The 71608-nt window shown below is 39.5% G+C and overlaps 4 protein-coding genes and 1 pseudogene across 5 annotated transcripts; 3 read left to right on the top strand and 2 right to left on the bottom strand.

The window, feature by feature from the left end:
- Window positions 1-11189: 11189 nt before the first annotated feature.
- LOC133868466 (sodium/calcium exchanger NCL1-like) lies at window positions 11190-35241 on the bottom strand. 2 transcript variants are annotated; one of them, XR_009900341.1, is made up of 8 exons: window positions 34719-35241; window positions 32847-33041; window positions 32381-32562; window positions 32080-32201; window positions 31469-31733; window positions 31073-31378; window positions 18776-18933; window positions 11431-11565 (listed from the first exon to the last, which is right to left on the bottom strand). XR_009900341.1 is itself a non-coding variant. In XM_062305367.1 (7 exons), the coding sequence occupies exons 1-7, from the start codon at window positions 35104-35106 to the stop codon at window positions 11317-11319; spliced, it is 1707 nt and encodes a 568-aa protein (XP_062161351.1). In that variant the 5' UTR covers window positions 35107-35225; the 3' UTR covers window positions 11190-11316. The 2 variants fall into 2 exon arrangements, 1 of the variants encoding a protein (XP_062161351.1); XM_062305367.1 differs by lacking the exon at window positions 18776-18933 and having other exon boundaries at window positions 11190-11565; window positions 34719-35225.
- Window positions 35242-38751: 3510 nt separating this feature from the next.
- Window positions 38752-38850, top strand: LOC133869989 (small nucleolar RNA Z247; annotated as a pseudogene).
- Window positions 38851-46402: 7552 nt separating this feature from the next.
- Window positions 46403-53840, bottom strand: LOC133869704 (probable pre-mRNA-splicing factor ATP-dependent RNA helicase DEAH9). The gene is made up of 7 exons (XM_062306769.1): window positions 53769-53840; window positions 49586-49750; window positions 48975-49064; window positions 48429-48500; window positions 47508-47591; window positions 46970-47023; window positions 46403-46819 (listed from the first exon to the last, which is right to left on the bottom strand). Exons 2-5 carry the CDS (start codon window positions 49682-49684, stop codon window positions 47553-47555), a joined length of 300 nt encoding a protein of 99 aa, XP_062162753.1. The 5' UTR covers window positions 49685-49750; window positions 53769-53840; the 3' UTR covers window positions 46403-46819; window positions 46970-47023; window positions 47508-47552.
- Window positions 53841-57360: 3520 nt separating this feature from the next.
- Window positions 57361-58098, top strand: LOC133868951 (uncharacterized). Its single transcript, XM_062305941.1, has 2 exons — window positions 57361-57741; window positions 57787-58098. Exons 1-2 carry the CDS (start codon window positions 57361-57363, stop codon window positions 58096-58098), a joined length of 693 nt encoding a protein of 230 aa, XP_062161925.1.
- Window positions 58099-66200: 8102 nt separating this feature from the next.
- LOC133868950 (uncharacterized) lies at window positions 66201-69882 on the top strand. The gene is made up of 2 exons (XM_062305940.1): window positions 66201-66228; window positions 69473-69882. Exons 1-2 carry the CDS (start codon window positions 66201-66203, stop codon window positions 69880-69882), a joined length of 438 nt encoding a protein of 145 aa, XP_062161924.1.
- The last annotated feature ends 1726 nt before the right edge of the window (window positions 69883-71608 follow it).

The raw sequence follows: 71608 nt of genomic DNA, 5'->3' as shown, positions 1-71608 counted from the left end.
AATTAAGATGTTAGAGGAAAAGACATTTGGAGAGTTTTACTCCAAAATAAGTGACCTAAGGAACTCCATGGTGAGTCTTTAGAAACCTATCTCGGATGTAAAACTCATTCGAAAAATTCTCAGATCTTTGTCCGAGCATTTCAGGATTAAGGTAACGACTATTGAGGAAAGCAAGGATCTTGAAGAAATGAAGATTGAAGAGCTGGTTGGATCTCTTCAAACATACGAGCTGTCTCTGCTCTTGGTCAAGAAATTAAAGACCATTGCTCTAAGGTTTCCAAAAAGAGGGTAGAAGCCTTCTCTGAAGAAGAATCTGAGGATGAAAAAAAGCTGTGGCAATGCTTGCCAAAAATTTCAGAAGACTAATGAAAGATGATCGGTTCAAGAAGAAGTTTTCTGAAAAAGCTAAGAAACCTCTCAGAGAAGCTGAAACAGAGGATGAGAAAGATCCCAGAGGACCCCGATGTTTTGAATGCTCAGGCTATGGGCATATCTGGGCCGATTGCGGGAATCTCAAGAAGGGCAAGGGGAAGGCTTACAATGTGACTCTCAGTGATGAGTCCGAAGAAGATGCTCCAGAGTCTGACAAATTTATGGCATTTGTGGCCCCTTATGTTGAAGAAGAAGACTCATATTATTCGGAGCATAGTGAGAATGAGGTAGAGCTCAAGGAAGCATACAAAACTCTCTACAAAGAGTTTGAGAAGCTGAGGGAAGGGCGAAAGCAGCAAGTTAATGATCTGAACAGTCTGCATACTGAGAAGAGCTCACTGCTGCTCAAGATACAGGAGCTCGAGGAAAAGCTACTTGAGACACAGCTCCAGCTAGAGAGAGTCACTAATAAGAAGTTGACTCGTATGCTGTCCATCCAGAAGAGCCCACATGACAAGACTGGTCTCGGGTATGTAGCTTCCTCTTCTGATATTCCTTCTTCCTCGAAGACTGTGTTTGTGCCTCCTATAGTCCCAGAGCTTCCTCCAGTTATTGAAGATAAACAGAAGGAAAAGGTCAATGATGATGTTCCAGGCACTCTGCAACCTCATTCCATCAGAAGACCTCCTATATGCCATCACTGTGGTCTCAGTGGGCATGTACGGCCTTAGTGCTCCCTCTTGAAAGCACAAGGCCAAAGCCAAGAAATAAGTGCCTAGACAAGCTCAGTATGGCATTGTACCTGCAGTTCAGCATCAGACTCCTTGGCATCAGGCACCATGGGACAAGCACCAAGACATCGGTTCCAAGCCTCTTAGTCTCATGCTCCTCAGCATCAGCGGCCTCAACAGCGGTTTGTACCAGCCAATCAGAGTGGCACTTACAAGAGCAAACCCAGGCATTTGGTAAGGCCTTAAGAGCAATACATTGGTGAGCCTCTTGTTTGGATGCAAAACATGATGGAGTGGATGATGCAGTCTTGTCAGCCACCACCCACTAGAAGGCAGACTTGGGCTGAGAAGGACAGTTACCCCAGGAGGGGGAATAGGCGCACCTAGCGGATTCAGGTGTTCATGCCTAGGATTTGGTTCCTAATCCTAAGGCATCAGGTTTGATTGCTAGCATATTTTCCTTATCATATTTGTGTGCTAGTTATCTAGGAACCAGTTGGTTATGCCCCTTTGTTTTTGAGAAATCTTTGCAGGTATTCTTTGGGAAGACAGAAAAAGCAGGTCGAGCGACTGTTTTTTTGTAGTGGCATTTTTGAGCACACACAGGTTTGATTGTACCTTAGCATATGATGTCTTTTTCCATATTGCTTGTTGTGTTGGTTTATTTCTTTTAATAAAAAAAATAAAAATAAAAATTGGGGAGAATTTGCAGGATATTATTTCTCTTGGCTTATTAGATATTGCATGTATTCTTGCCTTATATCTCAATTCGATATGCATTGATTAAATACACTTAGATATAATTGAGAGTTTTGACTATGCTAGCCAAGTGTTTTTCCTGTTTATGCAAAAAGTAGGATAGCTTCTTTCCTCATGCGATGAAAAAGTGCACTATCCCTGGCTCCCCTAAAGGTACATCTTTCCTTCTCTGACTCTCTACTTTTGGAAATTTTGGATAAGAGAAGAAGTCCTTGATTAGATGGCCAAATTGACCACAGGCTAGTTAAACCTAGCATCTATAAATTCTGGCACTCTCTTCAGTTTGCAGTACCATAAGATTCAAGCAATAATTCATAAAACGTTATGTGCTTTAAATTTTGTTTAATCACTGCCTATGTGCTTAAATTTTCCTTGTCCTCTATGAGCAAGTAAAAAATTATATGTGCTGTATCTTAGGGGGAGTGTATCAGATGAGGGTGTCTAGGCCCTAGCAAGCTATAAGGTTTGACTTTTGGCTAATCTGTCTTGGATTTTTTCTCATGTCTAGAAAATCTAGTTGCATTTTGTCATGTCTTGGATAGTCTTACCTTGTGGGAAAAGATTCTCCACACACACACACACGCATTGCTTGAGTTGAGTTTCCTATTTGATTTTTATATGATCAGGAAAAATTAGTTGTGCTAATTGAAATCTCAACTTCCTTTTATATCTCTGTGTATTTCTAAGATGCTCTCTGATTATGTTATCAGTTGATTATGCATGCATATTTTGACACTGGCTTGAGAAAATTTGATCTCTGTAAATTCTTCTCAGCCTTTCTGGTGTTTCAGTGTGGAGCATCTGAACGGTCTACATTGATGTCCGGACGAACTGGTGGTCTGGACGGTTCTCCCTTGGAGTCCGGACGGAGATGGAGCCCACATGTCCGGACAAGATCTGACGGAGTCCCGACGCGCGCTGTCATCATTGTCCGAACGGTATCTTTATATCGTCCGGACTCGCGCGACCTTTCTGCTCCTTTCCAAGGCAGCGAGCGTCCAAACTTCATTAATCCACCGTCTGGACGGGGACCCCACAACGACTATAAAATGCTCAGATCGTCGAATTCTATTCATACCCCACAAAATTAGATTTTTTGGCTGTTTGTGAGTAAGGTTGGCTTTAAGTTTTTGGCATTTTGCATATATCTCTCATATTTTAGGTATTTTTCTAGTCTTTTTCTCTTCAGTTTTTTTTTTTTTAAACTGTTAGAATGTTATTTATTTTTTGGAATATGAGATGCATATATCTGCCATGCTGAAATTTCTTGGACTTAGTTGATTATTTTTGAAGTCCCTTTACTACTGTTATTCTGACAAATTTGTGTTATCCTAACAAGAATATTTTTGGAATACTTTTCTTTGGAAATTCTTGTTGGATCTTTTGCAGAATCATGTCTGCCGGCAGTCCACCCCGCAGGGTCCGTCAAAGGCTTATGGAAGATAGGACTGAATTTCAGGCCAAAATTATGGACCGCTCCGTCATTGCTGAGCGGAATGTGCTTCGGGCTAATATCATGGTGCCACCACTGAACAACATACTTGACATCATTCAGACATACAACTGGGGATATCTCCACAGCTGTGCTTGTGTGTTGTACACCAGATTGGTCAAGCTATTCTACGCCAACTTGGAGGTGGTGCAGAATGATGATCATGGAGTGGTTCTCCAGTCCTCCGTTGCAGGCCATCTCATCACTGTTGATCCTCAGGTCATCAGTCACATCATCCGAGTCCTAGTACTCGAGATTTCGGCCAGCCCCTACAATGAGGTGGTGCTGCCTCCATCCCTGGATGATCTCAGGGAATTCTTCTGTGCTGTTCCACAAGGTGTGGAGCGCTCTACTGCCATCCGAATTGGTGCCCTGTCACCCTCCCACCACATGCTGGCCAAGATAATCCAGCAGAACATCTGGCCGGTTGCCCGGCGCAGTGATCTGATCCTGAAATGGGTCGAGTTTGTCTATGCTATCCACCTCCGCCTTCCTTTCTACCTATGCAAGCACATTTTGGGGGTTATATTAGAGGCCCGTGATGAGAGCACTGCTGGTCTCCCTTTTGGCTACCTCCTTACTCAGATTATTCTTCAGTCGGGCATAAATGTCAATGGCGAACCAAAGAAGAAAATCCAGCAGCCCATCAGCAAGCAGACATTGATGAAGTCTAATGCGCAGTTGCGGAGAGATGACTCCGATGATGATGAGGCGCCCCCACCTTCTGCTATGCCAGTCAGCTTTCCAGATATGGCTTCACTCTCACATACTGTGCCGCCATCTGAGCCAGAGGTAAATTATGCTCAGATTATGGAGGCTCTTGCTGCACTTCAGGGAGGGATGAGCAGCTTGCAGGTGTCTATGTCCTCCATGCAGCAGTCTATAAGTTCCTTGCAGCTTGTTGTGCACTCCATCAACAGGCGTGTGGAGCAGAACCAGCTGGACCTTCAGGAGTGCCTGAAGTATCATCATCCTAACAGCAGTGATGATGAGGATGGTGCAGATGGGATTTTACCCATGACTGAGGATGTTTGATTTCCTTTTATGTTTTTTTTTGTAGTCTTTTTGTTATTTTTGAGACAATTTCTGTTTGTGGTTAAAACTTTTTGGATATATATTACTCTGTTTCTCGGGTCCTTCTGAGACTGTTAGGGGGAGTAATTTTTATGGCAGTTAGTTTTTATTACTCTGTTTACCCTGTGTCCCTTTGTGACAAAAAGGGGGAGTAATTTTCATTTTGGACCGGGAATGTATTTCCAAACCGGTCAAGTGATTTTTGTCCCATAATGGCCAAAGGGGGAGTTTGTTAGTATTTTGGCCTCATTCTGTGTTTGGACAAAATCACTTATATGTAAAGATGTTGCAAACAGGGATTCCACTGTTCAGAGTGAAGTCAGAAGAATTTCAAAGTTCCTTGTCAGCCATCCGGACGATGTTCATCCCGTCTGGACGCCCATCTGTCTACTGCTCCATCCGTCAGGACGATGTGTCATCCCGTCCGGACGCCAGACAGTCCAGCATCATCCGTCTGGACGACGTGCTTCTTCCGTCCGGACACTTCACTGTATTGAGAAGCTTATGTGCTAGCTTGCTCCGTCCGGACGTTTCAGCAGCACGTCCGGACGCCTATCAGTTCTCGAACGGTTCACTGATTCTTTCCAAGTTCCAAGAAAGGGAAGATCAATCAACCGTCCGAACACGTATCTCCGTAAGGCAAGAATCGTTGTTCAAAATGAACCGTCCGGACATCTGACAGCTGTGGTCTGGACACTGGTGCATCGTATATGGTAACTGACGATTCGACTTCAACCGTCCGGACGTCTCCCCCTTATGGTCTAGACGCACACGCATCAGATATGGAAATTGCGTACTGAAGTTTAGCCATCCGGACGTCTCCCCCTTATGGTCCGGACGCACACGCATCAGATATGGAAATTGCGTGCTGAAGTTTAGCCGTCCGGACGCTCCTGCCCCTTGGTCTGGACGCTCGAAGCCTGTTATGGAAATTACTTGCAGCGGACGTGCGTCCGTCCGGACGATCGAGCCATCCCGTCCGGGCGATGTTCTTATACAGGAAAGATTTCTCCGCGAAAATTTATGAAAATCCTGTCGCACAGTTGTCCGTCCGGACGGTCATGGTCCACCGTCCGGACGGCTCACAGGCTTATTTTGCCTGACGCTCATTCTGACCCCCAGACTATAAATAGGGGTCCTTGGGCACTTAGAGCTGCAAGAATTCGATGTGAATTCCATTAGAGCTCAGAGACGTGTTATTTCCTCTAGAGCCGTTTTTCAAGTGTGCTGCGCTATAAATCGAAGTCTATCTTAAAGGTCGGCTCTAAGGTAAGGAGTTCCATTGAAGACCCCTTCAGGTAGGTGAACCTGGTTGGGAAGCGTTCGTGTTGGGTTACACGTCAGAGATCAAGGTACGACCACTGCATCGGTACATGTGAGTGTTACTATCTTGTATCTAGCTTTGTCTTCTGAATAGTGGAATTCCTGGGTTTGGCTGCCCCGGAGTGGTTTTTCTCTTAACTGAGTTTCCACTTCGTCAACAAAAATCCTTGTGTCATTTACTTTCTGCTGTGCCTTAATTTTTGTTGACACTTATGCACACACTTTACTTTTAGAAGTCATTTCAATTTTTCAAATATCAACCTATTAGTCTTTTTTAATATCTTTTATAAGATAATTGCTAAGGTTTTAGCAAATAGGTTGAAATTTGTTCTTCCAAAGGTTGTTTCGAAAGAACAAAGTGCTTTTATTAAAGGTCGCCTCATTACTGATAACATTTTAGTGGCCTTTGAAACATTACATACGATGGATAGCCGGTTGAAAGGGAAGGAGGGGTTTATGGCTTTGAAACTAGTCATGAGTAAGGCTTATGACCGTGTGGAGTGGCTTTTTCTTGAAGCCATAATGAAGAAGCTAGGCTTTGCAGAGAGGTGGGTACATCTATTGATGACTTGTGTGGGATCAGCGTCCTATGCTATTCTCATTAATGGTACACTACATGGAAAAATTGTCCCTACTCGAGGTTTGAGACAGGGGGATCCTTTGTCTCCCTATCTCTTCATTTTATGTGCTAAAGCTTTGAGCTCCATGTTACACAATGCATAGGTGGTTGGAGATCTCACAGGTATTCCTATTACTTAGGGGGGGGGGGGGGGTACTCAGATTAATCATCTTTTTCACAGATGATAGTTTGTTGTTTTGTCGAGCAAACTTAAGGGAGTGGGGTAATATTCATTCTATTCTTCGAAATTATGAAGAAGCTTCCGACCAGCAATTAAACCGTCAGAAAACTTCATTATTTTTCAGCCGGAACACACCTTCAATGTCTCGGATTTCTGTCACTAGTGCAGCATGTGTGAATTCTACCAATCGCTATGAAAATTATCTTGGCTTGCCTGCTCTAATTGGTAGATCTAGGATCTCTACTTTCAGTGGGATCAAGGGGCGAATATGGAATAGAGTAAATGGCTGGAAGGAAAAGTTTCTTACACATGCAGGCAAAGAAGTGTTGATTAAAGCTGTTTTGCAGGCAATCCCTACTTACACAATGAGCGTTTTTCAACTCCCTAAATCTCTAGTTAGGGATACTTATACTATGTTGAATCGGTTTTGGTGGGGGTTTAAGGATAACACTCATAAGATAGCTTGGATGAGTTGGAAGGCTATGGGGAAGCACAAGACTTTGGGTGGTTTGGGTTATAGGGAGTTGGAAAGCTTTAATTTGGCCTTACTGGCCAAACAAGCTTGGAAGATTGTTAAGTATCCAGATTCACTTATTGCTAAGGTTTTTCAGGAAAAATACTTTGCTGGTGGCAGTTTCTTGGAATCACAATTGGGGAATAGGCCTTCTTTTGCCTAGAGGAGCCTTTGGCAGTCTAGAGAACTTCTATCTGAGGGACTAATATGGAGGGTGGGGAATGGTGCAAATGTTAGAATTTGGGGTGATCAGTGGATTAATTCTACTCCAACTCATATGATTCAAGATACAGTTCAGATTCTACCTATAACAACAAAAGTGGAGGAATTGATTAACTTACAGGCAAACTGGTGGAATATCCCCCTCATCAAGCAGATTTTTTCACCAGCAACTGTGGAAAATATATGCTCTATGGTGATTTGTCCTCACTTGCTGCAGGATCGGTTGGTATGGGCTGGAACTCCCACGGGTGAATTCTTTGTTAAGAGTGCATATCATTTGGATGTTAGAAGGCAGTCTAGCTCAGTTCCTAGCACTTCCGTTTCAGATACTCCTTCTCCCATTTGGTCGGCTATCTAGTCTTTGCAGGTTCCCAAGCATGTGTAATCCTTTCTCTGGCGTGCCTGTAGAGATTTGCTGCCAACACAAGATAAATTATTAAGGAGGAAAATTGTTCAAGACCAATTTTGCCCAATGTGTGGGAAAGAAGCCGAGACCCCAGGACACTTACTTTGGTGGTGTGATTCGGCCAGAGCAGTTTGGGCAGAGGGTTGTTGTCGGCTCTAGAAATGCTCAAGTCTGACTGGCTCTTTTTATAGCATTTTTTAGTATCTCTCGAGTCTTTTGGATCATTTGGAGCTTGAATGGTTTGGAGTGGTGTCTCACAAACTATGGGCTCGCAGGAATCAAGTGGTATTTGGGGGAGAAGTTTGGCATCCTAGGTGTTTGTTGAAATGTGCCAATGAGGGTCTAGAGGATTTTCGTGTATCTCAGGTTGCTCATGACCTCCCTTCAAGGGGAAATGGGGAGCTTCATGTTACCTGGTCTCCACCTCTGTGTAAGGGTTCAAGATTAACTGGGATGCGGCTGTGGATCGAAGGAAGAAGCTTATCAGAACTGGGTTGGTTGCCTGTGATCATTTGGGTGGAGTCTGTGGTGTTATGTGTTCGACGATGGCTTATATTTCGGATTCAACCTTAGAGGAAGCACTAGCAGCAAGAAAAGGAGTTGAGTTTGCAAGGAGGTTGGGTATTTGGTCATTTACGCTGGAGGGTGATTCTATGGTGATTGTGGAGGCTTTGAAGAAGGGTGATTTTTCATCCGATATCTTTGGGGGAGTTGTCTGTGATATTATTTCTCATCTCTCTGATTTTGAATTGTATGACTTTTCTTTTGTTCGTAGAGATGGTAATAGTGTGGCCCATGAAGTTGCTAAGCTTGTTGTCTCTATGTCTCTCCACCAGTTGTAGATTGACTCTTTTCCTAGTTCTTTGTCAGTTTGTATCCAGAAGGACTATTGTAATCTGGCCAATTTATGAGACAAGGATTTCTTTTTCAAAAAAAAAAAAAAAAAAGCACCATCGTGAGATATACAATCAATCAAAGAAATCAAATTTCTGCTTCATTCATCAAAAGACCATAAATTCACCAATATCTGCTTCGCTCGAAAATTGAAAGCCACCCAAAGATGCAATAGCAGCAAGTCAGTCCGGAGTAGAGAAAATTTATTAAAAAAAAACATGTATTCTTACATGCTATCAACCAAAATATGCAATGAATCCAAACAGATTAAACATAGATAAACTAGAACAAGCACAATTCTACTGAAGAATCATAGATCAAGCATTTTAACAAAGAAAAGAAGAAGAGAAGAAAAAACCCTGAAGCCATGCGTACGTGTACCTGAAAACAAAAACCCTACTTCCTTCTCTCAACCTTCAAGTACCTAACATTAAAAACAAAATGGCAAAGGGATTAGAAGAGATGAAGGAAAGAAGAGAAGAAGAAAAGGGGCGGGGGAGGAAGAAAAAATGGGGGGGAAAAGGAAAGTTAAAAGGGGGGAAAAGAAAAGAAATAAAGAAATGGGAGGCAGCTGGCACGCATATTCCCGAGGAGATTTAGTGGTGTGTCATACTGACACGTCACTAAATAGTGACGTGTCAAATTCAACACCTCACTAATTTAGTGACGTGTCAAATTTGAAACGTCATTAAAAATTTAAATTTAATTTATTTATTTGTTTAAATATCAACTTAACATTTAGTGACGTGTCAAATTTGACACATCACTAAAAATTTAAATTTGAAATATATTTTTTTAAAACATTATATCGACTTAACATTTAGTGACGTGTCAAATTTGACACGTCACTAAATTAATGAGGTGTCAAATTTGACACGTCGCTATTTAGGGACGTGTCAATCTTGGCAGGCCATTGAATTGTGGCGTGTTTATCTGACACGCCACTAATTTTGTGATGTGTTAGCATGACACGCCATTAATTATTTTAGTGAGGTGTTACTTTTTAACACACACGTTACTAAGAATAATGATTCAATGCCACCCAAATATACAACTTTTTACCACCTTACCTGTGTGGCAAGGTGGTCCCCCACTATTTTTTGAGTTTTTTTATTTTTTAAAAATAAATTAAGGTGAGGGACCACCTTGCCACATAGACAAGGTGGTGAAAAGTTGTATATTTAGGTGGTAGTGAATCATTACTCCGTTACTAATTAGTGACGTGTCAAAAACTACATTACTGTTTACACGTCACTAATTGCAGAGTTTTTTGTAATGTTAATCCAACAAGTAGGACCCACTTTTCTCTGGACCTTGGTTGCTTTTTATGTATTTATTCTTATTAGAAACAAACTTAGAGCTATAATTCTCTTAAAACACTTTTACAATTTGTTGACATGATATGATGATTGCAAGGTGTTAATTTTTTTTTTAGTGATGATACACGTGACTCTCATCACTTGTAGGCTTAGCTAGCATTACTTTCTTTCTTTCTTTCTTTTTAAAATTTTTTTTTTTTTTTATATATAATTAAATATTATCATTATGGTGCAAATGAAGGATACTGAAAGCTATTATCTTCTCTCTCTCTCTCTCTCTCTCTTTTTATTTATATATTTATTTTTATTTCTTTTGGGCTGGTTGAAAAAATTATAGCATATATACTATAATTTTTTTATGGATTCAAATCTATTTTTTCTTAGTCCAAATAAGGTACCATGTCTGCATTTGGCTTAGGAGCTAGGTCGGGCACAAAACAAGGGTACTTGCTAATTATTAATGGACCGATATAAATCCTAATGAATAATGTAATATTCGCGTGGTCCTAGACTCAGCCAATTCTTCCAATGAAGTTGATGTCACATGTAACGGTGAGAAAAATGGTCATCAACGATGACTAAATGTCACTGCATTATATCCTATTTTAACACTTCTTTTTAATGTGTGAATTTAAATTTTCCCTTAATAAAAAAGTTTATTACTTAAAATATTTAATTAAAATGAGAGGTAATTAAGTGACTGAAACATGGTTCAAATTGAAGACCTTATAATATTATGATAAATTTTAAATCATCAATTATCATAAAAGCTTAAAGGTGCATTTGGAATTGCAATGTTATAAAATAAAAAGTGTGATTGTAAACCAAATTGCAGAAAATAAATCGTTTGGAAATTGCATATTTTTTTTAAAATACGATTTGAAAATGCAGAAAATTTGCCTATTCAAATCGCAAGTAAAATTGTGCTTTTTTGAAAATGCAAAATTTTAAAGGTTCAAATTGCCAAACGCTTATTAATTTAATAAAAAAAAAAAAAAATATTCTAAGAAATAAGGATTTATTCCATATTTGAGAAATTAACAATAGAGAAAGCATCATTTGTCACCTTATTCTTATTCTTTGCAGTCCATTTTTATCAATTCTTTAATTGAAATGGAAGGTGAACGGTGGAAAAATGATTCAAATTCAAAACCTTATGATATGAATCATGATAAATATTAAATTACTTTTTATCTAAAAAGTTTAATTAAGTTTATACGAAATGATTAATTAAGTACATTGTAGTTTAATTGACAAAAGCACGAAGAAATACAAAGAGAAGGTTGAAATTAAAGATGCTGATCCTAATTTTGTGGATTTAGCATGCAAATACATATTTCTTCCCATAATATATGGATTATTTGCATATACGGAAGCTCTAATTATTTCCTGAATTAAGCTGGCTAATATTTAGGACCATCCCAACAGAGTGGTGAGAATATAAATGAGCAGCAGAGATAAGGGGTAGAGAAGATATGCTATAATTCCAGTCCAGAATGGGAATTTGGGGCAGAAGCTGGTAAAGAGACTCATCCCAGTGCATACAAGTAGAACAACAAGAACTTCAGCTGAGACATCCCACGACAAGTCCCGTATGTAAACAAGAGCCAAGAAAGTGGCTAAGCCCATCATGTTGTTCATGAATACTCCATTATAAATCTGCCAAAAAACCTTTCCAACTGTCAAATAATATTATCTTATAATTATTGTTCAAAAAGAATGAACTCAATATAAATGCTGAAGACAACTTACTAGTTACTGACCTAAAATATATGCTACCAAAGAAAACAATGAATTCTATGTCTTGCTGATCCTCTAATTAATTCAAAATAACGAGTCTCACTTAGAATTATTATTTTTCCTCTATTTATTTGTCTACTTTTCAAAACACAAATAAATAAATAAAATTATTAACTTATTTAAATCAAAGTGGCCCCCCTCCCTCTCCCAATTCATAATATTAATGCCTCGATCTCCATTTAATTGGGTCAACTACTTTTTCTTTTTTCATTTACCTTTCCCTCTCCAAAACACACATATAAAAAAAAAAAAAAAAGGTTATATTTTTTTCATGACTCAACTACAAAAAAAAATATTGTTTAGTGTCGCTGGAATAGTGGCCCCGTCCAAAAACACATACATAAAATATTTAATCTTAGGGTATATGTTTAGAAAGTACAAAAAATAATAATAATAATAATAATAATTCAAAGTGGTAAAGATATTTGGATCATACCGCCAAAAAAAGGTATCTAACTTTTTTTTTTTATTTGATTTCTTTTTCTTTTTTTTTTTTTCTTTTTTTTTACAATTTCCTATTTATCATATATGTTGCTTCTTGAAAGTTTTCAGATTTGTTGTCAAACTTACACATGAATTTATTTTCTCAATTTACTTTTAAGTAATCAAATTACCTTTCTAAATTTTTATATTTGGATTTTTCTTTTAAGGTATAATGTGTTGATGAATATATAGACATTCTTTACTGTTGGGGAAATAATCAGCCCCGAAGCCAGGTGATCCCCAAGTCAAGTCGGAGTTTCAACCCATAGGCCCGACCCAGTTCGACCCGGCTCGGTCAGAATACCTCAGTCAGAACACCTGGGTTAGAAAACCTCGGTCAGAACATCTCAGATGTTTGTCATAACCTTACACGAATAAATCAACTCGATGTCGGAGCACCTCGGACTATGACATGTCTAGAGAGATCGAACATCTTGGACTTCAAGACTCCGCAGGATGCGGAATAGACCGAGATCTCAAAGTTTGTATGGAGCAAATACGTCTCAGATATTTCCACCTCAGAGGATTGGTTTGTGTACAGTATAAGCGCCGTGAAGCTATCTTCTCAAATTCGGCAAGTAAGTATCTGTTAACCGTTAGAAATCTATATCCATAATTCGTGGGATTTTTGTTAAGTACCCAATCCCAAGATATTCGAAATGTATCTATATCCCAACATTAATGGGATACAGATCCCTATCAACTTGGATGTTAGTTTGTAATTGGCTGCATTCTGTTGGACAAAATCACTTCATTGTAATGATGCTCTTTAATAAGGATTCCGCTATTCAGAAGTATTTCCAAAAGATTCTGCATAGTTTGCAAGTCAGAAAATTTGGTTCCCTGCTAGCCGTCCGGAAAACGTGTCATACCGTCCGGACGCCCAGCTGTCCAAAGCATCAGCCGTCCGGATGACGTGTCATACCGTCTAGACGCACATCAGACTAATGCATCATCCGTCTGGACGACGTGGATTCCTGTCCGGATCTTTCTCTATGTCGAGAAGCTTCGAACTGCTCCAACTTGCATCCGTCTGGATGATTCAGTAGCCCTTTCGGACGACCCTCAGTGTTCGACCAAAGCTTCAGGATTTCTTTCCAAACATAGATATGGGAAGATCGTTGTAACCGTCTGGACGACGTGGATTCCTGTTCGGACGTGCTCATCCATAAGGCAAGTATTGCAATTCAAATCTAGATGTCCGGACGTCAGTCAGCATGGTCCAGACGCGCGTGTATCAAATATGGAAATTGTGTGCATCAGAACAACTGTCCAGATGATCATTCTCCTGGTCCAGACGCGAGAAGCCTCTATATGGAAATTACTTGCAGCGAACGTGCGACCGTCCGGACGACAGGGCAACACCATCCGGACGTGGCTCTCAAACAGGAAAGATTTTCAGCAAAATTTTCAGAATTTCGGTCGTACAGTTGTCTGTCCAGACGGCCTATGACCACCGTCCGGACGGCGCCCAGTTTTATCAAGTCAGATACTCATTTGAACTGTCAGCCTATAAATAGAGGCACATAGGCTTGAGAACTGTAAGAATTCAGTATTGAATTCCACTAGTGCTTAGAGAGCTATCTTGTGAGATTATTGAGCTGAGTTGATCTCTCTGAAGCCGTTGTTGTGTGCGCTGTTGCTGCACTTAATCTGAAGTCTATCTTAGGGGTTGGCCTTAAGGTAAATGATTCCATTAAAGACCCCTTTCAGGTAGGAGACCTGGTTGGGAGGCGTTTGTGTTGGATTACACGTTAGAGAGCAAGGTACGATCACTGCATCAGGGGTATGTGAGTGTTACTACTTTGTATCTAGTCTTGTCTTCTGAATAGTGGATATCCTGGGTTTGGCTATCCCTGAGTGATTTTTCTCATCTTGAGTTTCCACTTCGTTAACAAAAATCTTGTGTTATTTTATTTCCGCATTATTTTGTTAACACATTGTGCACGCACACACTTGTTTTATATTAGAAGCCAATTTCAAATTTTCAATTGGTATCAGAGCAGGTTCACTCTGTTAAGGATTTATTTCTTGAGAGTGATCCTCATCTTTTTGTGACTTCTATTTTTTGATTACACCTTTTATCATGGATTTCTCTCAGTTACCTGGAGAAAATTATGATATTGAGCTCTCTAAAGTTTTTGCTAAAATTGAAAAAATTGTTTCTCCAAAAGAGCTCAAAAAGGTGAAGCATGAAAAATTGTCTTTGATTGTTCAGTTATCTCAATCACATGCTTTGATTGACTCTTTGAAATATGAGAATACCACCGGACCTTTCTTTGTGTCGAGAAGCTTCGAACTGCTCAAGCTTGCATCCGTCTGGACGACCCTCAGTGTTCGACCAAAGTGTCATGATTTCTTTCCAAAACATAGATATGGGAAGATCGTTGCAACTGTCCGGACGCGCTCATCCATAAGGCAAGTATCGCAATTCAAATCCAGAAGTCCGGATGCCAGTCAGCATGTTCCGGACGCGTGTGTATCAAATATGAAAATTCCATGCATTAGAACAACCATCCAGACGATCATCATCCTGGTCCGCTCATCCATAAGGGTATGTGAGTGTTACTACTTTGTATCTAGTCTTGTCTTCTGAATAGTGGATATCCTGAGTTTGGCTGTCCCGGAGTGGTTTTTCTCATCTTCAGTTTCCACTTCATTAACAAAAATCTTGTGTTATTTTATTTCCGCATTATTTTGTTACCACATTGTGCGCACACACTTGTTTTATATTAGAAGTCAATTTCAATTTTTCATTGGCACTCATTTAAAAAGAGGTGGAATCCTATCCAACTTCTACTAAATTCGAATTCTATGAGGATAAGGTTGAAACCTACACGATTTAGGATTGAGACTCCTAGTGCAACTGTACTTTGAGCAATCCAGTGAGTCTTTAACTAAGAGCCTATAAATAAGACCACTACACCAGGCATTTGATATACTCTCTAAGCTCTGAGATTTTTTAGTTCTCCCAGAAAGTCATAAAGTTTGTTCTGACTTAGTCATCGTAGTGGGCATAGTCGGTGCCCCTGATTAGTTGTTTGTTATGTTTTGGCATATCTCAAGGAAGGCAAGGAAAGGACTAAAAGAAGTTTGACGAACCACAAGGCGATAGGTCACCATACCGGAAACTGTACCAACAGTTTGTCACCGTTTGTGGGAACGACATTGTTTCTTCAAAAAATAAAAATAAATCCGTCATGGTGAATACGCGCCGTGCCAATCCAGATCTGAACAACACCTATGAAGAAGCAGAGTCCATCGGCCCGAATAGCTAATTTGAATCAACAGTTGGCTCAAGCGCAGAAGAACGTAGAGGATCTATTGGCTCAGAATGCAGTGTTGCAAGTTGCCTGAACACCCGCACCATCCCAACACCTAGAAGGGGGAGAGAATAGCCTAAACGAAGATCGCCGAGTGGCTCCGAGCGAACACCCGGAAGGATTTGGAAAACAAGGTGACCCTTGAAATGAGAACAATACTCTACAAGGAAACTAGCCTCCACCCTCATAAACCGAGGCCGAGAGGAAGCTACAGCAGATGGTCTTTGATTTGGGTACGAAGTATGACGTACTGTCAAAAACTGTGGCAAAGAGGCAGAGTGGGAAAGAGTCTCTAGTTAATCTCTTTCAGAACACCGACTCCATGTTTACGGAAGAGGTGGCTAACACGACTTTGCCTGAGAAGTTTAAGGTCCTAGACATTCCCATCTTCATAGGTAGTGAGGACCCAATGGAGCACCTGATGACCTTTTGGTCTCATACGTCTTTGCACAAGACCCCTGATGCAGTAGCGTGCCGAGCCTTTCCACTCACCTTGTCAAGGAAGGCTCGAGACTGGCTCAGGAATCTTCTACTGAGGTCTATTGATAATTTCAATACCTTCGAACAAAAGTTATTGACGCAGTTTATGTCAGGAAGGGTTTGGCGAAAACCCCGAGGGTACCTACTCTCCATGTGCCAAGGTCCCAATGAATCTCTCAGGGACTACCTCTGAAGATTCAACCAGGAGAAATTGGAAACTAAGAGTGCACTTGATGATTTCATCTACAATGCATTTTTCGGGGGCTGAAGAAAGATGGCCCCCTCATGGCAGAATTGGCATTGAAACCGCCAAAGGATCTACATGCCTTTATGATCAAGGTTGATAGGTACATCATCCAAGATGAGACACTTCGGGCCTTCCTAGGCCCCCATGAGAGGCAGTCAGAACCTTCTTCTTCCGAGAAGCCGAGCAAGAAGAAGAAGTCCGAAGCGGTGTAGGATAACAACCCCTCGGATTATAAGAAGGTGAGGGGGACTACAAGTGGACCCCTCTAAATGCCACTCTCACCAAAGTTATGATGGTGATAGAGAATGACCCCGTATTCCAAAGGCCGAAATCCCTCCCGGGGGTACCTCTAGCTCGTCTGGCGGACAAGTATTGTGCTTTCCACAACTGCTATGGTCATCTTATCGAGCAGTGTATATCACTAAGACAACTGATAGAGAAATTCATCAAGAACGGTAAGTTGGCCCGGTTTCTTGTTAGTGAAAGAAACCATCAGGATCGAGCTCAAGCCCCGAGGCCGAGAGAAGAAGAAGAAAGACGGCATAGGAGGGACTATGCCCCAAGACGAGAAGAATGGTGAGAAAGGGCAAGGGAGCCTACTCCTAGGCCTCAGGAAGAAGAGAGGCGTGAAATAAGCTGGAGTAGAGCCCGAGAGAATGACAACCCCCTATAATCCATACCATCTCGAGAGGATTCGAATGAGAAGGAGAGTCTAGTTCGGCTCAGAAGGCTTATGCCAGACAACTGGACGACTTTGAGGTGTATTCGTTGTAGAAGCCTTATAAATCCCGAAGGTGTGATCCTATGGTTGTAGGATTCTCGAACGAAGATTATGCTAAAGTTTCACTCCTGCATATAGATGCCCTTGTAGTGTCATTGACTATAAGCTTCGGCGTATACTGATTGATATAGGAAGTTTCGCTGATATTCTGTTTAAACCACCATTCGATCATATGAGCAATCCTAGGGTAAGGTAGTCCCAGTTGTATGCCATTTGTTGGGCTTTGCTGGCGAGAAGGTTTCACCTCTCAGTTCTATCGAGTTTCTAGTCACCGCAGGGACTTACCCAAGGCAAAAGGTCATCATGGTGAAGTTCCTGATAGTAGATAGACCTTCGGCGTATAACGCCATTTTTGGAGGAATTGCTCTTAATGAGCTGAAGACCTTCACATCAACTCCGCATTTGAGTATGAAATTTCCAACCGCTGAAGGGATCAGAGTTGTGAAAGGAGACCAAAGGGAGGCTAGAAGATGCTACAACCTCTCATTGAAGAATCCCCCTGAGACTCGCAATCTCTGGGACTTAGAGCTACAAGAATTCGGTGTGAATTCCATTAGAGCTCAGAGACGTGATATTTCCTCTGAAGCCGTTTTTCAAGTGTGCTGTGCAGTAAACCGAAGTCTATCTTAGAGGTCGGCTCTAAGGTAAGGAGTTTCATTGAAGACCCCTTCAGGTAGGTGAACCTGGTTGGGAAGCGTTTGTGTTGGGTTACACGTCAGAGATCAAGGTACGACCACTGCATCGGTACATGTGAGTGTTACTGTCTTGTATCTAGCTTTGTCTTCTAAATAGTGGAATTCCTGGGTTTGGCTGCTCCGGAGTGGTTTTTCTCTTAACTGAGTTTCTACTTCGTCAACAAAAATCTCTGTGTCATTTACTTTCCGATGTGCTTTAATTTTTGTTGACACTTATGCACACATTTTGTTTTTAGAAGTCAATTCAATTTTTCAATTGGTATCAGAGCAAGTACACTCTGTTTAGGATTTATTTCCTGAGTGTGATCCTCATCTTTTGTGACTTTTTTTTTTTTACACCTTTTATCATGAATTCTTCTCTGTTATCTAGTGAGGATTATGATATTATGCTCTTTAAGGTTTTTAATAAATTGAAGAATGCTCAACATTCTAAAATTTTTCATAAAGAGCTTAAAAAGGTGAAGTAAGAAAAAGAGTCTTTGATTGTTCAATTGTCTGAATCACATGCTTTGATTGACTCTTTGAGATCTGAGAATACCATGCTATTTGACATTATTGATTCACATGAGAAGAAATTGGAAAAATTCTCTAGTGATAATATGAAAAGCATGCTTTGTATTCATTCAGATATTTCCAACAAGCCTGATTTAGTTGTTGATGACTTGAGTGCTTCTACTTCACATGTTGCTGATTCTGAATTAGATTCCATTAGTATTAAGCCTGTGATAGTAGAGACTACTTGTTTGGATAATTCTTGCTTGAATAATTGTATGATGCCCAAGCCCAAGGAATCAGGAACATAAGGTAAGTTTGTTCCTACTTGTCATAATTGTGGGAAAATTGGTCATATTAGGTCAAATTGTTATTTGTTGAAATCCCACAGGCCTTGGATTAAGCAGGATGCTATGAGGAAAAGTGAAGTTGATGATTCTTCCTCATCAAAATATGTCCCTTTGCATAGGAGACATATAAAAGGTAAGGGCAATGTTATTTGTAAGAATGCTAACCATAATTTTGCAGAGAATACAAAGAAGCATTCAAACAAAAGAAGCTTGCCTACCTGCCATCACTGTGGCATCACCGGTCACATCCGACTCAATTGTCCACATCTCCAGGCTCAGAAGTCGAAGGTTCAGAAGGAGCTGCCAACAAAAGCTACATCAGGCACCCTACTTCCTACGGCACTTCAAGCTCCGCAGCATCAGCAAAGGTTTGTTCCTGCCAATCAGAGTGGTAAACCAAAGAAGAACAAATCAAGGCGCTACAAGAGAAAGCTGCAGAAGCCCAATGGCAGCCATGGCTATGAAGGATTGCTTAGCCTAATGCAAGGTATGCTAAGGAGAATGGACAACATGGACAAGACCTGCAAGCCACCGCCTCGAGTCAAGCAGGTATGGGTCAAGAGTGATGAGACCATTCACCCCATGAGGGGGAACAAACGCACCTAGCAAGAGAAGGTGTTCATGTCTAGGATTCGGTTCCTAATCCTAAGGCATCAGGTTTGATTGCTTGCACATTTACTTGTTATATTTGTGTGCTTATTATGCAATCTAGGAACCAGTTTGTTGTGCCCCCTATTCTCTTGAGAGAGCATTGCAGGTACTGTTTGGGGAAGGCAGAAAAAGCAGGTCGAGCGACTGTTTTTTTCTGTATTGGCATCATCAGGTTTGATCTTGCCATGCATATGATGTTTTCTTTCCATATTGCATTTGTTTTTAATATATATATATATATTGGGGAAAATTTGCAGGATATTTTTTTGGCATATTAGATATTGCATTTATTTTCTCATGATATCTCAATTATTTGGGTATTAATTTACTTTGCTTAGATATATTTGAGAGTTTCTGACTATAATTTGCCAAGTGTTTTCTTGTATATGCAAAAGTAGGGTAGCTTCTTTTCTCATGCGATGAAAAATGTGCACTATCCATGACTCCCCTACAGGTACATCTTTCCTTCTCTGACTTTGTGTTTCTAAGAATTTTTGGATAAGAGAAGATGTTTTTGATAAGATGGCCAAATTGACCACATGCTAGTTGAACCTAGAACCTAAAAACTCTGGCATTCCCTCTAGATTGTAGCACCATAAGAATTAAGCAGTTATTCATATGAATTTTGTGCTTTAAATTGTCTATTCACTGCTTTTGTGCTGAATTTGCTATATGCCTTGCCCTCTACATGCAAGTAAAAATTTACTTTGTCCTTCATGGTACAAGTAAAACAATTCGGTGCTGCATCTCAGGGGGAGTGTATCGGATGAGGGTGGGTAGGTCCTAGTAAGTTATAAGGTTTGACTTTTGGCTAATCTGTCACATATTTTCTCTTTTGTCTAGAAAATTTGGTTGCTATTTGTCATTTATGTGATAGTCATCCTTGTGGGTTAAGTCTTCACACACACATGCATTGCATGAGTTGAGTTGTCTATTTGAATTTTCTATGTCCAGGAAAATGTTTGTGCTGATTGAACTCTCAACTCTCTTTTATATCTGTGCTTAGTTTTGAGATGCTCCTTGATTGTGTTATCAATGGATTATACTTGCGTGTTCTGAAACTGACTTTGGAAAAATTATTTTTCTGCAAATTTTCTTCAAGTTTCAGATTTTCAGTGTGAAGTGTGTGGACGGACTTATTCTTACGTCCAAAACGAGAGCAGTCTTACCATATGCTGACCTAGGAATTGCTCATCCGGTCAGGATCTCTATAGGTTTAAGACTTGTTTCTCTTTCTCTGCCATACACACATCTTTGCATTTTTATTGATTTATCATGGCATCTTGTGTGTTTTTCTCGTGGATTTCTCCTGAGATTTTGGCATTTTGTGCACATCTCTTCTCATCCCATGATCTTCATTGTGTCTTCCGTTATTCTTTTAAGTCTTTGTGCTTTTAGAATATTGGAATATTTGTTGGGATATTTTTCTTGAGATATTGTACATGAAAATCCTTTTCTGTCTGTGGGCTGGGCTGATCTTTTATGCCTTATGAATAGTTGCATTGCTTATATTTCTCTTTGGCATCCATTTGACAGCCGTCTTAAATACCTCATTATGTTTGTAACTAACAGGATCTAATGGTATTTTTGGAGATATTTCTGATTGGTTTTTCAGGAATACGACATCCAGCGGCTCCCAGCACAGTGATTGACAGATGCATCCTTTGGAAAACTGACTATTGTTGAAGTCGGATGTTCAATTTCCAAAGGTCTTGGGATTTGATACTTGGAGGATTTTTGTTCCTCACTTTTGAGCCACTTGCAGACTTTTCTCTAGTTTCCTATTGTTTTGGATTTTAGAACGTTTTTGTCTGTGGATATTATTACTCTGTTTACCCTTGTGCTTCTGAGACAATAAGGGGGAGTAATTGGTGTCTGATTTTTCTCATTACTCTGGTTTACCCTTTGTCCCTTTGTGACAAAAAGGGGGAGTAATTGTTGTTTTGGACCGGGAATGTATTTCTAAACCGGTCAAGTGATTTTTGTCCCAGAATGGCCAAAGGGGGAGTTTGTTAGTATTTTGGCCTTATTCTGTATTTGGACAAAATCACTTATGTGTAATGATACGGTAAACAGGGATTCCACTTTCGAAGTGATGTCAGAAGATTCTGCCTTCAAGTCAGAAGAATTTCAAGTTCCCTGTCAGCCGTTCGGACGACGTGTCATTCCGTCTGGACATCAAACAGACAAGCATCATCTGTCCAGACGACGTGATTCTTCCGTCCGGACACCTACATCATATCGAGAAGCTTCTGTGCCATCTTTCTCCGTCCGGACGTTTCAGCAGCACGTCCGGACGCCTATTAGTTCTCGAACGGTTCACTGATTCTTTCCAAGTTTCAAGAAAGGGAAGATCAATCAACCGTCCGGACGATGTGGTATCCCGTCCAGACGCGTATCTCCGTAAGGTAAGAATCGCAGTTCAAAATGGACCGTCCGGACGTCTGACAGCTGTGGTTCGGACGCTGGTGCATCCTATATGGTAACTGCCGATTCAACTTCAACTGTCCGGACGTCTCCCCCTCATGGTCCGGACGCACGCACATCAGATATGGAAATTGCATGTTGAAGTTTAGCCGTCCGAACGCTCCTGCCCCATGGTTCGGACGTGCGAAGCCTGTTATGAAAATTACTTGCAGCGGACATGCGTCCGTCCGGACGATCGAGCCATCCCGTCCGGACGATGTTCTTATACAGGAAAGATTTCTTCGCGAAAATTTTGGAAAATCCTGTCGTACAGTTGTCCGTCCAGATGACTCTCAGGCATATTTTGCCTGACGCCCATTCTGACCCCCAGCCTATAAATAGGGGTCCCTAGGCACTTAGAGCTGCAAGAATTCGGTGTGAATTCCATTAGAGCTCAGAGACGTGATATTTCCTCTGAAGCCGTTTTTCAAGTGTGCTGTGCTATAAACCAAAGTCTATCTTAGAGGTCGGCTCTAACGTAAGGAGTTCCATTGAAGACCCCTTCAGGTAGGTTAACCTGGTTGGGAAGCGTTCGTGTTGGGTTACACGTCAGAGATCAAGGTACGACTACTGCATCGGTACATGTGAGTGTTACTGTCTTGTATCTAGCTTTGTCTTCTGAATAGTAGAATTCCTGGGTTTGGCTGCCCTGGAGTGGTTTTTCTCTTAACTGAGTTTCCACTTCGTCAACAAAAATCTCTGTGTCATTTACTTTCCGCTGTGCTTTAATTTTTGTTGACACTTATGCACACACTTTGTTTTTAGAAGTCAATTCAATTTTTTAGGTTATACTATTCCATTGATTGTGTGTATCCTATTAAAGACATAGCTAATCCATATCTAGGGAAGACGGGTCATACCGCATCTTAGTGGTTAGGTGGACGGTCCGTGCTAGCCGAAGATGGATTATACTTATTCTTTAGAGGCAATTTCTTCACTACTCGAGTGAGACGAGCCCTATATCATGCATAATATGAATTTCCCTCGTTAATTTATGATTGACCAGTGTTATGCGGTGAGTGGTTAAATCAATCCCCTATTCTTTATCTCATCCATACTCTCTTTAAATTTATATCTTTTACTTTTATGGATTTATTTTTAGAAAACAAAAATCAAATATATTTTAAATTAAGTTATATTTAATCTTGAAAAACTTGATAATAATACTTACGCAGTCCTTGAGGTTCGACACCCTCAACATAGCCCCATCCTACAAGGATTCGTACTATTGCGAGTGGTAATTTTATTATTGATATATTTTGGTAAACAAAAGACCACATCAGTTTCAAAAACAAATTGGTAGGAATGTTGAAGTTTATGTTGATGGCATGCTAGTCAAGAGCATTCAGGTGACCGAGCACATAGCAGATCTCGATGAGACCTTCCACACACTACGGAAACATCAAATGAAGCTTAATCCTACCATGTGTGCCTTCGGAGTATCATCAGGAAAGTTCTTGGGATTTCTAGTATCACACCGAGGCAAATCCCGAGAAAGTGAAGGTAGTCCTCGAAATGCAACCTTCGAGGACCATTAAACAGCTTCAGCAGTTAACGGGGAGAATCGCAACACTCAACCAATTTATCTCTCGGTCCATAGACAAGTGCCTTCCCTTCTTCAAGATCTTAAGAAAGGCATTTACCTGAAGTTGAAGGAATACTTGATGAACCCTCTTCTACTGAGCCAACCCTCTGAGGGGGAGATACTTTACTTATACTTGGCTATATCTCCCTCGGCGGTAAGCTCTGCATTGGTAAGAGAAGAAGCAGGAGTTTAGAAACTTGTCTATTTCATGAGTAAGGCGCTTCACGGAGCAGAGGAGAGGTATCCTCGAATCGAGAAATTGGCTTTTACCCTTATCATCCTGGCTCAGATATTAAGGCCTTATTTCCAAGCTCATGCGATCCGAGTGCTGATTAAGTACCCATTGAGAAAAAAATTTTAGAAGCCCGACCTTTCGGGGAGGTTAGTAAATTGGGTTGTGGAGCTCGGACAGTTTGACATCGAATTCCACCCTCGGACAGCAATAAAGGGCCAGGCTTTGGCAGACTTCCTAGTGGAATTTTGCAACATTCCAGAAAAGTGAAGAACTTCCCAAAGAATCCACTTGGGTTGTGTATGTCGACAGATCCTCAACCAGTAAAAGAAGTGGAGTCGGAGTTATGTTGTTAAACCCGGAGGGTTAAGAGTTTCGATTCGCAGTCAAACTGAATTTCGTCACCACCAACAACGAAGCAGAGTAAGAAGTAGTTATAACTAGCTCGTCCATATCCCGAGAAGTGGGCGCCACAAATGTAGAAATTCATAGAGACTCTCAAGTAGTTGTGGGCCAAGTCCAGGGAGAGTTTGACACTCAGGAAGTTAGAATGACCAGATATCTAGAAAAGGTACGCGAACTCCAGTCTTGCTTTGACAGGGTTGTTATCACCAAGATACCGAGGGAAGCAAATACGGCGGCAGATGAGCTCTCAAAATTGGCCTCGGGGAGTGATCAAGAGATTGAAGCCTCGGATCAAGAAGTTATTGTTCTAGCCGACCCATCCATTACTCCAAAGTCTGATGTTATGGAGTTGGATAGGGCTATGATTGAACCTGAATGGGCTACTGATGCCATGCAATATCTAAAGAACGACCTCTTACCTTAAGACAAGGTTGTAGCTCAAAAGGTCAAGCTACAGGCAACTCGATATAGACTTCTCGGAGGAATCCTTTATAAAAGGGGATACTCCGAACCTCTACTAAAGTGTCTCCTAAAAGACGAAGCAGAGTATGTGATGAGAGAGATCCATGAAGGCATTTGTGGAAACCATTCGGGAGCTCAGATGTTGGCACACAAATCAACTCGGCCCGGTTATTATTGGCCTTCGATGAGCAAGGACGCTGTCCGAATCGTGAAGTGTTGTGATAAGTGCCAAAGATTCTCTAGGGTAGTGAATTCACACCCCGAGACGTTCACTACCATCACATTTCCGTGGCCCTTCGCAAAATAGGGGGTAGACATTGTCGGGCCGATGCCCTTGAGTAAAGGCAGCAAGAAGTTCCTGGTTGTGGCTGTCGACTATTTCACCAAGTGAGCTGAGGCAGAGGCAATGGCAGCCATAACAACTACAAACGTAATCAGCCTCCTCTGGAGATCCGTTCTATGTTGATTCGGAATACCACATGCTTTTGTAACGGATAATGGGACACAGTTTGACTGCAAACAGTTTTGAAAGTGGTGCTCTGAACTCCGTATCCAAAACTATTATTCCAGTGTATTACGTCCTACGACAAATGGGCAAGTGGAAGCAATGAATAAGACTCTGATGAGAAAGTTGAAGAAGATGCTCCAGCAGAAGAAAAGAGCCTGGGTAGAGTATGTCCCCGAAGTGCTCTGGTCATATCGAACAACAGTCAGAACCCTGACCGATGACACCCCCTTCTCCCTCACTTATTGGACCGAGGCAGTCATTCCGGCAGAAGTAGGATCCCCGAGCTTCAAGGTAGTATACTACAACCCAGGGCTCAATGATGAAGGTATCAACTTGAACCTGGATCTTTTGCAGGAAAAAAGAGACGATGCTTAAGTTACCTGGGCAGCCTATCAGGATCAAACGACTCTGTACTTCAACAAAATAGTAAACCCCAGGAAGTTCCAAGTCGGGGATTGGGTCCTCAGGAAAGTAAGCTTGATGACCAAAGATGCAACTGAAGGGAAGTTCGCACCCAAGTGGGAAGGCCCCTATCAAGTAGTGAAGTGTCACAAGAAGGGGGCCTACCATTTGAAGTCCGAGACCGGGAAGATACTCCCAAGAGCATAGAATGCCGAGCATTTGAAGAAGTACTATATATAGTCATTGTAGCTCTCGGCAATCTTATCATCAATAAAGGAATCTTCTTCTATATTTATTGTGTACTGCAAAGTTATTGTGACAAAGCTGCATCAATATCCACCCGACTCCCACCCCAAAAAACTCGGTCGAGTATTAGAGGGATACCCAGGGGACTATCTGCCCGACTCCCTCCCCAAAAAACTCGGTCGAGTATTGGAAGGATAACCAGGGATTTGTCCACCCGACTTCCTCCCCAAAAAACTTGGTCGAGTATTGAATGGATACCCAGGGGACTATCTGCCCGACTCCCTCCTCAAAAAACTCGGTCGAGTATTGGAGGGATACCCATGGAATTATCCACCCGATTCCCTCCTCAAAAAACTCGGTCGAGTATTAGAGGGATACCCAAGGGACTATCTACCCAACTTCCTCCCTAAAAAACTCGATCGAGTATTGGAGGAATACCAAGGGTACCTGATTATTCATCTAAGTTAAAGGTGGTAGCTCAGCAAAAGATATGGATAAAGAGACGGATAAAGATATAGATATAACCAAGATAAGGACCAAGACTCGACAACAAATCGGAATCATGAAAAGTTTGAGTGAAAGGAGATATCTCCAAAGCTAAGTCAAAGTTGTCGGGCTCAAAATCTCAAAGAAAGCATCTCGGAAGAAGATATGAGGACAAAACATTTTTAAAAAATCATCAAGTAAGTTCAAAAACCCTCAGAAGTGCCAGTTTATTTATTCAGTTTTAACCTTCGGGGGTAAAGTTCAAAAACCCTTGGGGGTGCTAGTTTATTTAGTCAGTTTTAACCCTCGGGGGGAAAGTTCAAAAACCTCGGGGGTTCCAATTTGTTATACAAGTTTTAACCCTTGGGGGTAAAATTCAAAAACCCTTGGGCATGCCAGTTTATTTAATTAAAACTTACACAAACCGTTTGTTTGTACAAGTTTTGGGGGCTAATATGGTCAACAAGAAAAAGAAAATGAAGAGTCCAAATTTCATTCATTGACTTTAAAATTTTGTTCATTACAAAAATTTTTACATACAAAATAAATGTAAGTCTAAGAAAGGAAGCCCGAGCCTCAGAGTCAGCTTTTAGGTTGCATCATCTTCTAGAGGATCATCGTAAGGATTGGAAGTGACAGAGCCCCAACTTGGAATGTCGGGCATAAAATCGATGTCGAACTCCTCTATTTCCTTGATGGCATCATCCGGGATCCTAACTAGAAGCGGCCCAACAGTGGTAGGATCAAACTTATACTGAGGTTTTGTTGCCAAATCGAAAGTTCTCAAACCTCCAGTTGAAGCCTCGACCCCAGCTCTGGTCTCGGAGATAAGGCACATAGCTGAGCTGTTTTGGATAGCGCTTTGTTTTGGCCTTGCATTCATCGTATCTAGCTAGAAGTCTAAACAAAAGGCTCTCTGCTTTATCCTGCACCTTTACAACTTTGCTATTCTCTACCTCAAGCCTCTCCACCTCAGCCTTAAGTTTTTCCTTCACGGCTTTAGTGGCTTCGGCATTTCTGCAAGCTTCGGAGCATTCGTTTTGAATAGCTTCCAACAGAGACTCCAGTTGATCAGCCCGTTCGAACTCCTTGGCCAGGCCAACGACAGAGTGATTATACCGCTCGTTAGATTCGAGGACTTCCTTCTTCAAACGGGCATTGATAGACCGTTCTCGGATATTATTGAGTCCCAGGAGGCAAGCTCTTTGTCTCGGGATTGAAGGAGAGCTTTTAGAGTCGCCACTTCCTTTTCAAGTCCAGAGAGTCTAGCTTGCACCTCGGGGGCTAGAGCCGTAGGCTGTGCTTCTTGACGCTTCTCGAGGTTCTGTCAGAGGACCGTCATTTTCACCAAAAGTTGCAAAGTCAAAGAAAAGAGAAACTCAGGAAAAATTGTGATTTGACATAAAGTTGCCCCACATAGAGGACTATTTCAAAAGGTTTACCTGATAGTGAGAAATGAGGACGCCTTGGGCAATCCTCTAGGGAGAAGCGGTCCCAGTGTGCGCCAAGAATCCCTTGGGAATGAGATTCTTGATGGCCTCCATCGGATGTCCAAGAAGACCCCTACCCAAAACCTAGAAAGCCACTCTAAACCTTAAAGTACCGGGTTGCTCGGTAGCTGGGGTAGCCTCAATATTGGGGGTAGCTTTGGAGTCAGTTCTCCTCGAGCCAGATGTGCTAGCCTTAGGATCGGCCCCAGTTTTATCTTGCACCTCGGAAGGTTGAGGTGCCTCGGGCCTCATCTCACCTGCAACTCCGGGATTAGCTTCGGGCCTATCTTGCACTTCAGCAATCAGAGGCGCCTCAGACCTCATTACGCCTGCACTTTCAGGAGCAGGGCTATCTGGAACTCCTGTGTGTTGAGAAGTTTTGGGCCTCACAGGACCCACGCCTTCTGGTGTCCCCCTTTCAACCTCCTCGGTCTTATCTACAGAAGGCCTAGACCTCGAGATATCTCACTCTCCACTATGCCCTCGGGCTCGGGGGGTGGAGGGGTGCCCATTTGCTCTTCGTAGAAGGAGTCCTGGGGGTATGCTTTTCCATGTCTTCGGCAAAAGTTTTGTTTTGGTTTTGAGGGGTGGTGGCCTCTTCATCGTCATTACCATCGGAATCATTGCCCTAAAAAGGCAAATTCTTGATGAACCTCCTCTACATCAGAGGGCATGATGACTAGCCTACCCCACATCCTCTCTGCCTCCGAGATTATTCCTACTAGGCGTTCTCGGGGCCCAAATTTCCTTTTCTGGGCCATATGTTTTACCCGATGCCGAGTCGACTCGGGGCTTGCCTCAGGGATAGGTTCTTCCTCTCTGCTCTAGCAGGCATAAGAATTGTTGTCCCCGGAACATCTTGATCTTCGCAATTGGATTCTGAGCCATTATGCGATGCCTAAGAGCTTGCCTCATCCCTTAGGTGAAAGGACTGCGAGGCTCATGTTCCTCAGGTCTGGGAAACTTCTGGAACAAAACCTCGGAAGCTCATCGAACCTTCCTCAGTATTGGTCTCGGGCGCAGGGCTCTTCGGAGGAGACCTCCTCACACCAGAAGCAGCCAGGGGAATATCTTGCTTTTTCTTTTTCAGAGGAACCTCGTCGGTACTGGCAATGGCAGGTTCGGAAGTCCTCTTTAAGGCAGCTTGTCTAGGGGATTGAGGGGCATCACCCTTCTTCTGGACTGCGCCTCTTTTAGTAACTGTTTTCTAGTTTTCCAGAATTGTATATCCGAGGAATCGCCTCATGGTTTCATCGGTTACCACTGTGTTGAAGTCGATCTCCTCGAACTTCTCGCTTATCCTTCCAACATCTTCTCGGTCAGTTATGCTGATGGAAGGAGGTTCGCAGCGGTCAGGTCACAGCAACCGCCAGGTCCGGGGCATCCTACGGTTCTTAGGCAGAACAATGCCCTCGGGACATTCCCACTCCCCAGACACTTGGAAAAATTGTTGTTCCCGAAACTTGTTATTTGTTAGCCCGCTCTTGAGTTTGATGAAGATAGGGGGTGTCGGACAGCCAACTCGATCATCCCTTCGACAGTCTGCCTCGGCCGATAGATACTAAAGAACTGAAGGATCTTCATCTCCTTCTTCAAAACCAACCTCCACAGTATGTAAGAAGCAAATAGATATCTTCAAGGCAGGATCTGGCTTGGTGACCGTCAGGAATAAGAAGAAGTCCCTGGCGATCTCTGGAAAGGAAAGTCGAAGTCCAGCCATGAACATCCTCTCAAAGAGAGTGACGTCACCACCGTTCAAAGCTCGAGTCACGGGATTTTGGTAGAACATCCTCACCGTCGGAGGGATGTCGTAGTTCAGGTGCAGAACATCCTCGTGGCTCTTGAAGATGACAGTTTCTGCCCTACTCTCCAGGGGGAAAGATTTACGGAACCGTCGGATTTCTTGGTCCAAGCCCGTGAAGTAGAAGGAACGTTAGAAGCATATTTCTTTTTGGCCATTTTAGAGAAGAAAAACAAGAAATCGAAAGAGGATGGAAGTGCAAAAGGATTTTAGGAAAGAAAAAGATTGAAGAATTGCCAACGATGGTAAAAGTGAACGAATGCAGTAAAGTACAATATTTATAGGGGGTGAAAGTGAAGAGTTAAATGCCGCTGACACGTGTCTGAGAAGCCAAAAGGCGCCATTATTTCAAAATCCACGAAAATCGAAGAGACAGCCGCCTGAAATTCAAAAATCAAATCTTTATTAAAGGCGCGACCTCGAGAATGCAAGCCTCAATTTGAAAAGTCGGCATTAGGATTCAGTCATTATAATGGGAAAAGACGACGACTAACAGATGCGGCATTTATGGCGTGAATAGTGACAGTTTTCAAAAGTATGGATTAAAAGGATACAAATAATTCCCTTAAGTTCAAAATTTTGAAATAAGAGAATTATGGGGTAATTGTTGGGGAAATAATCAGTCCCGAAGCCACGTGGTCCCAAAGTCAAGTCAGAGTTTCAACCCATAGGCCCAACTCGGCTTGGTCAGAACATCTCGAATGTTTGTCATAACCTTATACGAATAAATCAACTCGGTGCTGGGGCACTTTGGACTATGACATATCTAGAAAGATCGAACACCTTGGACTTCAAGACTCCGCAGGATGCGGAATAGACCGAGGTCTCCAAGTTTGTATGGAGCAAATACGTCTCGGATATTTCCACCTCGGAGGATTGGTCTGGGAACAGTATAAGCGCCATGAAGCTATCTTCTCAGATTCGGCAAGTAAGTATTTGTTAACCGTTAAAAATCTATATCCATGATTCGTGGGATTTTAGTTAAGTGCCCAATCCCAAGATATCCGGAATGTATCTATATCCCAACATTAATGGGATACAGATCCCTATCAACTTGGAACTCATTTAAAAAGAGGTGGAGTCCTATCCAACTTCTACTAAATTCAAATTCTATGAGGGTAAGGTTGAAACCTACACGATTCAGGACTGAGACTCCTAGTCCAACTGTACTTCGAGCAATCTAGTGAGTCTTTAACTAAGAGCCTATAAATAAGACCACTACACCCGGTATTTGATATACTCTCTAAGCTTTGAGATTTTTTAGTTCTCCCTCAAAGTCATACAGTTTATGTTGACTTAGTCATCGGAGTGGGCGTAGTCGGTGCCCCCGACTAGTCGTTTGTTATTTTTTGGCAGATCCCAAGGAAGGTAGGGAAAGGATTAAAAGAAGTTTGACGAACCACAAGGTGACACGTCACCATATCGGAAACTGTACCAATATTTATATATTTTAATTTTACAAAATATATACTTGTAGACTTGTAGTTAATGCGTTGATGAATATATAAACGTTTCAAAATATGAAAAACTATGTTAGAAAAAAACTATGTAAAATAATGTAAAAAAAAAAATTACAAACTACATTTATATGTTTTAAATGATAATTAAATAATATTTAATTTTATATTTATATTATTTAATATTTTTGACAAACAATTTTATTTTAGCTCTTTCTTTTAATCTTGCTCCTGAGTCAAAATCTTGAGTCTCTTTTAGGTGCTATACATATATATTAGAGATAATCAAATGATCAAATATGAGTTTGAGAGAGAGAAAAAAACCTCAGAAAAGGTTAAGGAGATAGCTTTTCCTGTCTTCTCTCTGGCAGAAGTAATTGCGTTCAGTGCCTGTCTATAGTTCATAGCTAAGGGTATGACAACATATGATACCCCGAAAGAGGAGATGTTTACAGCACTGGATAACTCCTGGAGAGTTTCCATAAAGGGCTGTGCAAGCAGAATCGTGATAGCAGTTCCTAGAACAATCAGAAAAGCTGCCTTAACATAATTCAACCAACCTTTATCAGTTCCCTTAGTACTCTCCTCCTTTTTCTGAGCCACTAGACTCTCCTGTTCTTTACTTGTTTTCTGCAACGACAGAGACTCAACGATCATAGCGATGATATATATATTGTTATGTTTAGTGTAAAACAGATGTTGCTATTGGTCAATCTTTACCTTGGACGTGCTGCCAAAAAACTTTGGCCTGTCATGATCTTGATTGCTGGCAGATTGTTGAGAAGCAGTAAGCCAGTTTGAGATTCCTTTGACGAACTCAGTTTCATTGATATGAGAATCACCAGATATGTCAAACTCCTTCATCACCTTTTCTTCGAGGTCATCCTCATTTAAACCTACTTCTATTTGTATTCCCAAGATTAAAGCTCTCAGTTCCTGAGGAGATATATACTTGTCTTTATTCTTGTCAATTTTCTGAAAAAGCCTACAAATATATGAAGTGACTAACCGTTAGAATATTAAATGATTAAATTAATTATATCTTCATATCAGTTTAAGTTTTTAGGATAAATGATGATTTAACGTGGTATTAGAGCCAGATCAATGAGTTCAAATCCTGACTCTACAATTCATTCAATTTCAATTGAATATTTTACGTGTTGGACCCACTTATTAAAGGAGAGTTTAAGTCTACACATGAAGATGAATGTTAGAATATTAAATAATTAAATAATTAAATATGTAGTGATTTAACGCTAACCAGGAGATAACAGCAATCCTTGAAAATCCCAATGAGTAAAGGACCTTTGAGTAGAATTTAGGAAGCTTACTCTCTAATAAGTGTTCGGTTAGGTCTGCCACCAGCAGTGAGAAGGCTCGGAAGTAGGTTTTTCTGAATATACTTACGCAGCAAGTATTCAAGTCTTCTACTCTGAATCCATGGCCGGAATACCTGCACCAATATTGTTGTCCATTTTCTAAGAAAAAAAGTAATCAATATAGCTATGCATCTTACAAATATGAAAGTCAATGAGTTAACTAACAATTTCACTTTCATATGTATATGTGTGGGCGTGTGTATCTGCTGGGGAACTATTCTCACGCAGCCACGCTAATGGAATTTTGTGTTACCTGATAGGTGCAGTAAACGAAGAGGAAAGAAAGCGTAACAAGGAGTGTAACTAAGACTACTATTCGTGTCCCTGAAGATGAATTGAGAACTTTTGCCATTTGTAGAATGAGAAATGGGATCATCGATACAATCATTATTCTTGCTGTATAGTAGGTCTCAACATCAGTGCTTACACCATAACCTGCACCACAGAGAGAGAGAGAGATCAAGGGGCATCAATACAGCGATTAAGGATGTTTTATTTGAATAAGGATTCACGACGTACAATTAATTGTTTGAATTGGTACTAATTTTAGTAATTAATGTGAGAAAGCTCATATGATGTTCACTTGATTGGACAAGTGGTTGAAAAACTCAAAATTTATTTGAGCAGGTGAGTCTCATATAAGTTTTTTCATATTAACTGCTCAAATTAATTATGGATCTCAATTCTAGTTTATGCAATTCACAAGGGTAAGGAAAAACCAGTTAAACTGAATGGTGTCTTATTTTCCACATCTGATGAATCAGCAGCTGAAGGCTGTGAAAGATCATAGCTTCCAAAAGCAACAACAGAACCCCAGATTAAAGTAAGAACCATGATTGCTGATCCTGCAAGTAAGCCCATTCCCATTGTTGCCATTGTTTCAACCGTATCTGTACTAGCTGTCACTCCAGACACTTCAAACAAACATGCACTTAATGAGATTACAGTAGTGTTTGGTTCTGAGCCCAGGAAAGTTATAGCTCTATATCATACTAATTAATAATAATGTAATTTAACAATATAGATGTTCCAAAGAGTAAAATGAGAACTGATTAGCCAGCTAGAGATATAAATATTGAGCAATTTTTGTCCAGAACTATTAGTAACTATAACTAAGATATATGTTATGAAAATAGCAAATCCTCTACGTACGTGGATGCTACTGGAAAAGAGGTGCTTCAAATTTGTCTACTCCAATGCCTTGAGGATGTACTAACAAGTTCTTTAAGAATTAAGTCAGAAATAATAGATAAGTATGGTTAGGGGATATTACGATTTTTATTATAAACTTCTTTACAAATTGATGTGAGAGTCTATAATTGGTAAAATAGTAATACTATTTAGTAGACTACTATACAAGTACTACCTATACAATTAGAATGATATGATAGCAAATTTTTTTTTTTTTTTTTTTTTTTTTTTATTTTTCTTTCTTTTACAAGTATTGATCTAAGGATGGGCTTTCACGATCATATCATCAAGTTATATACATCATATAACAGTCTACTAAATAACATTACTCTTGGTTAAATGATTAAGTAAAAATTTTGACTTGTCAATCTAATTAGTTGGTAGTTGACTTGTGAATTATATACTCTTAATCATTTCACCAATTACAGACTCCTACGACCATTTGGAATAAAATAATATTAAAAGGCTGTGATAACCCAAATGTTTTTCATAATAGCATAATTAATTGTCATCCGAAGAGTTTTCTTTTCCACGAGCTTAATTGGTGAACGTAGAATGTTTAATTAGGAAAGCAAAATTTTGCTTATAGTAGTTTCCATTTCTAAGGGCATGATTGGGTAATACTTGTTTTTTTTTTATTATATTTTATTATTTTTCGAAGATATGTTTGGGTTTTTTTTTTTTTAAAAAAAAAAAAAAAAATTAAATTAAATTCTACTCAAATTTTATCTATTTTTTTTTAAAAAAAATTTGTCTCAAGTTCTTTAAATTATTTAAACATAATTTCAAAAAATAATTTTTTTTCGATATTTGTAATTTTTAATATAATATAAAATAATATAATATAATACAAAAAATTCGGACACAGAAACTGATTCTAAATTTCTTTAGGAGATGATGACCTAATTAATTAAAAAGTGAGTGATCATTTCTGAGACAACTTCTATAATTTTCAATTGATTTACTCTCCAGTACATTCGTCCATATAGATTGATTTCTTTGCTAAGCAGAAAGTACTATCGCACCCAATGAGCAAGAGGAAGTAAAGAAAAATAATAATATATAACATAAAACACTAGAACCAAAAAGATAAGGAAAAAGCATGCCAATCATGGTAATTAAATATTCTTTTTTTTTTTTTTTTTTTGCTTTACCTTTTCCCAACTCTTAATTATAATTGTTTTAGTTTATCATGGCCTAGATCTCCCTAATTATATATGTTTCCTAAGAAAGTTGATTGCCTGCAAATATATATATCATTGGTCATCTTTACCAGTTCATTGTACTTTGAATCAATTAAAGTAAAATCTGCACCATTAATTTGTAGAAGAAATTAAAGGCTAGGGTTAACATATAAAAAATGGTGAGAGAGTGATCGAGGTAGAAGCTTAATTGATTACCTAGTATCAAAACGACCTGCGGGATAGTGCCAAGTATTTGGAATACGCTGGCACCGAAGACACCAGTTCCAATCATTTGAAAGAAAATGTTAGACCCATCTGAAACATACGTCCCTGCAATGGACAACAAGACCTCGTATACCACAATCATGAACAGCTGTCCCCAAACCTCTGTCGTGCAAGGCAGGAAGCCATAGATGGGCTCGCAAGTCACTGTTGTTGCTTTGAATTCCAGTTCAACGACTGGATGATCAGACTGCAGGCTAATTACATGCTGCATGCCATCGGATATCAGGCTGCTCGAATTCTTGCTCAGCGAACGGCTCTCTCCTAAATGAATCGTTATTATCATCAAGATTGAGAGAAAGATTAGAGAGACTCTTGACATGGTGTTCAAGAAGAAGAAGAAAAGCTGAAGATGGACTTAATTGGTAGCTAGCAACTTTGGCCGATTTAAGAAGGTTTTTAGTTGACCTTTCGGTCTCAATCAAAGCACGAGCATTTTTTCATGGGAATTGAAACAATGAGTTTGAATTTGTCAAAAACACACTGTATTACAGCTTTCAACATTTGACTTTGATGGCTAAAGAAAAGAAATTCCATCTCATAGCCATCTTGTAAGGATAGGTTTCGACGACAGCTTGTGTGTACCAAAACTTTTGAAAACGATTTCACATTATCCTTGCCTCCACTTGGACCACTTCCCTTTTAGAAGTTTTCGATTTTAGTGAAATTACTTCACAATAATAATAGTTATAATAATTATAACTTATTTGATTCAATTTACATTTCTTTGAATTTGGCTTAGGTTTTGTAGTTTTTTCAACTGTTCAGAATTAATCTATCTTTTCTTTTCTTCCTTTTTTTTTTTTTTTTTTTTTTTTTTTCATGAAAACTTGAAATTAAATCATGACCGTTAAAAAAACAAAACATACTACAATTTTATTTTTTATTTTTTTAACATCTAAGCCAGATTGCTTAAATTAGACTGCATAAATGGGTCATGGATCCTTACAGGACAGACGCACAAGACGTGAATATTCAGCCATTTCACATGATCCTATTTCTTATAACCCACAGACACAGAAATAATTGAATTTAATAAGATTTTGATATCGTATTAAATGCGTAACAAAATGAGCTAAAAGTCCATCGGGTGAGTAGATGGGTGCACGAGGAATTTTCCAAGGTATATATATATATATATATAGTAGGTGTTGAATAAATATTATATGAAAGTGGAGAGCCAATGCAGGGCTCTAAATAAATGAAGAGAAATTCTAGAATAATAATAATAAAACACTACTGGCTATTGAAGTCACTTGAGCCTTACTCATTCCCAAAAGGCACCTCAAGAGAAGAGGTTTGCTCAAGGCTTATAAAGCCCACAACCCAGACATACCTTGGCAATGTGGGACTCTTAACACGCCCCCTCACGTGTGGCATCTTTTGGCCAAACACGTGTTCAACATCGGGAGGGAAAGCCCAACATTGTCCAAGGGCTTGTGGCTCTGATACCATATTGAAGTCACTTGAGCCTTACTCATTCCCAAAAGGCACCTCAAGAGAAGAGGTTTGCTCAAGGCTTATAAAGCCCACAACCCAAACATACCTTGGCAATGTTGAACTCTTAACACTGGCACACAGATATATACACAACTGATTTAATACTTTAATGATTTGGTGGGGTGTACGCAGATTAAACTTTGTTTACTTTTTCAAGATGAGCTGACAATGGAAGATCTCAATTTGCATGTGGCTTCCACCACCCTCCATTAAAGGATATATAAAGATGTGCACAATGTAATATTGTATTCTCCCTCTCGAAGAAATAAAAGAGATCAATTGAAAGATGGATTTGGATCCTCATTAATTTAATGTTTGGATTGCCAGCACTTCGAACAGCAAATGTAAGACCTTTTATGAGGTATCTTATCCCAACAAACGAGCAGGCTGCTCGAGACTTGCTCGGACAAGTGATCTCCATAAGAGCTCACTCATATTTGTTAGAAATCTCAATCATTTAAAGATATGGTTAACATTCAAGCAACCACTATGGCGTACAAATCTCATGCAACAGCTAATCAAGATCTCACTGCCGCAAAAAGAAAAAAAAATTTAAAAAAAACTTTGAGTATAAATGAGTCTAGCCCAAAATTTCACAACCTATATTTCAACACGGGAAATAAATAATGCAAGCAGCTCATCCATGACTGCACAGTTCTCAAGATTAATACATATAATTACAAGAAAAATCCTAACCTAACTGATATAGGCCATAGGAATTGCTTCCCTCAATAGCAAGGTCAGTGGCTTGTTTGGCAAAAACATGTACAGAACAGAGTAGTAGATTGTTAATTTTGGAATTAGTAAAAAGTGATGATGTGATATAAAAAGGTGAAAAAGTTTTGTTTTGTAGTGAATTTTTTTATTTGAATAGTAATAAAAAATTATTGATATGATATAAAAAGTGAAAATGTTTTGATATTAATTGATAGTAAGAAATATGAAAAAGTAAAAGAAAAAGTACATGAACAATACACGCATTACTGTGTACTGTTCTGTAACTTAACAAACAAGGCCAATTATGACGATGGTGCTGGTAAAAATGTTGAGCAGCCTCTCTTAAACAAGAAGGATCTATGGAGATCACATTGCGCATGTACTGCCGATCAGTTGAGACAATAGAGTGGTATAGAATCCATTTTGGGTTAACTCTGCATGATGGATATATTTTCAGACGAAATAAGAAAAGCTATTGCATGCGCACCACCAACCACATACCGACCAAACAATAAGACATTGTGAATGGAGCACAAAAAAGGAGAAAAAGCCATAGGGCTGCAGAGTGGATCAGGTAGGAAAAACAAAAGGTTAAATATATTTTAGCCCCTCAAACTACCACCCTTTCTCCGGATGGCCCCCCAAACTACCAATGCTTAGATTCTGGCCCCCCAAACTACCACTTTCTGATTTTTTAGCCTCATCCTTCTATCTATGCCGTTAATTCTAACATAAATTGGCCAAAAACCCAAAAATACCCCTCCCTTAACCGTGAGAATTTCAAAGTGTATGAGGGGTATTTTCGGAATTCTGTTTAGAATTGACGGCATAAATGGACGGATAAGGCCAAAAAATCATAAAGTGGTAGTTTGGAGGGACAGATATTGGATTAGATAACGTAGAAAACTTATCTATTGGATTAGATAACGTAGAAGACTTATCGGCTAGTGATAACACCGAAGTATCAGAGTTAGAGTAGGGCTCTTTCTCTATTGATAAACTCTAGACTAGTTGAGTTGTGATAAACTAGGTCTCTAGAGTTATAAGATAACTTAGAGAGTTTCTGTTTTAGTTAACTACATGTAAATCACATCTAGAGTTTTCTAGATGATTTGGTTCTCTATATATACAAACATACTGCAGTACATTCAAGTATGCAGATTATCCCAAATATCATGTAATTCTATATAGTACCAGAGCCATTGAAAGACAAACGTCTATGGCTATCCCAATTTCTGAAACTGAATCCACCCAAACCTCAAACCCACCTCCTATCTCCATCACTGTTACCCCTTCTGCACCATTACCACATATCCAAAATGTTCACCATCATATCTCAAAAAAAAACTCACCCAAGAAAACTATATCCTATAGCAATTCCTTATGGTTCCTTTCCTAGAGGGCCAAAACTTGTTCGGTTATGTTGATGGCACAATTCCGCAGCCTCCCCAATAGTACCTATGGCCTTCTCATTACCAATCCTACTCACTTATCCTGGTTTCATCAAGATCGAATGATCTTTAGTGCAATTATTTCCACCTTGTCCGTTGAAACCCTACCCCATGTAATCGGCCTCACTACATCTCGTGATGTCTGGACTACATTGGAAACATCATTTGCTGCTCAGTCTCAATCTCGTATTCTCCAACTTAAGCAGCAGCTCTCAAATCTGAAGAAAGGTGCTCAATCTGTCTCTGCCTATTTCCAGAAAGCTCAAGGCTTTGCCAACCTCCTGGTCGCTATTGGCAAGCCCATTGACAATTCTGAACTCATCTCACACATCCTTGCTGGCCTGGGTGTCGATTATGACCCCATTGTTACCTCTGTCACTACAAGGCAAGACTCGATCCCTCTCACTGATCTCTATGGCTACATGTTGTCCTATGAGCAGCGTCTTGAGGCCCACAAATCAGCACTTAAAGTCAACATCTCTACTGCCAACATGGCTCAACGGCAGAGCCATCCTATTCACGGAACAATCGTGGCCTCAACTTGGGCTATCGCAACTTCAACTTCTCTCGGGGCAGGGGGCGTGGCTGTGGTCGTGGACCACCTCAACAACATTTTTCTGGTCCTGGCCAATTCCAACGTCCGATCTATCATGTATGCCACAAGCAAGGCCACACAGTTGCAACCTGTTGGTATCGGTTTGAGCAAGGACATCAGGCAGAAAATTCCCCAATGAATGCCAACTTGGCTGCTGTCTCATCTGCATCAGATTCTCAATGGTATCATGACACTGGCTCCAATGTCCACCTCACTAATGATTTCTCCAATCTCAACATGCATGCTGAGAAGTACAATAGCAATGACCAGATCCGAGTAGGCATTGGGCAAGGTTTGCACAGTTCAAATTCTGGTCGTGGACTCTTACCCACTCCATCACGTAACTTTCACTTGTTTTCTGTCTTTCATGTTCCTCAAATACAGAAAAATCTTATCTCTGTTAATCAATTCACACTTGATAACAATGTCTTTATTGAATTCCATCCTACCTTTTTCTGTGTTAAGGACCTTCAAACTCGACAGCTCCTCCTCCAAAGCCTGAGTAAACTTGGCCTCTATCCATGGCCATCCTCTTCTTCTTCCCTGTCCAGGAGTCTTGCTGCCTTCATTGGTGAAAAGGTTCCCCTAGATCAGTGGCATCTCAGGCTTGGTCATTCTGCATCTCCCATTGTCAATCAAGTCGTTCAATTCTACAAGCTACCCGTGTCTCCAGCAAAGTTCTCCTCCGTATGCTCTCCATGTCAACAAGGGAAAAGTCACCGTTTCCATTTTAGTTATTCACCTTCAATTTCAAATAGTCCTCTCCAATTGTTGTTTCTTGACATTTGGGGCCCTGCCTCTGTAACTTCTGTAAACAACAACCGTTTTTATTTAAGTGTGGTTGATGATTTCAGCAAATATACATGGCTTTTCCCACTTGCATCTAAATCTGAAGTTTGTGCAACCTTTCTTCGTTTCAAACAACTTGTTGAAACATTCTTTAACACTAAAATCAAATCTGTTCAAAGTGATAATGGTGGTGAATTCCTCCCACTTCAACAATCCCTCAATTCCATGGGAGTCTCTTATAGGCTAAGCTGTCCTTACACCCATCATCAAATGGGAACCGTCGAAAGAAAACATTGCCACATAGTTGAAACTGGATTATCTCTTCTTGCTACGGCTAGTGTTCCATTTACCTTTTGGGATACAGCCTTTGAAACAGCAACCTACCTCATCAATCGACTTCCTTCTAAAGTCACCAAGAAAATGTCTCCTTATGAGTGTCTGTTTCACAGCATTCCCGATTACAAATACTTGAAAATTTTTGGTTGTGAATGCTGGCCATTTCTTCGACCATATAACTCCGCCAAACTTTCCTTTCGTTCCTCTTCTTGCGTGTTTATTGGATATAGCAAAAACCATCCTGGCTACAAATGCCTTCATATTCCTTCCGGTAAAGTTTACATTGCAAGACACGTTGTCTTCAATGAAAATAGTTTTCCATTCTTAACTTCAAAGTTAAAAACCTCCTCCTCCTCTCCTCAAATACCTTCATCTCTATTGGTTCCTTATGTCCCCTCATCAACTTCTCCAACCTCTGGGTCCTCTCAGAATACACCCAGTATTACTCCACCTTCATCAACCTCTGCATCATCTCCCATAGAACCTCTCACTACCTCTCCCATTCTTCAACCTACAGTCACTTCTGAATCTCCCTCTAGTTCCGAGTCAACTCCTTCACCTTAACCCCTGCCTATCCTTCCAGCTCGAGTCCAAGGCATGACCACACTGTCTCAGAATTTGATTCATAAACCTTACACATTCACTGATGGCAGAGTGAAGTATCCACCTCCTCAAGCTCTTACAGCCACTATAGCAGCACATGAAGATGAACCCACTTGCTATTCTCAAGCAAGTAAAAATCCTGAGTGGCGTGCAGCAATGAACAACGAATTTGATGCTCTTCTCAAAAATGGAACATGGTCCCTTGTTCCATTCTCCCCACAAATGAATGTCGTTGGTTCTAAATGGGTTTTCAGGATTAAAAGGAAAGCTAATGGGATATTGAACACTACAAGGCTCGTCTAGTAGCCAAAGGGTTTCATCAACAACCCGGGATTGACTTTGCAGAAACATATAGTCCAGTGGTTAAACCTATCACTATTCGTACTGTGTTGTCCATAGCTATTTCTGCAAGTTGGGAGATTCGACAAGTAGATGTCAGCAATGCCTTTCTCCATGGTCTTCTTCAAGAGACTGTATATATGGCTCAACCCCCTGGATTTCAGCATCCTCAATATCCAGCAGCTGTTTGCAAGCTACGTAAAGCCATCTATGGCTTAAAACAGGCACCACGTGCGTGGTTTTCACGCCTAAGTGCTCGGTTGATTGATCTGAAATTTACAAGCTCCAAGTCAGATTCATCATTATTTATCTACAAAGCTAAAGGGATCACCATCTTTGTGCTCATTTACGTTGACGACATCATCATTACCGGCTCACATCCAGAAACCATATCTCAGCTCATCAAAGATCTTCACGACTCCTTTGCACTCAAGGATCTCGGTCGTCTCAATTTCTTTCTTGGTGTTGAAGCTACATGGCACCCGGATGGTCTTCATCTTTCACAACAAAGATACATCCATGATCTTCTCACAAAGACAAATATGCTCCTTGCCAAACCGATATCTACTCCCTTGTCGGCCTCCACCACTCTCAGCCGGTTTGAAGGCTCAACCATCATAGACCCGACCTCATATCGGAGCACAGTAAGGTCTCTTCAATATCTATCTCTCACTCGACCTGACATTGCTTTCGCCGTCAACAAGGTCTCACAATTTATGCAAGATCCTAGGGACTCTCACTGGTCTGCAGTAAAGCGCATCCTGCGCTACTTGAAGTCCACAATCTCTCATACATTCTGCATCCACAAGAACTCCTCCAAGCAACTCACTGCCTACTCAGATTCAGATTGGGCCAGCTGTCCAGATGACAGGCGTTCCACCTCCGGCTATTGTGTTCTTCTTGGTAAAAATATTCTTTCATGGAGCTCCAAGAAGCAACCAACAGTTTCAAGCTCCAGTACTGAATCTGAGTACAAAGCTATTGCCAATGCAGCTGCTGAATTAACATGGATTCAAACTCTACTTCATGAACTTGGTGTTACGTCTCCTACACAACCAGTATTGTATTGTGATAACATTGGTGCCATGTACCTAGCTTCAAATCCTATCTATCATGCTCGCACAAAGCATATAGAAATTGACTATCATTTCATCCGGGATATGGTTGCCAAGAAGACTCTACAAGTTTGCTTCATCTCTGGGAAAGATCAGTTAGCCGACATCCTTACAAAGTCCCTTGCTGCTGCCAGATTCAACATGCTTCGATCCAACCTCAACGTGCAACTTTCCACGTCGAGTTTGAGGGGGCGTATTGGATTAGATAACATAGAAAACTTATCTATTGGATTAGATAACGTAGAAGACTTATCGGCTAGTGATAACACCGAAGTATCAGAGTTAGAGTAGGGCTCTTTCTCTATTGATAAACTCTAGACTGGTTGAGTTGTGATAAACTAGGTCTCTAGAGTTATAAGATATTAGAACACCTCTTGCACAAGACTCAAAGTCCCAGCAGGAATCTTGTGCGGCTCAATCTGTGGAGGTGTCCAACCGGGACTCTACTAAGAAGTCCTCTACTTCTATCCAAAAGCCGAGACATGTTATAGAGTCCTAATGCAATAGTATCATAACTAGATAAAGATTTCAAGTGTTATAGTTTGAATGTATTTAGAGGTAGAAACCGGTTGCTAAACTAGAGTTAGTATTTAACTTCAACTCTGTAATGAAACTCTATATATGATCAATGAATGCTCGGTAAAGAGCACGGTTTCAGCTTCCATAATTTCTATGTTCTATCATGGTATCAGAGCCATCTCAAAGACACACGTCTTGAGCTATGGCTCATTCTGATTCCATCCAGTGCTTCTGCCAGTTCGGTGGCTTCCAGGGCCATCCTCCACCAAGGGCCAACTAAGGATGGTCTCTATCCCCTTCTTCCGTCAACCAGTTCTTCGTCAATAAAACAAGCCTTTGTCAGTGAACGCACTTCTACAGCTTCATGGCACAAGCGCTTGGGTCATCCTGCCTTTCGCACAGTTCAACATGTTCTTTCTCAGTTCAACCTTCCAGTTTCTTCAAATAAGGCTTCCTCCCCTTGCTCTGCATGTGCACAAGCCAAGGGTCATCAGCAGCCATTTAGTTCTTCTAGTGCTTCAATTTGTAGTCATTTACAATTAATTTACTCCGATGTATGGGGACCTTCTCCAACATTATCAATAAACGGAAGTCGGTTTTATGTGTCATTCATTGATGCCTTTAGTCGTTTTACTTGGATTTTTCCTCTACAAGCCGAATCAGATGTCATGTCTGTCTTCCTTAAGTTCCAAGTTATAGTTGAACGGCTCTTAAACACAAAAATAATCAGTGTGTAATCGGACTGGGGGGGTAAATATCGTAATCTTCACTCTTATTTTCAATCTCAAGGCATCACGCATCGTATTTCTTGCCATCATACACACCAACAGCAAGGGTGTGCCGAACGCAAGCATAGACACTTAATTGACACCACTCCCTACTGGCCGAGAGTTCTCTCCCTCAAAAATTTTGGGAAGATGCTTGCCTTACCTCCTGTTATCTCATCAACCGAATGCCAACTCCATTGCTCAATGATCAGTCCCCCTTTGAAAAATTATTTCATCAAGTTCCTGATTACAAGTTTCTTAAAGTTTTTGGGTGCGCATGTTTTCCAAATCTCAGGCCTTACAACACTCATAAATTCTCCCAACGCTCCAAAGAATGCGTTTTTCTTGGATACAGTCAACATCACAAAGGCTATAAATGCTTTCACATAGAATCTGGCCGAGTGTACATCTCTCGGGATGTCATCTTCCATGAATCCCGATTTCCTTATGCTTCTCAAGGTTCTGCAACTCCTCCTACTTCCACTCCTGTTCAAGCTCCTATTTTCCCTCCTATTCTTTTACCTCCACCTGCTCCATCTTCACCACAACCTCCTGCACCACAATCTTCTTCTTCCAATTCCTCTTCTTCCAATTCTGCAGAACCACACTGCTCTTGTTCCAATTCCTATGAGGAAACTCCTCCTGCCCGAGTACATCCCATGCATACCAGGTCTATGAACAATATAGTCCAGCCAAGACAGCTCACAGATGGCACTGTTTAATATCCTGCTCCTCGAGGTTTATTAACACAGCATACCTTAGCCACTCAGGAATCAACCTGTTTCTCAAATGCTATGAGTATTCCAGAATGGAGAAATGCAATGCAACTTGTGTTTAATGCTCTTCTCCATAACCAGGCATGGTCCCTTGTACCTCCACACGGCTCCCAAAATCCAGTAGGATGCAAATGGGTGTTCAAACTGAAAAGAAAAGCCGATGGTTCCATTGAGAGACACAAAGCTCGGCTGGTAGCCAAAGGATTCCATCAACAAGCAGGTGTGGACTATGGAGAAATTTATAGTCCAGTTGTTAAGCCCACTACGATCCGAACAGTGCTTTCCCTTGCATATTCTGCTGGATGGTCAATGAAACAGATTGATATACAAAATGCTTTTCTTCATGGTCTTTTGTCCGAGGATGTTCATATGGTTCAGCCACAAGGATTTACCAATCCTAACTTTCCTCATCATGTGTGCAAGCTTCACAAGGTTATATATGGCCTCAAACAGGCGCCTAGAGCCTGGTTTTCTAGGTTAAGTACCAAGCTCATCCAACTTGGTTTTGTCGGGTCCAAGGCCGACTCGTCTCTTTTTCTTTACAAAACAGTCAGTCACCGTATTTCTGCTTATTTACGTTGATGACATCATCATCACAGCTTCGGATCCAGCTGCCATCCCGGATTTACTTCACCTCCTTAATGCTGAATTTGTTGTTAAAGATTTGGGTGATTTACATTATTTTCTTGGTGTTGAAGTTCACAAACTAAATTCAGGTCTTCTTCTCTCTCAACGGCGCTATATTATGGATCTTTTAAAGAAGACAAACATGCATGAAGCAAAGCCTATTACTTCTCCAATGGCTTCCTCGTCCGTCCTCTCTGCCTTTTCAGGGGTTCCAATGGAAGATCCGTCTCTCTATCGCAGTACAGTCGGCTCCCTACAATATCTATCTCTCACAAGACCAGACTTAAGCTTTGCTGTAAACCGCGTGTGCCAATTCATGCATCGACCACTTAAACCACATTGGTAGGCCGTTAAAAGAATTCTCAGATACTTGCAGTATACACTGTCTCATGGGCTCCTTCTTCATCGCTCATCTTCCAATGTTCTTCAAGCTTACTCGGATGCTGATTAGGCTGGATGTCCAGACGATCGTCATTCCACCGGTGCATATTGTGTTTTTCTTGGTTCAAATTTGGTATCTTGGAGCTCCCGCAAACAACCCACTGTCTCTCGGTCCTCTACAGAAGCAGAGTATAAGTCTGTTGCAAACACCACAGCCGAACTCTTATGGATCCAGGCACTCCTTCAAGAACTTGGTGTTCGGACCTCCTCTCCCCCAACTCTTTGGTGTGATAATATTGGTGTCACCTACATGTCCGTTAATCCGGTATTCCATGCGCGTACCAAGCATGTGGAAATTGATTTCCACTTTGTCCGAGATCGCGTTGCTGATAAGTCCTTGGTGGTTCGGTTTGTTCCTAGCTCAGATCAGATTGCCGATGTCCTTACAAAACCCCTCGTTTCGACCAAGTTTCAACAACTCTGTTTCAAGCTCAACGTGCGATCTCCCCCGTTGAACTTGCGGGAGGGTATTAGAACACCTCTCGCACAAGACTCAAAGTCCCAGCAGGAGTCTTGTGCGGCTCAATCTGTGGAGGTGTCTAACCGGGACTCTACTAAGAAGTCCTCTACTTCTATCCAAAAGCCGAGACATGTTATAGAGTCCTAATGCAATAGTATCATAACTAGATAAAGATTTCAAGTGTTATAGTTTGAATGTATTTAGAGATAGAAACCGGTTGCTAGACTAGAGTTAGTATTTAACTTAAACTCTGTAATGAAACTCTATATATGATCAATGAATGCTCGGTAAAGAGCACGGTTTCAGCTTCCATAATTTCTATGTTCTATCATAAGATAACTTAAAGAGTTTCTGTTTTAGTTAACTAAATGTAAATCACATCTAGAGTTTATCTAGATGATTCGGTTCTCTATATATACAAACATACTGCAGTACATTCAAGTATGCAGATTATCCCAAATATCATGTGATTCTATACCAGAATCTAAGCATTGGTAGTTTGGGGAGCCATCCGGAGAAATTGTGGTAGTTTGGGGGGCTAAAATATATTTTTCCCAAAAACAAATGAGAATACACAGACATATACAAAAATGTACTAGAGTGATTAAACAAAAGAAAACATCGGGGGTGCACAGGCCTCCTAGAATTGACGCACCTTGGTACACATAAATGTGAAATGAATACCCTATATTGGAAACAGTAGCAATCTCTAAGGAGAGAAAATAGAGAAACTTTTGGAGACAAAAATGTAAGGCACATGCACATCTGACACAAGGGGCAACTCGAAACATTTTGATGGTTTATAGATCCAAGTTGCAGAGTCGTAGTTTTGGAGGTGTAAATGCAAATAGTGTGATACTTTGGGGGGAAGTTCCTTGATCACAGATCGAGTCAAATTGCAGTCCAATTTCTGTCCGAACCTAAATAACACAAATGATGGGTGAATATACACTTCTTGAGACTCTCTGACAGTCTTGTACATCCCATTGTGAGTGAATGCCTTTGACAAAATAAAAAACAAAAATTTATTGGGACATTCACTAGAAAATTGTTAAAAGGGTGGGAATAAATGGATTTGTCCAGAAGATGAAGATAAATTTATATTCCAAAAAGAATACAGGTGCACATTCAAGATAAGGAAAATACTCACTTCTATATGACACGCATTAGTAGAAAAGCCAGCAGTAACTGCCTTTCTTACCACCTGGAAGATACTAAAAACAGTAGAACATTAACCATCTCAAACTGTTCAGAATATTAACAACACAAGGTTGCTTGCTCTAAAATCAATAACCAATTCAAAGTTCTAAGGCACAAATGTTCTGAAAATGAGGACAAGCCAATGAAGAATGGAGCAATTAGCCTTAGAGATCCTCAAACCCGACCAAATATCTTTAACCATTTATATGTATACATATAATCTCATGCAGGTTATATATATAGGTCAATATATCCTTATATTGTAATGGTTTAAAAACACTACATAGCTTCTAATTGTTTACAGGTAAAAATAGGATGGCATCTTTCAGTGACAAATGGGATAGGGGCAGAGAAAGGAAAAAACTGTCAGATTTCACATGGTGGTCCACAGATTGATATATTGGTTGGTTCTACTGCTTAATTTTAAGATGAGAATAAATATTTTAGAGGGCAGTATTATCATATCAGTAACTGGCCTATAAACTTACCTGCATCTCTTTCAGAAGATTTCAAGACTATGCCTAATCTCTGTGCTATTCTTCTGAGTTGTTCTCTAGTTTCAATAACCTTTTCTGCACAATATTTACACCAATATCAACATAACCACTGTGAGAACTTTGTTGTATTTATTTTTTTCATGCTGCTTTTGAGTTTGATAGTGACCATTTGATGACGTTAAGGTGCTGCTAGTTTATGTTTTTAGTTTCATCTACGTCACGTACTTGCAAGTCTTTGCCTCCGCATAAACAATATTTGTGAATGCATTAATAATTGAAAATTCCTGTTCAGATGTCTTACTCATTCATTCCATGTTTTATTAAAACAAAAAAAGTAATTGATTTCATGACTCATTATTTTTTCTTATTTATAATTTGTAGAAACCACATAAAGTAATGGTAATATGCTTCATATAGTAGAGTAGTTGACCTTTAATAAGTATGAATTATTAAATTCTTACTGTATATAAAAGTCAGGAATCGTTTTTTTTTTTTTTTTTGATAAGTAAAAGTCAAATCCTATTCCACAAAAACAAAAATCCTATTAGATTCACTTTTGTATCAAACAGCCTTATAAGCTTGAAGAGAAAAACAATAAGGATATTTTGAGAAACAAAAATAATTCCTTGAGGATGCCTAGGAATAAACCAAACATGGTAATCTCATATTCTCAGGAATCCCACCAGATTCCTAATCATTCCCAAATGTGGGTTTGTCAGATTTCCAGGAATCCAGATTCACGGGCATCACATTCCTGGGAATGTGGATGCCAAGGAGAATATTAGATTCCTCAAACCAAACATCACATTTGTGTAATATTCTTTTGATAAAATATTGACGCCCAAAAGGTACAGTAAATCTACCAGGAATTCTTAAAGTTATCCAAGAGAGTTAAAAATACAAATCAAGTACCTCAGAAGCAGCAAATCTCAACTTGGCTTCATCCATATCCTTTTTTACTCCCCTCCCAGACACCCAAATGGACTGCCAAAAAACATGTTAGATATGAAACAAAACTTGCACATTACTTCTGTTGCTGTATGAGTTGTATGATAGTTTGAATGGATATCTTTCCTATATACTTTCTTTTCCTTCTATTTATATTTAAGTAATTAGAGGAAGAAGAGAAGTAGATGAGGTCATTAAGCATAAGCCTCAAACTCACCCAAGAGAGAGTACTCTAATTTACAAGATAACTTAGGCACTTAATAAAGCCATTACTCAACTCCCACCTTAGTAATATGGGATAATGCACACAGGAACTAAATTTTTTTTCCCCCTCTTTTTTAAAATTTTGTTAAGTAATTAGAGAAAGAGAAGAGCAAATAAGGCCAAACATGACTTTCTCACTTAAGAGTATTTTTTTCACATGTTTTTTTAGTTTAAAAATTCAGTGTTAGCTATTCATACTTGTTGAACCGGAGAAACTGATAATATATTAAAAAAAATAAATATTACTTGGACTGAGAGAATAGCAGCAATAGTAATAATCTCCTCTGAACATCCAAGTTTGCTCGAAGAAAGGATCATTTTCGAGACCATTGGTTCCTACAATGTACAAGTTTTCAACATTATTTAGTTAGAATGCGAAACATAATAGGGTAAAAGATCAACCGTGTCTCAAACAAACCTAATACAAGAAACACGTCCCAGCTAATAATCAATGCTCATCCAGAAAATGTTAGGTTAAAAAAAATAATGACAGAATGACTAACGACATCCAGACGTATGATGGATATAAACAATACATTTTCAAGGCCTCGGGCTTCCATAAATGTTGATTTCAAACTGATTAACAAATACAGATCTTAAAAAATAAAGAACCTAGAATATAAACAAATGAATAGACCCACTGAAACATAAGGAAATAAAGAACAAAGCAACCAAAAAATAACAAGCAGAAGATCATTTGACCAATACAAAAACCAGTCATATGAAGTAAGCAATGTATAATTAATGGTTCCATATAATATCAGGAAAGAGCTTCTGAAAACACAACACGATTGAAATCATTAAATAGAGGAGCAATAATATGAGTAATTATGATATGGTAGTATATTGAAACATACTAATGGAATCTCTGCTACTTGAAATCCAGCTGGTGAAGTAAGTTTGGCATCATCATCCAAGACTCCAAGTGAATAAAGTATTTCAAGTGCTCGAATCATTGCTTCAGGAGATGGAGATGCCGGCGAATCAAAGCCCAGGATATTATCTATGCCCAAGGCTTTTAACTGAGGATTAGGACAAAATAATTAGCATCTCATTTATTGCTATGAAAAAAAAAAAAATACTCTTCCAAGGAAAGAATTTGTGATTAATCATTTTAGTATTAAGTTCTTGCTTGTGGAGAAGCACAGAAAAAGTTCACAAGAAAATTATAACAAATAAAAAACTATTTAAAGCCATCGTAACACTTTACTTATTTCAGCCACTAGTAAATAAGAAAATCCATAGAACATTTTTTACAAGTCTTGTTGGAACAATCAATTTGGCAAGTACAAGTAACACAAGGAAAGGGTAGCTAGTTTGTTGGGGTTGAAAATAATTGGAGTTCCCTCACTGACAAGAATAATGTTTATACTTCACACTACATAGTTGGTGATGTTAACAAGTTGATGGGTAACCGAGGTTGGAATGTGACGTGGGATGGGATTTGAGTAGCTCCTTTCGGGTAGGAGACGCCACAATTTTCCACTTAGGGTAGGACCGTAGGAGAACACCACAATATTCCACTCATGGCAGGAGAATACCACAATTTGACTAATTCTTTCTCTGATTTCTCATTAACAACAAAATGATCTCTAAATAGAAATACAATAAGACAATACCTAAATTGATCGGAACTCATTAATCCTAATCCCTTTTTTTTTTATAAGTAATAGCAATTTATTAAAAAGCGCAGAGGGGCGCAACCTTTATACACGGAAAGTATACAAGAGAGCCCCTAACAGGGTCGAACAGAAAATAAATTTAAGAAATATACATAAGTAAATACACTAAAACTATGATGTGGTGCTATCCAAAAATATAAAGTATCGATCAGCCGCTTCCGAAGCTCCACCATAGATGTCTCTACATCTTCAAACAGACGAGCATTCCGCTGCCTCCAAATACACCAAAGCAAGCACAGAGGAGCTAAACGCCAAGCCTCTATAGCTTGACCACTCCCCATTGCTGCTCCCCAACTCTTTAACAACTTCAACACCGTTCGTGGCATAACCCACTCAACCCCAAATAAAATAAGAATGTAGCTCTAAAGAGCCTAGGCGACCTCGCAATGAAGCAACAAGTGATCTATAGACTCCCCACTCTTCTTGCATAAACAACACCACCCCATTACTATTACATTCCTCTTACGCAAGTTATCATGCGTCAATATTTTGCCCAAAGCCGCTGACCAAACGAAGAAAGCCACCCTTGTTGGAGCCTTAACACGCCAAATATTCTTCCAAGGAAAATAAGGGCCATCTTCCTTAATAAGCTCATCGTAGAAGGATCTCACCTCAAATAAACCTTTTTTGGAGGGATTCCACACTAATCTGTCACTCTCTCCTTGACGAGTCGAAGTGGAATATAATCGATCGAAGAAAGAAAGGACCATGTCCATCTCCCAATCCTGGATTTGTCTCGTGAAAAGAACATTCCACTGAATTACACCATTATGAACCACCAAATTATCCGCCACCAACGCGTCTTTGTTCCTTACTATAGAAAAAAGAGCTGGAAAGCATTGCTTCAAGGAACCATCCCCACACCACCAATCTTGCCAAAAGCTAATATTTGATTCACTCCCCACTTCAAAACAAACGAAGTTGCGGAATTTCTCCCACCCCCTCCTTATATGTTTCCATACACCCACTCCGAAAGAACCCGAAACCTCTTTCGAGCACCACCCACCCTCTAGACTCTGGAATTTGGCATCAATCACCAACCGCCATAAAGCCTCTCTCTCCCTCCCATATCTCCACAACCATTTACCTAGGAGCGCTCGATTGAACTGGATGAGATTGTGAACTCCCAACCCACCTGCATACAAAGGCGTACAGATCTTGTTCCAATTCACTAGATGAAATTTTTTCTCGCCACCAATGCCTCCCCAAAGAAAATCCTTTTGAATTTTATCAAGACGATTAGCCACCCTCACTGGAATAGGAAACAAAGATAAGTAATAAGTGGGAATGTTGGAGAGCGTACTTTTAATAAGAGTCAACCGGGCACCCTTCGACAAGTACATCCGCTTCCACCCCGCCAACCTCCTTTCCATTTTTTCAATAACACCATTCCAAATGGATTTGGACTTGTAAGAAGCACCCAACGGCAAACCCAAGTAAGTCATAGGCAAAGAAGCAACCCTACATCCAAGAAGATTAGCCAACCTTTCGACATCCTCTACTCCACCAATCGGGACAATTTCTGATTTTCCTAAATTAATTCTCAAACCAGAAGCTGCCTCGAATCCTAAAAAGATACATCTCAGATGTCGAATTTGTTCTTCTTGAGCACCACAGAAAATCATTGTATCATCAGCAAACAGTAGGTGGTTCACAACTAAGGCCTCAGAATCTCTGGAACCCACTGAGAACCCTGTCAAATTACCCTGATCCAATGCGGCAGTCAGCATCCGACTCAAAGCCACCACAAACAATAACGGAGAAAGAGAATCTCCTTGCCGCAATCCACGAGAGCTACTAAAGAAACAACTAATCCTAATTTAAATAATCTAGTCCTAATGACTCGGAATAGAATTCCAACTCAACCTATCTCACCCTAATCTTATTCCTATCATTCCTTCCCTATTAACGCACAAGACAGTCCTAGTATGTCTCAACTACTAAAGGAGTCCTAGCGTGGGCCATGCCTTGTCGGGTAAGAGATCTCATCGTTTGTTGGAGAAGGCAATTTGGTAATTCTCAAAGTGAAGCTATGTGGAAGATGATTCCGCTCTATTTGATGTGGTGCATTTGGAGAGAAAGAAATAACATGAGCTTTGAAGGCAATAAGAGGACAATAGAGGAGCTAAAGGCCTTCTTTTTCCATACCCTTTTTCAATGGATAGATATTTCTAGTTTTCATGACTTTTCTTTATTTCTTTTCTTTTTCTGGTTAGGTGTCTCTCTTATATACTTCTTGTGTACTTGAGTGTGCCCTTTGGTTTTTTATGAACTCCATATGCATATAAAAAAAAAAAAAAAAACAAATAAAAGTGACCTTGTGGCCACAATGTGGCATTTAGGTCCATATATCCCCTACTTGTGAGTAGGGGTGTTCAAATCCTCAAAAATCAGACATCCAACCCGATTCGAACCCACTCAGGTCAACTTGTGATGGACGGTGGGCTGGATGTCGAAATCCTTTTTTGATTTCCGACCCAAGTCGGGTTAGAAGTCAAAATGAGAATAAGATATTCGAATAATTCTAACCCAACCCAACCTTAAAAAAAGAAAATAAATAAATAATCTGAGCGGCTAACACGAGCATAACTTGCCAATAAATGTACACGATTTACCTTCATTAATGATTTACATATGTCAATCATTCCAATGCATAAAAAGCTGAGTGCACAACAAACAGTTATGACTATCAACGATTGCGATCTTCACCTTCTACTCTCACTCAAACTCAACAGCTAATTCAGCCGAATAAGCCATATTCCTTTATTGATTACCGCAACACAACCCCCACAACGCTCTGCCTCTTTTAGTGAAATACTAAAGAGAGAAGAAGAAGAAGATAAGCCACAACTATGGCAGGCGCTTATCTCACCCCCCCCCCCCTTCTCTCTGCTTGAGTTTGGGCCGCTTGATGATGGTGACCACTACTTTCCGTGCAACGGCCACCATTTGATATGTGGTGGCCACCCACATTCAGAGGCCACTAACTTTCTGAACCAAAATTACCTCTGTTAGACTTGGTGTCTAAGGTTTTCCAATGAAGTTTGATGTTTCCAAATTGTAGTCTTAGTAGTAGCCCAACTCGCATGACTATCATCCTCAGTATGATGCCTCCAGGACACCATGGGACTAACAAGTCACAGTCTAAAAAAATTAAATTAGCGAATCTAAAGATTTTAATTTCTGAACTACAACCAGATTGAGCTAGTTTGACAATATTAATAGTGATGTTATAACAACCATCATTTTAAAAGCACTAGAAGCAACTGAAAATAGAACTCAATTAAAAGAAGTAAACAAGTTGTTCTGTACATATGATGAGATAGCACTTAAAGCAGTAGCACAAACTGAAATTCACCTGGACAGCCAATCGTCTTGGTTGAGTGCATGCTATTATCCGCCCACCATCAGCCCAATCTGCTTCTTTGAGGTACTGCAGTTTGAGAAAATATGGGTTAACATTCAAATTTATCAGTATATTAATACATTGGAACAATTTCAAAATGCCCAACAAATATTTTTAACTGTAGAGTTAAAAAAGAACACGCAAAACATTTGATATTAACAGGTTAGGGATCTCGGAGTCATTTGATGAAAATCAACCAACCGATTATTTGTATTCCATGCGATTAAAAAAGCACAAATCCCTAAAGTCAATTCATGAAATTCTAAATATGATAATTAGAAATGCTATAATCAAAGAATTCAACCCCCACTTCAAGTACCTACATAAAAGACATCGAAATAACCCAACTTCCAAGGCATCAAACACACTCCAACACCTAGTTCCAAAAACAAACTGACAAAAGATAATGAAATGTAAAATAAATGAGCTGTAAATAATTCCTAAAAATTGGGTGGAAAACAAAAAACTGACAATTATATAGTTTTAACTTCCATTTTCTATTATTATCCTTGGGTTTCTCAGCAACTAAACAAAATAACCTCAAATCATGCACATAAAACAAATACCTTCTCTAAACATAGATTACAACTTCACTTGGTACAAGAAGGAGCATAAAATAGACACACACACACAAAAACAACACTTTTCAATGGATTTCTCTAGGGCTGTAATCGAGCCTAGTTTTGAATGTTCAAACTCTGTTAATTTAATTTTATTTCGAACACGAGCCAAGCTTGAGCTTATTACCAATCTAGATAATTTGTCCAAGCTTAGCTCATTTATTTTCTGAGTGGACTCGAGCTTGTTCACGAGCTATTCAGGTAACTTATTCATTCCTTATATAAAATAAATATCACGATTGCTTATTTTTTTCATAAATACATACAAATTAATTATTGTTAAGATTTTATTATTTGAGTTAATTAAACAAATTAACTTGAATCTTAAATAATCCCAATTCGAGTTTATATGTATCTTTTATAGTATGTATATAAATTTATTATACACACACATATATTTATATATACACACAAACACACTTATGTAATATATCTATGTTAAGACTCACAATAACAATAATTCAAGCTATAAGAGAATTTCTTTTTATTTAAGATGTTTTATTTATGAAATTAAAATAATACTACAAAAAATAATAAAAGTGAAATTATACAAGTTTCTTCAAGCTTATACGAGTAGATTTTATACAAGTATAGCTCATTTAATAATCGAGTCTCATTTTGTGTTCACAATGACTCATTTATTAAACGAGCTGAATTCAAGTCAAGTTTCTACTGGCGGTATCGGGTTGTGGAACGGACTTGTACATTTACCGCCCTAGATTTCTCTGGTTTTTTCCCCGAGAAACAAACAAACCCATTTGAATATAAAGCTAAGGAAAGCGATCCTGAGGAATCTGGCTGCTCTTGCCGCTACCGGTCTCGCCAACAATAATGGTAGTGGCGTGAGTCTCAACCAAGTAGAGAATGGATGTGCGGTACTTGTACACAGGGAGCCTCTGTCTCTGCTTCTCCACACTCGCATACCCGAATCTACGACTCAAATATAACATTCAAAAACAAACTTAAATAAGCGAAAAACACCAAAAAAATGTAAATTAGAATCATAATGAAGAAGAAGAAGAACACCTGGAAGAGGAAGAGGAAGAGGCAGAGGCCGAGAGGAAAAGGACTCCGCCTTCTTCGTCGTCGACTATGCGAGGCTTCTCGGTGCCTGGCTTCAAGAACTGCGACAATGTAGTTAGTGTTTTGCTTCTGCGCCTTCGTTTTGGATCGCTGCTACTCGTAGAAGCTTTTTAGCCAGTTCGCAATGTAGGCGAAAGATCGGGGTTTTCGGGATAAACGGAATTGTGGGCTGTCCCGAGATGGGCTCGGGTGTGAGAACAAACGTCAGCCCGGTTTGACAAGTCACAAGCCCAAGAAAGTTTTCTTTCTTTTACCTTTAACCCCTCAACGACTATTTATTTACGCACTGCCCTATAAACCGCCATTGCATTTCTCACGCTCAATCTCCTTGGACCATCGATTGTTATCCTTCAAAAAAAAAAAAAAAAAACCTCAAATGTTATGGTTTGATTTGAGTTTACGATTTATTTAAAAAAGTTTGATTTAAAAATAGCGTTTTTAAAATGTGTAATTTAAAATTTTGACTTTTAAAAATGCAGTTAAGTGTTTGATAAAATTGTAGTTTAGCCAAATCCAAAATGAATGGCTTAAATTTATTTATGAAAGCTTTGCGAAAAAGAAAAAAACAACAAGTAAAAGGGGCGGTCAAACCACCCTCTTGAAGTGGTCAACCACTCCCAAAGGATAAAGGAGTTGTTGGCCGCCCCACCCTCCTCAATGACACATTTGGGGTGGCTGATCATTGTCCTCAAAGGATGAGGGGGTCGTTGGTCATCCCTTGAGGTTGGCTAACCACCCCATTAAAAGCCATGCACCCCTTAAAGATAAGGGGTGATTGAGCATCCTCTTGAGGATAGTTGGCTCATCCAACCTATGGGGTAGCCGACCAATTCAAGGGGATTGTCCTACTACATCTTTTCCTTTGTTTTTTAATAGTTTTTAATTTTGTTTGAAGGGTGATGCGACTAAATTCAAACCATTCAATATGAATAAATAGCCTGGATCCCTTGAATTACAAGTCCATGCAATTTCAAAAAATTGCATGTCTTGCAATTTCGTGAAATTGGCAACATTTCAATAAAAAAGAATAAAAGAATAAAAGTATACATATCGCTTCCTCAAACAATCATCTGATTGTCAATATCTCCCTCAAACTATCGATTGTGCCAAGGGTCCCACTAAACTACTAAAAATTGTAAATATTTTTCCAATAATAAAAATAATCTTTAAAAAAAAAAAAAAAACCTAGGTGGTCGAACCACACCCCAAAAACATTTTTTGGGAGTGGATCAGCCACCCCTGTTTGATACATGGGCGACCAAGCCACCCCAAAAAACGATCGAAGGAGAGTCGGTGTAAAAATATTTCCTAAAATCAAAAAAAAAAAAAAAAATATATATATATATATATATATATATATATATATATATATATATATATATATATATATATATATATATATATATATATATATATATATATATATATATATATATATATTAATGCAATTGATTAATTGATTGAATTTTTGGTAACTAACTTTCTTTCTTTTTTTTCTTTTTAATCACTGATCAGATATGGAATGATTTTAAAGATTTGAATATATACTAAGTTATAGGGAAAGAATGAAAATGAAGAAGAAGAGATAAATTCAAATTCAAATAAGATCGACTTGAATAGGGAAATTAAGATTAAAAAAGAAAAAAGAAAAAAAAAAAAAGAAGAAAAAAGACCATAATCAAACGGATAACAACAGTTCAGGTTTATTTGGCCTTCTCTCTACGCGTTTTCCTTTCTGAAAACCTAGAGGTGAAGCTGTTGTCCTCTAGTCCGAATAGGGCTTAGAGTTTATAGGCGGTGGAGCTTTCTCTGATATTCTCTCTTGATACGCAAAGATCATTATGGAGAAGGAGCTAACGAAAAGATGGGGAAAGTTTTCTCTCAACGAGGCGGAGAATACTGGTGTTTCACTTGAGGTGGCTGAAATCGAACCTATGGTTCATCGTGGGAAAGTATGTTTGGTGGGGAAGATAATGGCAGAACGTATAGTTCCAAAGGAGTATTTTAAGGCTCCTTTGATCAAAATCTGGAAACCCATTGGCTCGATCAATTTCCAGGTTATCGGTGGTAATATGTTTGTTGCAGAGTTTGATGAAGCTGGTGATAAGATCCGTGTTATGGAGGGTCAGCCGTGGATTTCTGACGGAAACCTAATTTCTTTGATGGAGTTTGACGGTCTAACTTCTCCGAAGGCAATGGCGTTTGAACATGCACCACTTTGGGTTTGCATGTACAATTTATCGTTGGCATGCTTGGGCAAAGAGTAGGGACAGAAAATAGGTGCTTCTGTTGGAGAGGTGGAGGAAGTTGATGTGCATGACAATGATCCGGGGTGGGGAGAATATCTCCGGGTTAAGATCAGGCTGGATTTATCAAAACCGTTGGCTAGAGGTAGAATGTTGTACGTCCAGAACCGATCGATTTGGATAGCTTTCAAATATGAAAAGCTACCCAAATACTGCCATCTGTGTGGGGTGGTTCTCCATGGCCAGAAGCGGTGCAATCGTTCAGGAAGTGGACGAAGTCCAATACCTGATGATGACAACCTTTTGGACCCTGGTTGCGGGTTACTTTTCTGATGAAATGATTACTTCCACGTTCTTCCAAAGAACGAGTGGGGGAGGATAGTGGGAAACTAAGGAGGCAATACCAAAGGCTAGGAAGCTATCCCGTGCGACACCCCACGACGGAGGCTTCCGGGGGGGAGGGGGGGCGCTGGCGCTAGCTACAGGGTTAAGAACCCTAGGCGGTATGGCAAATATGGTAACAGACAATAATGAATGGGCAAACGTTACGGGTGAGGATTCTTGCCAAGATGGGAATATTGAAACGAATGCTGCCCCTGATGTTTTGAAGCATGATCTGAGAGAAGTTAATTCTTCTCCAGCTAGCGAGAATGGAAGTCCTAGATTTCAAGAACGGATACTCTAAGCCAGCTAGGGGAGGCAATCAAAGAAGGGGAGGATGACGAGATAGACACGGATTCACGAAACAAAAAAGGAAAGGATATTTTCTACTTTGGCGCGTCAGAAGGGCTGACTCCTGAAAGGTCAGCTAAGGCCAAGGAGGTAATTTCAGCCCCTAAATATGTGGGCCAATGGGATTCGGTTTAAACCAAATGACATGGAGCTGTCTAAAGGAAGGTGAACATATACAATTGGTTAAGGATCTGAAGTCTGACTCATACTTTCCACGTGTCCAAGCTCTTTCCACTCAATCATTGGACAACTCTCAACCATAAAAGGGTCTGATGCTTAGTGAGACTATCCAGACCACTTCCCATCTGAAGATTCTAGAAAAGAAGGGTCAAATCCCATCGAGAAGGCATGCTGGAAGCAAACCAACTTGGAAGAAACGAGCCCGTGCACAATATGACCTGGCTAGCCAACCGAAGTTATCGGGGGAATCGAAGGGGAAAAGGAAGCAGGTCGATAGGGAGCTGGAGGATCAGACGGACAATGCTAAGAAGGGCTGAAAAAAATCAAGTACTCCCGACAAATGTTTTGAAGAGTCTGGCTGTGGCTGCCAGTCAGCACCGCCCACAACCATGATCATTTTAAGTTGGAACTGCTTGGGGCTTGGGAACCTCCGGATAGTTCGGACCCTTCATCAAATGGTGAGGGATAAGAAACCCCACTTAGTTTTCCTTAAGGAAACTAAGATGACACAGAGGAAGGCGAAGGTGGTTCGGATCAAACTTGGATTCGATAACTGCTTCACGGTGGACTGTATAGGCAAAAGTGGCGGTTTGATGATGTATGGAGGAATACTATTTCGATGGAAGTCCAAAATTTCAGCCGGTAGCATATTAACGCGGTCGTTCAGTGTAACTCTAATGCACCCAAATGGAAAATAACAGGTTTCTACGGGCACCCGGATGTTGCGAAAAGAGGGGAATCCTGAGAGTTGCTTCACTACTTAGCCAGGTTATCACCAAAGCCCTGGCTGTGTCTTGGTGACTTTAATGAAATTACCACAGACTCTGAAAAGTCTAGCAGGTCAACTCGACCCCGTTCTCAAATAAGGGTCTTCCAACAAGCCTTGGCAGATTGTAGATTGATGGATATGGATTATGCAAGACCAAAATTTACCTAGTGCAATGGGAGGCAGGGAAGTGATTTCACGAAGGAGAGGTTGGATAGGGCAGTGTCAAATGGGGAGTGGGGTGCTTTGTTTAATGTGGTGGAGGTGGAAGTGTTAACCCGTATCATCTCGGATAATCATCTGATCCAAGTGTCTTTTTCCAACTCCAGGGAACGAGTCTGGTAAAAAAGCAAGTATTTCAAATTTGAGGCTGCGTGGGCACGCAATAAGGAACAGAGGATGTTAATAAAACGGGTGTGGAGGGCAAAGAAGATCTCTGAAGACCCTTGGCAGACCTTTCATAACAACTTATCTGGTAGCCGTAGAATTTTAAAACAATGGGTGCTCCACAGAAGTCTTCTGTGGAGCAGGTGATCTAGGAGAAAGTACATGCGCTTAATACCATTCAGATGGCTGATAACGCAGACCTTCAAGAGGAGGAACATCTGATTAATGAAGAGTTGCATCGCCTTTTAGAGCAAGAAGACCTAAAGTGGAGACAGCGGGCGAAAGAATCATGGCTCCAATTTGGTGATCGTAACACTAAGTACTTCCACGCATGTGCATCACAAAAGAAACAGAGGTCCCAACTCCATCGCATCAAGGATACATATGGTAGATGGTGTACTACTAAGGAGGACCTAGAAGCAACTTTTGTGTCTTATTTCTCGGAGCTCTTCAGGGCCGGTACTGATATGGATATGGAAAATTGTTTGAGTGCAGTGGACCAGAAGGTTACTGGAAGGATGAATCATCAGCTTTTAGCTGAGTTTACTGTGGAGGAAATTAAGGTTGCTATGCACCAAATGCCCCCAATGAAAGCTTCAGGGCCAGATGGTTTCTCAGCATGTTTTTATCAAGCAAATTGGGGAACAATCAACACAGAGGTATGCAATGATGTTCTTCACTTTCTTAATACAGGAGAGATGGACAATCAGCTTAATAAAACTCATATTGCCCTTATTCCAAAGGTGTATAAACTTGAATGTGTAACTGATTTTAGGCCCATTAGTTTGTGTAACGTGATGTACAAACTAATTTCAAAAGTTTTGGCTAATAGGCTCAAATTAGTCTTGCCAACTATTATTTCTTGCTCGCAGAGTGTATTCATACCCGGGAGACTAATCTCGGATAACATTATTGTGGCTTTTGAGACAATGCATACAATGCAAACACATCTGTGGAGCAAAGTAGGCTACATGGGAGTCAAGCTGGACATGAGCAAAGCCTATGACCGTGTGGAGTGGAAGTTTTTGGAGGCTCTAATGATTCGCATGGTTTTTGACATGAGGTGGGTTCATTTGATAATGCAATGTGTGACCTCGGTACAATACTCTGTGATTATAAATGGTAGTCCAGTGGGGGAGATTCGGCCATCTAGAGGGATTCGTCAAGGGGACCCAATTTCCCGATATCTCTTCATCATTTGTGCGGAAGCCCTAAGTGCACTAATCACAAGAGTGGAGCAAAGAGGTGCAATTTCAGGTGTGCCATCATCTCCAAGAGGGCCTAAAATAAGCCACCTATTTTTTTACGGATGATAGCATTCTGTTATGCAAATCAAATGTCGTGGAATGGCGTAGGCTTATGAAGATCCTCGGTATATATGAAAAAGCATCTGGACAAAAGCTCAATTTACACAAAACGTCAGTATTCTTCAGTTGTAACACGAGCTTGGAAAGGAGGCAGGAAATCCTCAGGTACTCCGGCCTAATAGAGACGCATCGTATCGATGCTTATCTTGGGTTACCTACATTTGTGGGCAAAACACGAATGCAGGCTTTCCAACAGATAAAGGAAAAAGTGCTAAATCGTATTCAGAATTGGAAGGTGAATTTCTTGTCTCAAGCAGGTAAAGAAGTGTTGCTGAAGGAAGTGGTGCAGGCCATACCTACTTACTCAATGGGGGGTTTTTCAAATACCTATATCTTTATGTAAGAAGATAAACGCTCTAATGCAAAGCTTTTGGTGGAGCCATATGAATAAAAAATCAAAAATTCATTGGAGGAGCTGGGAGAGGATGGGAATGGCCAAAGTTACAGGAGGTCTTGGTTTTAGGGACTTGGTTGTTTTTAATAAAGCCCTTCTTGCCAAGCAAGGGTGGAGAATTCTTCAAAACCCAGAATCGCTTTCACCCAGGCTCCTCAAAGCTAAATACTTCCCCAATTCTAACTTCTTGTAGGCCCCTACTGGAGCTCGGGTCTCTTTTATTTGTCGTAGCATCTGCAATGCAAGAGAACTGCTATCACAAGGGCTGCTATGGAAAGTTGGTGATGGGAACTCTATTAAAATTTGGAGGGATAGGTGGTTGCCTACGCCAATCACACATTCAGTTCAATCCCCCGCAAATTTGTTTGGGCAAACTGCTTTGGTGTCAAAGTTGATAGACCAGGAACAAGGTTGCTGGAAAACGGATCTTCTTAACGAAGTGTTGGCAGAAGAATATCAACTAAAAATGGGGTATTTACCATTAGGAGTGCATATCACTTAGGCAAGGAGTTGATCGCCCTATATAGTGGCCGATGTTCATAGTCAAACCAGGAAAAAGGCGTATGGAAGTATATTTGGTCGATGAAGGTGCCTAATCAGGTCAAAATGTTCTCATGGCGTGCATGCCATAACATTCTATCGACTCACTCTAACCTGGTCAAGTGGAAAGTGGTTGATGATGGTGTATGCCCTTGCTGCAAAAGGGAGCCCGAGACAGTCCTTCATGTACTATGAAATTGTCCAGCAGTTCAGGACATTGGGGGGGAGGGGGAGAAAATCAAGCTTCCAAAAGTGCAAAAATGATTTTGTCAGTTTTGAAGCTTTGTTGGAAGAGTTCACCGACTGTTTTGATAGAGACACTGTGGAGTTCATGGTGGTATTAGCCCGCCAGATTTGGCTTCGCAGAAATTTGTATGTCTTTGAAGGTGAATTTCGACATCCAAATGCTGTGTTTGATGGGGCTGTAAGGGACTTAAAGGAATATAAACGATGTATGCAGATGGATTGGGAACTGGAAGATAAAGAGCATGCAGTTATCACGGCCATAGATAAGAAGTGGACTCCTCCCCCAGATGGAAAAATTAAGGTAAACTGGGATGATTCTGAAAATGCAAAGGGTGAGTGCATTGGACTGGGTATAGTATCAAGGGATTGCAGGGGGATGATTTTGGGTGCTAAATGTGTCAGAAAGCCAATCCTTGTTGAACCGACGATAGCTGAAGCAATGGCGGCCCTTTAGGCTGTTCTTTTTTATAAAGAGGTGGAATTTTTTGAGGTAATCTTCGAAGGTGATTCTGTGCAAGTAGTGGAAGAGATCCTTTCCAATCCCCCTTATCTGTCTTCGAGTGGCCATTAAATTGAAAGTATAGCCCAAGAACTAAATTGTTTCCGGTCGGTAAGCTTCGTTCACGTTAATAGAGAGTGCAACAATGTTGCACATATTTTGGCAAAGGAGGCAGTGGAACGATATGAGGAGATCTGCTGGCTAGAGGAGACAACAGACTGTATTGGTAGTGTTATTCTTAGGGAATGTGTTGGTCCCTACATTCCAATTACCGGAATCAATTGTTCTTTCTCTTTGATTTGTTTTATAATGAGATGCAGTGATAATTCTGTTCAAAAAAAAAATGAAAAATTTATAAAGAGTAGGATTTGAAATGGAAACTTTATTAGAGACGTTCCATCTTCTTACTTCTTAGCATTTATTTATTGAGAGCCCCTTCTATAAGGATGGGCTATAAAAGTGATGTTTACAACATTCACCAAAGAGTTGACACATCATTAAAAAACTAAAATACATTATGCAGGAAAAGCACTCAATATTTTTCCTTTTAAAGAGCCCAATCAATTTTAAACCCACCACCTGTTCAGCCACCCGCAGCTGGATCCCGTCGACGGACACCGTCAAATCTTCGTCGAATTCCGCTGACGGCCAATCCTCCGGCCATGCCATGGCAACCCGTTCTCCAGCCAAAACAGCTAGATCCCAACCGGCTGGTCGGGATCTAGTCGTTCCCTGGATAGAACAGCCGAATCCCGGCCGCCCTCCAGGATTAGGCCCTTCCCCGGTCAGAATGGCCAGATCCCGGACGGCTAGGATCTAGCCCCTCCCCGGCCGGCCAGCCTAGATCTAGCTACTCCTTGGCCAGAACGGCTAGATCTCAGGCGGCCGAGATCTAGCCTTTCCCAGGCCAGAACGGCCAAATCCCAGCCGCCCGAGATCTAGCCCTTCCCAGGCTAGATATTGGCTGAGGAAACATGCTCGGGAGTTTCCTTCCAACCGGATTCCGGCCTATTGGCCATGGAAACGTGGTTGGGAGTTTCCTTAGAGAGTGAGAGTGCTGAGAGGGGGATGGATTTGGTGTTTTTAGGTTTATAGTATTTTTGTTGTAATTTTTGCTTCTTCTTTTTTTTTTTTTTTTTTTTTTTTTTTTTTTTTATGAGTTGTTAACTTATAATTGGATGCTGTAAAATAGAGGTTTTACAGCCCATCCTTATTGAAGGTAAATTCTAAAAAAAAAAAAAAAAGATTACTTGTTGGGATGATCAGCTGACTATGTGTTATTAGGGTATTTGGTTTGTTCCAATTGAGACCATATGCCCAACCTTACTGGAAAATCTTCGCAAGTCTTTTTGATAAACTCGAGCGAATTCGGGAGATAGCTGATGTAACGCCCCGCCTTTTACAAAGAGGCGTATGTGAAAATTTTGATTTTTACACGTGACATTACGATATCATCAGAGTTATAAAATAGCAACAGAATATACTTTTTATTTAAAGACTCGGTGTAATACTCCGTATTTTAAGATATTGAGTAAAATATCTTAAAATATGATTTAAGGCCTAATAATAGGAATAATATACATATGAATATTTGTGGAATAAATATTCATCAAGATAGGTATAAATATTTGAGAGATTAAATATTTATTAGAAATATTTGCATAAGTGTATAAGAGTTAAAATGGATTAGAATTAAACTAAGTTTAATTCGATCGATCGATTATAGAATCGATCGAGCGATTGTTTAATGTCTTAAAATCGATCGTGCGATTAGGGAATCGAACTCTTATTAGAAGCCGAAATCGATCGATCGATTAATTAATCGATTAAGCGATTTAGTTATATAGGTGCTGAAACGGATGAAAATTTGGCTAAGTATAATAGATCGATCGAATATTTTATAGTGTAAAAAGTAGATCGATCTACCTACTGTTCAAGTAGATCGATCGACATAAAAGTGGATCAATCGACTTTCTGCAGAAAACAGATTCATGCACCAAATCTCCGAAAATCTGATATTTAATACCAAATCTCCCCAAATCTTCTCCCCAGCCGTTAGATGCGATCGTTTTGGAGCAATCTTGGCAGTCCATTTCACTATAAAAGGAGCCCAATCCATTCCTTCAATTACACATCTCAATTTCTCTCCCAATCTCTCTCAAATTCTGTTTCTCTCTCTCTCACTCTCTCTATTTTGGGTCCAGCAGCGAAGGAAGAAGAAATCCGAAGTTCTCTCTCTCCCGTAGGTAAGTCTTTCTCTCAAGCTCTTTCTCCTTCTCTATCTCTCTGTCTCTCTCTCGACTCTACTGTGAAGGAAGAGAAGAAGAAGAGAAAAAGAAAAAGAAAGATAAGAAAAAGAAGAAACATATTTGGTTTTAATTAAAGTTTTATTTTAATATTGTGAATTTATGAGTTATTTGCTAAAGTAATCTAATGTGTTTTAAGTTGTGTTTTAACAGGATTTTCAAAGTGGAGTGATTAAATATAAAAATACGTCGTTATGATGCCCAAGTAAAAATACATTATTTTACAAAAGCGTCGTTATGCTGCCCAAATACTTTTAAGTATTTAAGGCATTTAATATATATATTAAGCCGTTATTCTACTCAATTTTTATAAGATTAAAATAAGAAATAAGCACGAAGTTATTTTATTTCACTCATTTCTAAAGTATAATATCCGTTAATTATATTAACGAAGTTATTAAGTTTTTTTGATTTAAAATAAGCCATATGTTGGCTAAAATCTATTTTGGTATCTCACTGTTTCAGTTAGAATAGCTGAAACAGTACATGCATCAATATTATTTTAATTAAAGGTTCAAGCTATTTTGGGTTGCACAACTTTATTGTAAAAATTATGGGTTTTAACTATTATACCTATTCTTATAAAATTGGTATTACGAGATCTATTTTAAATAAATTTTTAAAGGCCTTGATAAATGCCGTAATAAAGTCTGCATAAAAAGATTAGTAATAAAATGTAATTGGATTAATTTTACATGCCGTTACCATGACAGAATAACAATAGAAAATTAAGTTAAGGTTTGGAGGTTAGGAATAGGAATAGTGTTGGAGTGTATTATTAATGAATTATATTAATTCACTATTGTGTGCATTAAAATGTATTGCAGTGTATCCTTGTGTGTTCGGTTTATGATGTTAATGAAAGGGAAAAGAATGAAGAAAACAAAAAGAAGGAACACCTTGTTACTCTCACGAGTTACATCTCTTTTAAAAGGAAAGGAGAAAAATACTCTGTTTCATGTGCTACAGCAAGGGTGCAGTTTTAGCCCCTTTTCTAGAAGCATTTGTCACCAATTGTATGGAAACCCTTTTGGAAGCAAATGAAGGTAAGTATCTTTATACTTATGGAGGACGAAGATGGTGGATTTTTCCTATAATATTGTGTCTACTGCTTTATTTACTTGTTTGCGCATGTGGCTTTGCATATTTTATTATTTTAATAATCTGTATAATAACAAGCTGTTGGATCTAGATCCACAGTGGGTACATGAGGCTTCACAGGAGTTCCTAGGTCCTCAGTGAATGAGGAGGCACCCGAAAAGAGGATAATAAACAAATCACTGAAACCTTAGGATTTCAATTATGCTGGAACCATAGGATTCCAGTAAAAGATTAATAAAACTTGGGAGATAACTTGTAAAAGGGGGACCGTAGGATCCCAATCAACGCGCTAATACGGACCGTAGGATCCATCACGAGAGGAGTGCTTCCAAGATATAATTAAAACTCTGCATATAAAACTGTCACGCCATTTCTTTATTTATTTATATATACATATACATATTCAATCTATGACTATGACTTGCAACCATAGGCCATAAATTGTATATATATATATTTATATATAATCTTTATTTTATTTTATTTCATATGTTGCATTTTATAAATAAATCAGCATTCATTATATTATTGGAAACAGCGGACTCACTTTGGTATTTTTGTATTGTTATTTCTATCTGTATTATTTATTAATACAGGATTTGAGAACGAAGAGTATCAGGACTATCCAGATGCTTAGACGAATCTGAGTAGCAATCTTTTGAGCCTAAGTTGCCTCCTGTGTTATGGTCTCTTGGATGTGATGGACTAAACTGCTTAGTTTATCATTTCATGCACCAGTGTCAAACTCTTTTTATACGTCTCTTCAATGCTATGATACTTTGGTATTACTAATACTTTATTGAGTGTCGCTTGTGGCACGTATGTTATTATTCGAGATGTATTTATAGTATCAGAACAAAGATTATTATTTTATATATTGAGGTTATTCAGTCAGCTCTAATGTGTCATTGTAAAGAAAAAAAAAATAGATATATTCCACTGAAATCGAAACTTTCACTTACGCTTTTTTGTAAAAGGCGGGGCGTTACAGTTTGGTATCATAGCGGTTGCTCTGTGGACCAGGTGAGACTTTGTGCTATACTTTAACTTTAGTAAGTTATAGTATTGCATCAGAGCATTACGCTTTGAGGACTGGTTAAAGCAGCTTAGTGTTATATGGAAACTTGAGTAAGTTACAATGAACCTTTAATGTCATAGGTGACCTTAGTAAGTTACAGTTTGATTTTTAGAGTAAACTACTCTGATTTCTAAACTGAAGACCTTAAGGTTTGACCTTAGAAGTCTAAGAATGACACAAGAGCTATAGGTAAAATGTACAACTTTTTATAAAAGCGTTTGTGTGAAACGATATGGCTAGTGAAATTAGTAACTGTTGTCTACAGTTAGGAATTTTTAAATATGACCATATATGTTTGTATTGTGTGATCCTGACAATGGTATTTTTTTGTACTACTCATGCTGATATATGCATTGTATGATTCTTATGAGTATATATCTTTTGCTAATTATATTAGTATACATATTGATAGCATTTACAAGTTAAAATAAAAAAAATACATATTTATGCAATTTGCAAGTTAGAAACATATTTGCATGTTTTAAAAGCATTAAGATTAGAAATACCTAGATGTTCACATTACCTAGAATTAGAAATGCTAATGTCTATGTATAGTCAGGCGAACTGCTATCTGTTCTTCAGCAAAGACGTGCTTGCATATTGGAGTTCCACTCTAGTGCTCGCATGATCAACTGACGTTCAAAGGCACTAGCTTCAATGTATTTAGTCATGGTGTTATCTATTTCTAGAAATGCAAATGTCTTTGTATAGCTAAGCAAAATGCCTTGTTTTAGCGGTTTTAAAAATGCATTGAGCTTCATTGTATGAGATGCTAGTGTTACTCAAAGCTTAATAATATTAGTACCTATGTATATGTGCTTTCGAGCATCATTGTGCGAGATACTGATATTACTTAAGCAAGGGAACACTTGTGTCTCTGCATAGTAGGCAAGACGCCATTGTTTTCAGCTAAGGTCTGTGTGTATCTGAGAATTCGTAAAGAAGTCATCATGTATACATAAGCCTAAGCCATCGATATTTAAATAATTGCATGCTAAATAACAAGTTTGCAAAGAATCTTTTCTAAAGGTTTTGGACCCGAATAAAATATTTTAAGTATATCTTTTAATATTGTTACCTCGTTTGCGAAATGATATTTAGAAGCGATGAAAATGATATAAATCTCGAAATAATATATTGTAGATGGGCTTATATGTATGCAATTCCAAGCGGTAGATTGGAATGCCTATATATGTTCACAACTACATAATATACTTTCATATATTTCTTATATGCCATTGTTTTCTTGTTTAAGACTTCTATGTAGGCGTAAATTCTATAACAAAGTGATCGCGTGCATGTATGTCTGAGCCACTAGTTAAAAGTATTATTGTAAATGGGACTATATGTAGGAGCTTCCAAGCGGTAGATTGGAACTTCTATATATAATCACAGTTACATAGTATGCTTTAAGTGTTTTATTAATGATTGATAATTACTTCATCAGCTACTAAAGATTTTTTTTAAGGGACGGATTCTATATTAAATGGTAGCTGATAATAAACAAAATGTTAGTTCTATGCAAAAACTTAGCGAGTATTATACTCACTGAGAAAAACTATAATTTAAGTATTTATAGAATTGCAAACCTATATAATACATTTACAAACTAATTTGACATATGTTGAATATATTTGTTTTGAAAGTATTGAATGGTTTTAAGTATGTTCAAATATCATCAATGATGATTAGTATCTCATTAATAAAAGTTTTGATGAAAACATAAATATGCATTTTGTTTTCATTACTTAGAACAACTTCATAAAGAAACCTTAAGAGTATGATTTTTAGATAGAACTTTTTAGCTGCATTTGTGTGAAAAATATGTGTGTGATAGAATTGTTGGTAGTGTGATCTCTGTTTATATTTTGAATGACTGTCCTATTATGTATATGGATAATAATTGTTTTGAAAACAGAACTAGACGCCGCCCAAGACATATTGTTAACCAAGAGGCACCTCATCACCTCCACCTCCACCTCCACCCCAACCTCTACAATTCAATGATGGAGTACATCCGGCCTTAATACAATTTATAGCTGACACGACAAGGCACCTTGTTGATGCCCTGTCACGTATTCCACAACCTGTTGATCAAGTCTAACGTATAGGTTGTTCCCTTCGCGATTTCTCTTCCTACCATTTCCGTTCTTTTGAATGCATCGAAGGGCCAAATGCAGCAGAAGCTTGGCTTACGGATATAGAGGTATTGTTTGATACTCTCAGTTGCACGGATGAACAGAAGGTCCGATATGTTAGACTGAAGCTAACTAGAGAAGCTGGGCAATGGTGGAGTTCAAGAAAGGTGCTGCTAGGTGACGATGTAGTGATCACATGGGAGATATTCAAGGTTGAATACAACAGACGCTTTTTCCCTAGAGCCCAAAGGCAGTTGCGTGCTATAGAATTTCAGAACCTCGTTCAAGGTAATATGACTGTAGAACAATATTCTGCTAGATTTATGGAATTAGCCAGGTTTGCAGCCAACCTTATCCCTGATGAAGAATCGAAGGCAGAATGATTCGAAAATGGCCTTAATCCTCGTATCAAGGAGAGAGTGATTTGCTTGGAGATAAAAGACTATGCCAGATTAGTAGAAGTTGCATCGCTCGTTGAAAGAGGAATTCGTGAGTCAGCAGCAGCTTACGATTTGGAGAGGCGAACAAAGCAACATACGTCACATTTGGCTAAGAGGTCAGCCATAGAAAGTGGTTCCAGACCATCCATAGGAAGGAGTCTCCTGCCAGCAGTTGAAAATCAAAAATCTCCCTGCAACGACACATTAGATAATATTCTGAATCTGATTGCGGATTTCAAGACAATGAAAATGTGTTTGGATGTTGAATATAATTCAGATTCTTTTCGAATATGTGTTTGGGTGTTGAATTTTTTAGATTGGAAAAAAGTGATTGGAAATGATTGGATTGTATGAAAAGTTGTGTATAATGATTGGTGTTATGAAAATAAGTGTTAGTTTTTAGAAATTGAAAAATAATAAAACTAATAATAATAGAATAACAAAAAAAAATTAAAAATTAAAAACTAAAAACTAAAAAAACTAAAATTTTAGTTTTAGTTTTATTTTTGTTTAATATATATATATATATATATATATATATGGGTGGCCGACGCCACCTCTGGGGTGGCTGCGGGCCACCCCCGACCCCCTAGGGGTGGCTTTCGGCCACCCCATTTTCCTATTTTTCTTTAAAAAAAAATTAATTTTTTTTAGTTTACTTTTTTTTTTTTAAAAAAAAAAATGCTACAAAACTCAAAATATGCTACCGAATAGCTGGTTTTAGACTAGCATTTAATGCTACAACTCAAAAGCCACGCCTCTGGTTTCAGACTAGCATAAGGTGGACGATCCGTGCCAACCGAATATGGATTATACTTATTCTTTAGAGGTAATTTCTTGACTACTCGAGTGAGACGAGTCCTATATCATGCATAATATGAATTTACCTTGTTAATTTATAATTGACCATTGTTATGCGGTAAGTGGTGAAATCAATCCCCTATTCTTTATCTCATCTCTACTTCTTTATTTTTATGTCTTTTACTTTTATGTATTTATTTTTAGAAAACAAAAACCAAATCAAACATCTTTTTAATTAAGTTATATTAAATCTTGAAAAATTTGATAGCAATTCTTACGCGGTCCTTGAGGTTCGACATCCTCAATATAGCCCTATCCTATAAGGATTCGTCCTATTGCGAGTGGTAATTATTATTATTGATATATTTTGGTAAATAAAAAACCACATCAATTTTTGGCGCCGTTGCCAGGGACTGGAAACGATTATGTTAATAAGTTTAAAGATTGAATTTAACTTGTTTCTTTCCTGTTTTTATTTTATTTTGGTTTCTTTAATTTTATTTTTTTCAATTTTTGTTTTATTTTCCTTTATTTTATTTATTTTTATTTTATTTCTATTAATTTAGTTCATGTGGGGGGGGGGGGGGGGGGGGGCATTCCAACACCCCATAGACCATGTTCATATTGCTATAGTCCTTTATCACCATGTTAAAGATTGTACTACTGCAGGACAATTTTCTAACTATTTTTATGAGCATATGAATACACAGTTCTCTAGACCGAGGAATGAGCTTTACTGTGATTCCTATAACCTGGGATGGAGCAACTAGTCTAATATCTCATGGCAAGCTCAAGCTCCTGAAAATTATGCTCCACAATTTCATGAACTATACCATCAGGCATATCCACAATTCAATGATCAAGCGGT

The sequence above is a fragment of the Alnus glutinosa genome, chromosome 5 (genome assembly GCF_958979055.1).
Source record: "Alnus glutinosa chromosome 5, dhAlnGlut1.1, whole genome shotgun sequence".
Lineage (NCBI taxonomy): Eukaryota > Viridiplantae > Streptophyta > Magnoliopsida > Fagales > Betulaceae > Alnus > Alnus glutinosa.
The sequence above is the reverse complement of the archived record's forward strand: the minus strand, read 5'-3'. Positions and strand labels throughout refer to the sequence as shown.

What these genes read in the sequence shown, in the direction of transcription:
- LOC133868466 (XM_062305367.1), bottom strand. Translation starts at nt 35,106, where the DNA reads ATGTCAAGAGTCTCTCTAATCTTTCTCTCAATCTTGATGATAATAACG. An exon ending in TCGTTTACTGCACCTATCAG is followed by an intron (nt 32,202 to 32,380) that starts GTAACACAAAAT and finishes ATATTGGTGCAG; the next exon opens with GTATTCCGGCCATGGATTCA. An exon ending in TCTCCTTAACCTTTTCTGAG is followed by an intron (nt 11,566 to 31,072) that starts GTTTTTTTCTCT and finishes GTTTTTTGGCAG; the next exon opens with ATTTATAATGGAGTATTCAT.
- LOC133869704 (XM_062306769.1), bottom strand. Translation starts at nt 49,684, where the DNA reads ATGATTCGAGCACTTGAAATACTTTATTCACTTGGAGTCTTGGATGAT. An exon ending in AAGTAGCAGAGATTCCATTA is followed by an intron (nt 49,065 to 49,585) that starts GTATGTTTCAAT and finishes TGTACATTGTAG; the next exon opens with GAACCAATGGTCTCGAAAAT. An exon ending in CTGCTATTCTCTCAGTCCAA is followed by an intron (nt 48,501 to 48,974) that starts GTAATATTTATT and finishes GTTTTTTGGCAG; the next exon opens with TCCATTTGGGTGTCTGGGAG.
- LOC133868951 (XM_062305941.1), top strand. Translation starts at nt 57,361, where the DNA reads ATGGAGAAGGAGCTAACGAAAAGATGGGGAAAGTTTTCTCTCAACGAG. An exon ending in TTGAACATGCACCACTTTGG is followed by an intron (nt 57,742 to 57,786) that starts GTTTGCATGTAC and finishes GGCAAAGAGTAG; the next exon opens with GGACAGAAAATAGGTGCTTC.
- LOC133868950 (XM_062305940.1), top strand. Translation starts at nt 66,201, where the DNA reads ATGGAAACCCTTTTGGAAGCAAATGAAG. An exon ending in CCTTTTGGAAGCAAATGAAG is followed by an intron (nt 66,229 to 69,472) that starts GTAAGTATCTTT and finishes TCTAACGTATAG; the next exon opens with GTTGTTCCCTTCGCGATTTC.